At 45.9% G+C, this 71,806-nt stretch overlaps 1 protein-coding gene and 1 long non-coding RNA gene across 2 annotated transcripts; one reads left to right on the plus strand and one right to left on the minus strand.

Annotated features, from left to right (window-relative positions):
* Positions 1-25,471: 25,471 nt before the first annotated feature.
* On the minus strand, positions 25,472-27,621 carry LOC116742554. Its single transcript, XR_004346511.1, has 3 exons — positions 27,290-27,621; positions 26,591-26,737; positions 25,472-25,637 (listed from the first exon to the last, which is right to left on the minus strand). It is a non-coding gene; the product is annotated as an uncharacterized LOC116742554 (long non-coding RNA).
* Positions 27,622-39,417: 11,796 nt separating this feature from the next.
* SOX17 (SRY-box transcription factor 17) lies at positions 39,418-41,799 on the plus strand. The gene is made up of 2 exons (XM_032609365.1): positions 39,418-39,909; positions 40,495-41,799. The coding sequence occupies exons 1-2, from the start codon at positions 39,603-39,605 to the stop codon at positions 41,412-41,414; spliced, it is 1,227 nt and encodes a 408-aa protein (XP_032465256.1). The 5' UTR covers positions 39,418-39,602; the 3' UTR covers positions 41,415-41,799.
* Positions 41,800-71,806: the final 30,007 nt, after the last annotated feature.

Raw genomic sequence — 71,806 nt, forward strand, 5'->3', positions numbered from 1 at the left:
CCTCAGCTTGCGGGTGCCCTCAGTCAGGAGTGACCACATCCTCTCTGTCCGCAGAACTCAGCCTGGGGGTCTCCTGGTTTTTCCAGGTCTCTTCATAAAGGTCACGTGCTCTCCGAGACCGTCCCTCTCTCTCAGCCCAAGGCACATTTGCTTACTTTATCTTGAGAGTTCAGAAGTGCATTTGAATCAGCCCTTTACATGTCACGCTGTGTTGTGGATAATTGTCTAGTCTCTGTGTCCCCAGCACCCCGTGAAGGGGGGGCTGCATCTCCTCTGCACCCAGCAGCCATCCAAGCTCACTAAGTAGCTGGGGGTTATTTGGGTGGGAAGGCGTGTCAGAGCAGCGCTCTCTTGTTTTCTCAGTGAACCAACATCAGAGAAACTCATTTCTCTTCATAGTTCAATCAAGGTGTGACTATTGAATCACTTGGCCCTGGAGAAAATAAGCACAAAATAAACAACTCTGGTGCTAAGGAAGAAATGAAGTTTCCTTCTCCCTGTAGTTTTTGTTTGCTTCTTCCCAGAGATTAGCAGCATGGAGAAGGATGTGGAGAGAAAAAGGGATGCAGGGATGAAAGAACTCAGGGGAAAGATAAGGAAAACCAGGTGACTTATGGGGGGAGAGGTCCTGAAAGGGGGATGAGGGAGATAGAAAAAGAAAAAGAGAAAGCATTGTGGGAAAGAATGTACAGAAACAGTACGAAAGAATAGTCAATTCGCTGCCAATAAGGGGCTACAGGGAAAAAGAAATACAGGAATGAGAGGAAACTCTGACAGGATGCAGCTTCACAATTCTTTTCAGAGCTGGAGCTCACGCGGCTGCTTGATATTGTCTCTAAGTGTGCGTCCACCCGGACCCCGCACCCACACAGGCTTTCTCTGAAAAGCACTGCAGGGTCAAAAGGCCAGAACTCCACGTTGGAGCTGGGAACTGTCTTTTCTGGAGACGTGGGCCACCATAAGGACAAAACCAGCTGACGCTCCAGTCCTTTGATGAAATAGTTCCAAAAATTGTGTTTGGTTTAACATGAATGAGATGCCTATAGAACCCCTATTATTATATTCAATTTCTTCCTTCTGGTGTGTTTAAATGGCATTTTATTAAGATCCGATACCAAATTTAATACTGTTTGATGTCACAAGTCAGAAACTCTTGTTCCAAAATGTACGGGAGATCAGGGCTACAGCCGGTGATTGCTTCGCCAACAGAGCTATAAATTTAATCACAGTTTTAAAGTTGTAGCAGAGCATAAGGGTTGAGCTTATAAAGCCTTCATTTTTTTTTTAAATGAAGGCTTTCTCTGGACCTGGAACTTTTATTTGTTTAATAAGAAACTACATATTTGAATGGAATCGATCCAACAGTTGAGAAAAGTGTTATGTGATAATGTTTTAAAAGTAAAATGTTCTTTCTTATTGAACCCACTAGTAATACTTGCCTGGTTTTGAAAGACAACATCACATCTAGTCATTTTTTTTTTTTTTTTTCACATCTAGTCATTTTGAAGTCAGCAGAATAGATGAGAAAGCAAATGTTTTGCAAAGATATGATTACAATAATTTTCATTTTCAAAGTATTCTCCAGCTATCCTTCAGGAATGCAGAGGAACCTGCGTGTGTACAGCCTCGTGTCAGAATTATTAATCTTCATTTTTCTTTAAAAACTTTTTGCTAAAGTATAGTTGACTTACAATGTTGTGTTAATTTCTGCTGTGCAGCAAAATTATTCAGTTATAATCTATATATTCTTTTTCATATTCCTTTCCATTATAGTTTATCACAGGATATTGACTAGAGTTCCCTGTGCTACACAGTAGGACCTTGTTGTTTATCCATTCTCTATGTAATAGTTTGCATCTGCTAATCCCAAACTCCCAATCCATCCCTCCCCACCCACCCCTTGGCAACCACAAGTCTGTTCTCTATGTCTGTGGTCTGTTTCTGTTTCGTAGATAAGTTCATTGTGTCATACTTTAGATTCCACATATAAGTGGTATGATGTAATATTTGTTTTTCTCTGTCTGACTTACTTCACCTAGTATGATCATCTCTGGGTCCACCCATGTTGCCGCAAATGGCATTATTTCATTCTTTTTTATGGCTGAGTAGTATTCCATTGTACGTATCATGTTTTTTTTTTTGAGTCCTCTTCAAACATCAAACTATTAACTGAGCATTTAGAAACAAGTAGTGTCACAAGTTCGAGCACTCAAATAAGACTTCACCAGTTCAGCCCAAAGATTGTCCATCCGAGGGAAGATGGATTTGTGAGCAGGGAGCAGAGGCAGAAACATGGCGCTCTATCAAGTTTCATGTTTAGTTAACATTCTTCCTGAACTGCCACCTGCCTTCTTTAACGCTCTGTCAAATCTCTCAAACCTCCTACCGTGGGCTTGTAGAGTGTTCGCGCCTGAGGGGAGTGGAGCGATCTTCCGGGCCAGCTCCTCGTCTGATGCCTCATTGAAGGCCGAGGGGCAGCGACTGGCCACGGTCACTCAGCTGGTCTGGAGAAAGGCCGGGATCGGAACTTGGGTTTCCCGACTCCGGCACACCCTCTGCCACATCACATCACCTGCTTCTCTGCTCCCTGAAAAGACTGTCCTTTGGGCATTTCCCAAAGCCCAGGACATATTTTCAGATCCATGAGCCAAGCCAGGTGAAGAGCATTGGTGTTGGCTCCCCAGGTCGGAAGAGGTTAGTCAGCCATCTTTTGTATATGTTTGCAAATGATGAGAGAGAGAGGGAGACGGCAGGTGGGCCTCACGCAGGGTAGTCTGACACACAGCGCACTGGAGGCCTGGCTAAGCAGGGAGGGGCAGAGGCTGGCCTCCCGCGGCCCGGGCGCCTCCTCCAGCCGTGTCTGGCCCCTGTCGTGGGGCTTCTGGGACGGTTAAGGGAGCTGATGCGCTGACACCGAGGCCTGCCACAGTTAGCTGTTACAGAAAGTGCTAGATAGAGCTGTTTTTGATTTTGAGGCACCCATAACAATTTGCTGGCACCTGAAGGTGCCCCGGACAGTCCCTCCCCTGCAGGGACCTGCGGTCTTTCCAACAGCCCTTCCCCCTGCGGGGTTCTACAAAGCTGCACGCACAGCAGATCCCAGCTGGGTCCCTCGCGTGCTGCTAAGCTGCGGTTTTCAGTGGGACCCCGAGGGGTCCATTTGGGAATAAAAGCCGTGATCCTGTAGGGCAATAAACAAGCCGGCTCCTCTGGCCCACAGACTCTCTCCAGGGTAAGACACCACCACTCTGTAGAAGCGAGAGGAACCTCATTCCAACCCTACTCCACCCCTGCATTTGTTGAACCTATGAAGGAGAATCCAATCTTCATATCATTTTGAGACAGAAGGACCCCAAGGTCAAGAAGAATAACTACCTAAATCATCCAAAGATCTTCCCTTTCTCTCCATCGCCTGAGACAACATTGCAGGTTTATTAGACATTTTGTCTGTTAACATTATTCATTTGAAACAAACCCTGGGTGTGTGCCTTAGAGACCCCGTCATTCAACAAAGCTATACATAGAACACTGTGATTTGCTTTGCAGTCGAGAGATCCCCACAGATAACAGACGTAGAGATCTTGCCCGAGGAAGGAAGCGCAGTGCTTCCTTATTTTTCCAGCACCCTAGGCTCACAAGTTAGCCCACATCCTCCATACACTTGACTGTCCAAATAAATACTGACGAACCATACTGATTTTGACCAAGGCTTAGCTGTGTATGATTTTTACGGGAGAGCTCTTTTCTTTGCCGTATCAGTGTTACAGGTATTTATTGTTTCAGTCTTAATTTTAGAGGTAATTTAGGAACGGAATATTTAAGAGTCATCACATACTTCAATAAATAGTGAAATAGCCAAAGTAAAGCATCATTTATGGACACTTTGAAAACTTACACGTGCAGTTGAGGTTTCACCTGTTTGAGAGCCCCTTAAAAACAGACACATTCATGTCACGCTAATGGCTTTCTCCTGTTTCCTTAATGATGTTATAATGACCCGTGGAAACACAGAAGCTGTTTCCCTCCTGGTCTGTTTCCTCACCGTGACACACAGCGCTTCTCCAGTCTTCCCGACAGTTTTCTGACCCGAAGTCAACGTTGTTTTCACTTCTCCTTAGGCCGTGGCAAGCAGTACCTCATACACCCCAGGCTGCCTCCTTTTTGGAGACTGAAAACCACAGAGAGGGAGGGACACGGAGCTGTGGGTTAGTCAAGAGCTCAGTGCGCCTGCCCTTTCACAAGGACCTCCGGACCCTTCTCTGCTGCCCACCAGGACTGGCTTTCGGGCTCCCTGGGCTGTCTCTCCCCGACCCTTGGGGAAGAATCTGGAAGGAGAAAGCCAGGTTGACCCTGCAGTTCTGGCTCATCCTCAGGGCCTTTGGTCACATGAGCTGTTTTGCCCAGGGATGCTCGGGGCTTAGTCCTGGAAGGGAGACCGCAGAGCAGCCTCTGGCTCTTTGCACAGAATTGTCGAGAACGTGGCATCAGGGAGCCCAGACCTCCAGGTATCTCTGCCACAAACCCTGTTCTTGCTGCAGCCCCGGCCGTGGCCCGGAAACGCCCAGTCCTGCGTGGCGGGTCCTGCTTCCCGGACCCCTAGGAGAGAGGCCAGCTGCCAGTCGACTGTTTTGATATATGGGCCGACGTGTTAGGGGCAACAAAGACTTCCGCAGCACAGTGTGCCTTAGTAAGTTAATTAATTTTTTTTATTATTATTGTTTCTTGTTTTATATTTTTATTTTCTAAAATTTTATTGGCATATTTGGTAAGTTAATGTATTCTCCGTCTCATCATCTCCTGAAGCTTTTGTGCCTCTGAATGATGCCTGAGGTTTCATCGCTAAGAACGCCTCCCTGGGTTCCCAGGGTTCCTAGGGCAGGGCGGGGGTCTCCATCCACCAGCACCGTCCCTCCCTATCACTGTGGACTTGGCCCTCGTCCCTGAGGACTTACAGCTGGAAATGGGTCTTCTTCACCACTCTCCACCCTGAATGAACGGGTGGCAGGAGCTGGACAACCCCTGGGTCCTCCCCCGCGCTTGGGGCTAGGAGCCCTGGGTACCTGTGTCTGCGGCACTCGGATGCCACACAGGTGCACTGCAGCCACTGAGCTCCGGTGCCTCGCAGAGCGGCTGCTGCCCCTGCCCCGAGGCAATGGTCACTGCTCAGTGGCCCGAGGCTTTGACCTGGGAGTCACTCTCAACCCCACTCCAGCCCCGGAATAGAAGCCTCCACTTGCGTAGTTGCTACCTTTAACCAGTTACCTAAGTTCTGCCATCTTGGTATCGTTCAAATTCACCGTGTTCTTTATTTGTAGCGACACTATTTTGATTTCAGTAACAGTAGTATGTTACCTGAATTAATACAACGTCGTCCAGGTAGGGGTCTTTGTCTCCCATGCTGCCGCCTCCATCACTGTCCCCACTGGGATTCGTCTCTTGCCTGCGGGTCGGGGACCCTGATGCCCGTTGGAAGGAACCCAGCAGGCTTAGTTTGGTTTCACAGGCGGCAGCTGTTTCAGCCTGTCCGTCACTCCCTCCTCCTACCTCTGGTCACAGTGTCTGACTTTCCTTGGGGAACCCTCCCGCCCCCGTCCCTCCTTGTGCTTTGATCCCCCGCCGTGCCTCTCCACCTCCTCCGGGTAATCCAGCTCCAGGGCTGGCAGGCAGAGGGAATGTGGTCCCGCTGGCACCGTGGCTGATGCAGGCTTGGCCGTTTGTTTCCATCAGCCGGGTGAAAAATCAGTCTCTGGAACTATTGTTCAGGAAGAGCTCCTTCTGCTGGGTGTGCACCCTGGGGGATCTGAGCCTGGAGCTGCTGGTGGCCACCTGGACATGGACCCTGGACCTGCCGAGAGAGATGGGCCAACAGAGCAGAACCTGGGTCACACACACCTCTGTCACGTCGGCCACTGAGACTCAGGTTTGCCCAAGCCATGTCACCCCCGGTCTGTTCAGTTACACAGGCCCTTTTTTGTTTAAATCCATCTGAGCTGATATCTTTCTTTTTAAATAAAGGGACTTGACTCCCACAGATGGCCATATGAGACCCTGGTGATCGGCTTCTCCTTGTCTTTTGAAGATTCCGTAAGGAATCTCTTATGTCCAGACTTTTGCACAAGGTACCTCCTTTTCTGGAATGTCCCTTCCTTTTCTTTGCTTGAATAATTCCTATTCGTTCTCCAAGAATCAGCCAAGACTTCAGCACTCCTGAGAATCCTCTCCTGACCCACCCAGGCTCCCTGATCACGACCCTCTCCAGCACTCGCTGTAATACATCCCAATTGCCTGTATACCTTTGGGGACTCCCTCTAGACTACAAGCTCCTTCGGCTGAGATCATGTCTTCTCATTGTTGTATCTCCAGAATCATATATATTTACTCATATGTATGAAAGAAAAATGAAAGGTTCAAAGGGAGATAAAGAGAAATTACCTTGGTTTAATTTAAAACAGGATCATGTATTTCAGAAAGATCACTGCCTTTGGCTAAATCATAGAGAATGAACTGGAGGAGGGCAAGCTTGGAAACATGGAGACCAGTCGTGGTCATTAGGCAAGAAATGATGGCATTATGAATCACAAAGGTGGGCGTGAGGATGGAGGGGATGTGACACTCAGGATATTCAAGAGACACGGCCCAAGACTGAGGGAAGGTACTGAATTCATTTATTAGCGCTCATGCTTTTTTGCGTGCTTTAGTTCTGTTCTTGAAAGATTAAACTGTAGGGGTCGAGCATGCTGTTGGACGCAAAGGCCCAGGGCTCAGGAAGGAGTGTGGGGTGTGTCTGGGGGGTCCTCGACATTCATGGGAGAAGAAGAGATAGAACAGGGAGGCCGTGTACAGTGGGAAGAGAAGAAGCCTGGGACAGACAGTCAGGAAACACCAACAGGCAGAGAAAGAGGACTCTGACAAACAATCCACTAATTTTATTTTTATCCAACAATTCACGTTGGAAATTTAACTGCCTTTTTCTCTAGAAGCCTTCTTACCTATTTCTCCTGATTCTGGTGAATTCAGATAAAGAATACTTAAAAGAACTTTTATCTCAACACTTTCTTTTTCAAATAATGTATATAAATATCTAGATAAATATTACTAAACCTTTTGAAAACTGACTCTACTTCCTCATAATATCATTCGTTATCGATAGTTACTATGACCATTTTAGGCCAGACTGGGGGGTTGAGGTCATATATCTATTGATCTTTAAAAATATCTATAACCAGGGCTTCCCTGGTGGCGCAGTGGTTGAGAGTCCACCTGCCGATGCAGGGGACACGGGTTCGTGCCCCGGTCCCGGGAGATCCCACATGCCGCGGAGCGGCTGGGCCCGTGAGCCATGGCCGCTGAGCCTGCGCGTCCGGAGCCTGTGCTCCGCAACGGGAGAGGCCGCAACAGAGAGAGGCCCGTGTACCGCAAAAAAAAAAAATCTATAACCAGACTTTTGTTTAAGGCAATGGAAAACTGAAAATACCATCCTAGAATTGTTTTTGAGGACAAATTAAAAAAAAAATTAACCTAGTTAACGGCATATTTACAAAGAGGTAGAAGAATCTGAAAGTGTCTATCTCCATTTCCTCTTGATTTTATTTTTTCATACTTGACATTCCTTTTATGCCCGCAGAGCAGGCTCACATCTGCTGTGTGTTTTGCCTTCATTGATATAGATGCTCCAAAGTCAACAGGTGTTTTCTGATGTCAGAAGCCTCTCTTGTTTCCTTTGGATGCATTCCAGAGCTGGATAATGACATGTGTGGCTGAAATGGCTTATCTCTTTCATGGGACCAACTGGCTAGTAGATGCCTAAGGCCCTGTTGCCAGGGAATTCTCCAACAGTTTATCCACACGATTCTTCAAACTTCCAGGTCTGAGTTCCAGGTAGCGTGTGTTGTGTGATGGGCCCTGTGGCAGCGTCCACATGGAAACCGACAGAAACATTTTGATTCGAAACTTTGGTCTTTAGCAAATATCTAGGAATTGTTTTAAAAAGGAAATAGATATAACACATGGTAACCCTCTTCCTTGATTTCTTACAAAACTTTTGGTCTGGAGATCCACTGAGAATTTGAACTCTGAATATGTATTTCTGTGTTTAAGTACTAAGCACGATATTTAGAGTTCATGTTAGAAAGAGCTCTTGTATGACAGCCAATTTAGTTCTTTCTACCGTGAGCCAGTCACATTGAAAGAAAAATTCCTAGATCCATCAGAAAAGTAATTAAGATACTTAACTATATTAAGACCTTCATGTTCACTGAAATATTTCATGTGCTTTGTCTCCTATTGATTTAAAGGGCATGTTTTGGGACCTCCCTGGCGGTCCAGTGGTTAAGACTCCATGCTTCCACTGCAGAGGGCATGGGTTCGATCCCTGGTCAGGGAATCCCGCATGCCGTGGCGTTTCAACCAAGGAAAAAAAAGACATGTTTGAATTTTCACTAGATGAAGCTTAACTGCTTCTCAATCCTTAATTTAAGTTGCAGATTATATCATTCTCCTTCTCAACGTCATTAAAGAAGATCTTTCCAAAACAGGAAAATATTTTTTGAGGTATTGTTAAAAGTAAAACATGGTCTACACACAGAACTGATTTGGGGAATTAAAGCCTTTTTCTCCCGCTCCAAGTGGCCATGCCCCTGTGAGCTCAGAACCCTAAACTCCTTTTCACATCAGGAATTCTTTTATTGAACTGCTCAGTGACCATCACATTGGTTTTCCTTTCAAAATTATAATCAGAATCTTACACTATTATAATAAATATCAAAATTAGTAGGTACTTAAAGGCCTAATTTCATAGGCTCTGGCCAAACGGGCGACCGAGAGTGAAGAGAACAGGCCCATCTCCCTGGATATTTGAGCTGGACTGAGGTGAGTCCACACACCAGTGAATTACCGAGAACAAAGCCGGGCAGGACAGGACAGCAACACGCTTGCCATGCTCACAGATCACATCAGAGGGCATTTCTAAAGAGGTGACATCACCTACAGACGAATTTGAAGAAGAGGAAATGTTCTTGAGCTTTTAGGTTACCCTTCACAAGCGTTCTAGCAGTTTGGGACATGGCTCAGCAAGAGGCGGGCCCATGCTTCCAGATTTCCTGTTTATTTCTGGCTGTGATCAGTATCCTTGGGTGGGTCTCTCTCTACCTGGGCTGCCTTAGAGCAAATCAGCAGAGCGGGCTCTGGGTGACACCTCCTCCCACCCTGGCTGGCTCTTCCTAGGCCACGGCACAGTCGCCCAGCTCAGCTGCTTCCCACCCCGCTGCCACCCCAAACATCATCATCTCCCTACAGGGGTCAAGCCAGGCCCTCTGATGGGGCTCCTTTCCCTGGGTAGCATCAGGACTGTGGTCTCTGCCCTCTGTCCCTCCATCTCCCTCCCGCCTGGCTGCTGGCACCTACCACGCCCCCGTGGCTTTATTCAGTGTTCCCAGCCTGTCATCTCTTAGTCTTAGTGACCCCCTTAGTCCCTTAGTGACCGGCCCCATCGCCACCCTGACAGTTTATGCCTCTTGGACCTGTAAACATTCCTCAGATTTACTTTGATTGTTCAGAGAAGGTCTGTTTTCGCTCATCTCTTATCAAGCAGGCTGAAGAGCGCAGTTTGGCTGGGTTGGGCTGGGGATTACCCCTGACTGCTTATTTTAGAGAAAGTAGATGACATAGCAGTGGAGAAACCCATCCTTCCCGGGTGGAAGTAGAGATGCCAGATTCCATAGCTGCCCCTAACTAAGGACTTCTTGGCTGAAAACCACTGAAAATAGTAAACACCGTGACGAAGCGGCGGGTGTCCCTTAAGTGTGATCTAGCTCCCCCCCCCCAGGGATGTTTTCTAGCACACTTGCACCTCGGATCTCCACTCCACAGTTTGAGTCACAGGCATGGCCCAGCAGGTTTATCCCACGGGGTCACTTCTCTGCCCCCTCCAGGGGCGGGAGCCCCCCCCACCCCCACCCCCACCCCACTCCACCTTCTGCCCTGAGGACAGGAGAATTCCGGTCGTTACAACTTCAGACAGTCCATCAAGGAGAAAACGCAGTCTGGGTGGTCTGTCCATCCACTGATGCCGGCCGCCACCGGGACACTTGGAAGCAGAGGGAATTTCTGCCCTTTGAGAATTCAGCATTTTCTTCCTTTCTTCTTCCAGACTCCTTTATCCACCAAACTTATCAGATTTGATACCCTCCAACTCCTGACTTGTATCACCTTTTGAGAGATAAGGAAAGACCGTGGAGTGTCTACCGAGAACCTGCGGGACTGAATTTCCTTATTGATAATTCTCATCACCTCAGATATGCCTCTGCTCTCCTGACATCATCTGTGATGTTAGAACATGCCTTTTCTTTTTTGTCTGTGGTGTAGGTTTTTTTTTTTAATATATAGGAGCAGGTATTTTAATATATGTCTTTATCCAAGTCATTTTATTTTGGTGAGATAAGTAATATTCAAGAGGAGGGAATCAGTTCGCATTATCTTAAAACATGTCTGAAACCTATTTCTAAGCCCCAAGTGTCCCCAGCATTGGTGACCCACCCAGCCCTTGGCAGTGGAGTGGACTGGAGGAAGGAAGGAAGGCAGAAAGGAAAGAATGAAACCGAACTGTGCCCTGAGAGAGCCCCTAGTGACACGTTAACCAGCCGCTGTCACAGCCCCCCTCCCTGGGAGTGGCTTTGATGTGCAGCTATTCATTCTCTGGTTGCTGTGTTTACCTTTGTGAACTGCGTTCCCTCCCAAGGGTAGCTACGGATACAACAGAAATGCATGAAAATGTACCCTGTTTGGTTAGATGTTTCGTTTGAAATCTGCCAAGGTTAACACTGAGGTCAGTGTAAGTGCATCAAGCCAGCATCTCACTGACCACAGCCGTGGGACGCAGGCACCACTATAACCTGCTGTAAAGACAGGGCGCTCAGAGTGATTTGCACAACGTCACACACATACACGGCAGGGCCAAGATTTGAATTAGACTCTGAAACGTTGTGTTATATAAATGACACCTATTCCTCATTTCCCCTGAGTTTGTGATGAATTATTTATTGCAGCTGGAAGGCACAGGAACTGAGCTGCTTCTTACAGGACACGGTCTTGGTATAGAAATTAAAGACGGAGGGATGGAAACAGCCCCTGATTCCACCTCCAGCGCAGGTGCGGCCCCCCCACCCCCCGCCTTGGTGCTGCTCCAGAGCCCAGCTTAGCTGGAGTAACACACCCAGGGGATCACGGGAGCCTATCCTCCACATCAACCCCACTTCCTCTGCTCCTACCCCTCCCGGAGGTCCTTCAGGTTTTCTCATTTACCTACAGCGCTCCACGCCATGCCCTTCTGACCTGACTGCTGGCGGTGGCGCTCCAGAGAACCCACATCTTTGGAATTCTTATAAAACTCACGGCCTTGTGCTTGACCCCAGCTGGTTTAGTCCTCGTGACGAATCATTTCCCAATTTATAAACTACGATCCTGAGGCATCAAGTAGTAACTCTCTCAAAATCACGTAAAGCTCAGGTGGTGGAATGTGTTCAAGTCCATCATTCTGTATCCCATGTTCAAGCAGCTCTAAAAACTCCCGACAGGACCCGGTCTCAGTTATGCGGGGGTTACGTGCAGTTTTTACAGGGCTTAATGTAAAATTCAAGTAGGTGAGACAAAAACACCCACGCTCTTCCCCACTTTAATGGGCTTGAAGGCTTCACCACTTGTGATGAGCCCGCTGACCAAACCCACGTGGCCGAGCACCGTTGATGAACAGCATAACCTCCCGCAACTTGAGGTACTTGGGGCTGTACAGTCTCTCTCGTGAGACTTGCAAACCTTGGGCCAAATCCTGCCAAATGCATAAATGTTTAGCAATTAATTTAAAAAGTCGTACCTCCTGATCTTTTAGACCCAAAGAAATCTTTCCTGTCTGTCCTCGGTCACTCCAAAAAGCACCCACATGACAGTTTGCCACTTTACTCTGATGTAAGGCCACCTGGGCTGGGTGGAGCTTTTGCCTGGTCCACAGCCTCTCATCTGAAATTCTAAACATCAAGAAACAAAAAAAAAACATGGAGAATCAAAAGTATTTGTACAACTTTTGTACAATTGAAAGTATTTGTACAACAATTCTGCCAAATTGTACAGCTTATTTGGCAGAAAAGAATTGATGCCGAGGGTTCTTTCTAATTTCATTTATCCACCGAGTGTGAATGTTCCTGTTTTGTGCTGAAATTTGAGTGTGCTTACAGGGTGCTGTCCCATACCTCTGTGGGTTATTAATTAATACGCATCATATTCTCTTTCTACTTGGCCCTGAAAGCTTGGGAGAGGGGATTAAGATGCTGTAATCCATTTATGCAAGAACAAAAGGGCCATAATCCTTTGAGTCGCTACAACTTTTACCAACAAAAAAATTATTTAGTACATTTTATTCAGATTAACAAATACATTTTTAGTGCAGATATTAGTAGTATACCGCCTGCTAGCTATTTCAACGGTGAAGATTCTTTTTTAAATTTTTTATTGAAGTAGAGTTGATTAACAATGTTGTGTTAGTTTCTGGTGTACAGCAAAGTGACTCAGTTATATATATATATACATACATACGTATATATTCTTTTTCATATTCTTTTCCATTATGCTTTATTATAGGATATTGAATATAGCTCCCTGTGCTATACAGTAGGACTGTGTTGTTTCTCTATTTTATATATAATAGTCTGTATCTCAACAGTGAAGTTTCTGATTCAGATAGTGAAATGCTAGCTAACCCTGAAATTTTAAGAAATGTTAACTATTTAATTATCTTAAATTTTATTAAAAACCTGCCATATCTTAAAACAGAAAAGTTTTAAACAGTGCTTAGAAAACACTAAACATCATTCAAATTTTATTTGAAAACTTAGAGGAGTGTAATTTCAAACAGCAACAAAGCGTTACTAAGAGGTACCCCGCACTCCCTGCCCACCTACCAAGTTTCTTTTTCTCCTAACAATTAAAGTCATATTGCTTGGTGCCACTGTGGGTAGACACCAATCCAACCTGACAATTGAAACTGTCAGTGATTATAAGCTGGTTATCTTCATGACACAGGGGAAAAAAAAATATATATATATATACCAATCAAAAAACTACTAAATTTCATAGAAAATCCATAGATCCCCAAGAATGTCTGGAATTTCCTAAGGTCCATGGATCCTACTCTGAAAAACACTAGACAAGCATATGAATTTACGCAGTCTACCAAAAGCTCTCCTGCCTTTAAGGAGTTACCTGGGGTGTGATAAAAATATAAGTATAAGGACTTCCCTGGTGGCATAGTGGTTAAGAATCCGCCTGCCAATGCAGGGTACACGGGTTTGAGCCCTGGTCTGGGAAGATCCCACATGCTGCAGAGCAACTAAGCCTGTGTGCTACAACTACTGAGCCTGCGCTCTAGAGCCCGTGAGCCACAACTACTGAGCCCACGTGCCACAACTACTGAAGCCCGCACGCCTAGAGCCCATGCTCTGCAACAAGAGAAGCCATTTCAATGAGAAGCCCGTGCACCGCAATGAAGAGTAGCCCCTGCTCGCTGCAACTAGAGAAAGCCCACGCGCAGCAACGAAGACCCAACGCAGCCAAAAATAAGTAAATAAATAAACTAAACAAAACAAAAATATGTAAGTATACTCAGTACCCCATGGGGTCCTGCCAGGAAGGGCAATAGTTTCTTATAAATGCTAAATAAATTACCAAATCTAAATTGCTAAAGATGAGTGGAAGTAAATGAAAAATTAACCAATAAGGGACTTCCCTGGTGGTCCAGTGGTTAAGACTTCACCTTCTAATGCAGAGGGTGTGGGTTCGATCCCTGGTCGGGGAGCTAGGATCCCACATGCCTTGGGGCCAAAAAACCAAAACATAAAACAGAAGCAATATTGTAAAAAATTCAATAAAGACTTTAAAAAAAAAAAAAAATTAACCAATAAAAATTCTTAGATGAACCAAGAAATCTCAGTGGTTTTGATTGGAATTGAATTCACATGAAATTTTAAATGCCTGGCTTTCATCACAGGAAGGAAAACAATTTGTGAAGAAGCTTCATGTGTTGCATTATCTGGAACTATTAAAAAATAGTTTGCTCATCCTCTCCATATATTTCTTTCATTTGGTGTTAGGAAGCATAGTGGATACTTTCCACTATAGGATGCCACACTTGATATTATTCCAAATGGTGTAGGGGTGCTGGGTGGGAGGGTGCAGATATCTCACTGGGGAGTATGTTGTACTTCAGAAAGACAAAATAAAGAATGCAGGGACTCACCAAGAATGCTGAAAAATAGAGGAAGAGCGTTTTCACTGTTTTAGAGACATCTCAAAAAGTTTCACCTTGTACTAGGTCATCTGCAAAGCTGGATGAATCTAGGACTAAGGTGAGGTCCTAGGACTAAAGAGCTGGGAGGATCCTTAGGTACAGCATTTGGTTCGGGACTCTGGAACAATCCTCACATTGTCCCAAGTTTATCCAAAACCAATCAATCTACAGAAGGAGTTGAACATACTCTAGGGATAGGTTGGAGAGTACAGGTTACTTGTTTTGTGCCTTTCTCTTCTATGTTAGACTTCTGTTGCCTAGAGTACGTTAAATGATTGTTTAAAAAAAAAGTACAATCCCTCAATGGCATGAGGTACAAGAAACAAAAATGAGGTTGATCCAGAAGACTATGTTCAATGTATAATCTGGCTGTAATGTGTAGATTTTTAATGTAAAAAGTCAGTATTTTTATTATTTCCATTTTTCAATATTAATGTGACAATCATCAATAGGATATGTGTGAGTGTGTATAAATAGACACACACATATTTATAATATTTAATCTACCAGTGATCAAATTAACAGCTATTGTAATAATAAAGAACATACACACAAGAGACTGAATTCTGTTCTTTTCTCCATCATTTGTTTGGTTCTGTAACTGTCTACCTGGAGTCAAATTCTTTTCTGCTGTGGTTGCATTTTTTCTTTCAAGACTTAAAGAAATGAAGAACAATACCTCCAAAGTTTCCTGGCTACTTCTGGGTAGGTTTCAGAGGGACTGATTGCATCTTTGACCTGAAGAGCTGCCTGAATAGGAGTAAGGAGGACGTTTCTTACTGGATGCTGGGGCAACTCAAACCTGTAAACGTGTCCCTGTGAGGTCACTTTAATTGAAAGCTGCCTTCACTTACTGTCAGATTGAATGTGACTATGAAGGAGAGAGTCCATTTTCTCCCAGTGGTTTTATATTCCCTGTAGAGATGGTTTCTTTTCCGATGAAAGACTTTATAGTATATATGTAAAAATGAGTGTAATGCTGACTAAATGTCTAGCGCCACCTATTGGTAGTCAAGTATACATTGAATCTTGGTGATTGATATTCCCTTTAAACAGTAAGTAGAGGTGATTTTGACTCTTTTTTTTCCCAATGACTATGTCCATATGCATACTTTATGATACCCAGTATATTTAAGTATTGGTGGTAATAATAATTATTATCGAATACTTTAAAGTTATGGTTTGAATTATTCAGTTTCACAATTCTCTTAAAGCAGCACATGCAGTGATGGTCTGCTTTGCAATAGTAAAGTGAAAAAGGTAGAAAGATTCTGGAGTACCAGGAAGAAGCAAAAACATGGCATTTTCACATTAAAAATATATATAATACTTGTCTTGAAATACAGATGACCACTCACAACACCAAGTATCCTAATCATGCTCTATTTCTTTTAAAACAGACTTTGGATATCCCACCTTACCTCCCCACCCCGCCCCCGAGATTTAAGAGTTTGAAAAAATGGTCATTTAAGTTCAATTACTGGGCTTTCCTGGTGGCGCAGTGGTTAAGAATCCGCCTGCCAATGCAGGGGACACGGGTTCGATCCCCGGTCCAGGAAGATCCCACATGCCGCAGAGCAACTAAGCCCGTGCGCCACAACTACTGAGCCTGTGCTCTAGAGCCCGCGAGCCACAACTACTGAGCCCACGAGCCACAGCTACTGAGCCCACAAGCCACAACTACTGAAGCCTATGCTCCTAGAGCCCGTGCTCTGCAACAAGAGAAGCCACCGCAATGAGAAGCCCGCGCACCGCAACGAAGAGCAGCCCCCGCTCGCCGCAACTAGAGAAAGCCCGTGCGCAGCAGCGAAGACCCAGCGCAGCCAAAAGTAAATTTATTTTTAAAAAATAAAAAATAAATTCAATTACTCATCTGTGCTAAGAATAAATGTGCCACAAATAGCGCCGAGACAACTGGATTTCCACATACAAAAGAATAAATAAAATTGGATTACTTCACACCATAAACAACAATGAACTCAAAACCATTGAACACTTAAAATGTGGTCTATACATACAATAAAATAGTGTTCAGCCTTAAAAAGGGAGGAGATTCTAACGCATGCTACGACACAGATAGACTTTGAGAGCATTATGCTAAGTGATATAAGGCAGTCACAAAAGACAAATATTCTACCCTTAGGAGGTAGTCAGATTCACGGAACAGAAAGTAGAAAGATGGTTGCATCTTTCATCTCGGGGGTAGGCTCTTGTTTAATTGCTATAGAATTTCAGTTTTTTGTTTTTTGGGTTTTTTTTTGCCATACGCGGGCCTCTCACTGTTGTGGCCTCTCCCGTTGCGGAGCACAGGCTCCGGACGCGCAGGCTCAGCGGCCATGGCTCACGGGCCCAGCCGCTCCGCGGCATGTGGGATCTTCCCGGACCGGGGCACGAACCCGCGTCCCCTGCATCGGCAGGCGGACTCTCAACCACTGCGCCACCAGGGAAGCCCAGAATCTCCGTTTTGAAAGATGAAAAGGGTTCTGGATATTAATTGCACAACAATGAGAGTGTACTGAACTGTACACTTAAAAATAGTCAAAATGGTAAAAACTTCGTTATATTTTTTAATCACTACAAATAAATATAATTCTGAGAAATAGATCAAACATAAATGTAATAGCTAAAATTATAAAATTCATAAAAGAAAACATAGGCGTAAATCTTCATGATCTTGGATTAGGAAATCGTTTCTTAGATATGATACAAAAAGCACAAGCAACCAACGGAAAAACAGGCAAAAATGGACGTCATCAAAATTGATAATTTTTGTGCTTTCAAGGACTCCACCAAGTGAGTGAAAGACAGCCTGGGAGGAAACATTTTTTTTTTTTTTTTTTTTTTTTTTTTTTTTTTTGGTACGCGGGCCTCTCTCTGCTGTGGCCTCTCCCGTTGCGGAGCACAGGCTCCGGACGCGCAGGCCCAGCCGCTCCGCGGCATGTGGGATCCTCCCGGACCGGGGCGCGAACCCGAGTCCCCTGCATCGGCAGGCGGACTCTCAACCGCTGCGCCACCAGGGAAGCCCCAGGAAACATTTTTAAATCATATATCTGTTAAGAAACCTGGATCTAGAACATACAGAGAATTCTTACAAGTCAATAATAAAAGACGAGTTAATTTCAAAATGAGCTTGAGTCTAAATAGGACTCTTTCTCCAAGCAAGTTATACGAATCACCAATAAGCACAAGAAAAGATGCTCAGTATCATTAGTCATTAGGGAAATGCAAATCAAAACCACAATGAGAATACCTGTTCATACCCACTCTGATGGCCATAGTCAAAAAGATTGATAATAACAAGTATTGGTGAGGATGTAGAGAAATTGGAAACCTCACTTTTTTTTTGCCGCACCCTGCAGCTTGTGGGATCTAGTTCCCCAAACAGGGACTGAACCCAGGGCCACAGCAGTGAAAGCACCGAGTCCTAACCACTGGAATTCCCAGAACCCTCACGTATTGCTGGTAGGATTTTATTTTATTTTATTTATTTATTTTTTTTCTTGCGGTACGCGGGCCTCTCACTGTCGTGGCCTCTCCCGTTGCCGAGCACAGGCTCTGGACGCGCAGGCTCAGAGGCCATGGCTCACGGGCTCAGCCACTCCGCGGCATGTGGGATCCTCCCGGACCGGGGCACGAACCGGGGTCCTCTGCATCGGCAGGCGGACTCTCAACCACTGCGTCACCAGGGAAGCCCTGCTGGTAGGATTTTAAAGTGGGGCAGCCACTTTGGAAAACAGTCTGGTAGTTCCTCAGATGGTTAAACACAAATCTACTGTATGGTTCACCCCAAGAGAACTGAAAACGTGAATCTGTATAAAAACTTGTATATATGCAAATGTTCATAGCAGCATTATTCATAATGGCCCCAAAGTAGAAACAACCTAAATGCCTATCAACCGATGAACGGATAAATCAAATGTGGCATATCCCTTCAACGGAATATTAGCCAGCCAGAGAGAGGAATGAAGTCCTGGCAGCTGCCGCCCCAAGGAGCCTTGAAAACATCTTGCCAAGTAAGAGAAGCCAGTAACGAAAGACCACATAGTGTGTGACTCCATTTCTACGAAATGCCCAAAATAGGCAAAACTGCAGACACAGAAAGTCCATTAGTGATTTCCTGGGGCCCTGGAGGTCCGGAGGAGAAGGAGGGGTGACTGCTAAATGTGTCTTTTCGGGGCGATGAATCTTCGAAAATTGATTATGGTTAAGGTTGCAGATATCTGTGAGTATACAAAAAACCACTGAATTGGACACTTTTAAAGAGGGAATTGTATGACACGTGAAATATACCTCAAAAAGAGCTGTTATTTAAAAAAGAGGGAGTGGTTGGGTCAATACTGGATTCAGCATCATTAAACATTGACTAGTTTAGAAAGAGTAAGATTAGAAAGAGAAATGCTGAACACCCTTAATGGTATTAAGGTATATAAAGTGAAGAGTTTAGATTTAATGAATGTGAGGTTTTACGGTGATTCACAGTTTGAACTTTATTTTGTTACAGTAAATAATTCCCACTAAAATTGAAAATAGAGACATTGCTCTTCTCACTCTTTATCTCCCAGACTCATTCTTCGCAACCGGCAACGACCGAGCTTAAATCTAGAAACTTTCCCCCCAGCTAAGACTACAGCCCCTCTTCCTGGGATTGTCTTTCATATATGTTAATTTCCTAAATGCACAAGCTGTTATTTTAATTCAGAATGTTAAAGATACCCCTAGGTAAGCTCATTTTAAAAGTCTTGATTTTCACAGCCTTCTTCCACAATAGAAGCTGAAAGAATCCCTAGGGCAAGCTTCTCAAGAACCATCTGGGTGAGAATTTCCTCGGCTGCTTTGGTAAAAATGCAGATTCTTGGACGTTACCTCTAGCTTACCACACGCCCAGGTGATTTTTATGCATCCTAGAATGTGTAGATTTGGAAATATTCTACTTCCCTACTTCATCAGAGACGTGGGACTTTTGAAGTTTTACTGCTGTATGGAGAACTACAGAACCCCAGAATGTGTAAACTGAGAGGCACCCAGGAGCCCTCTTGTGTAACCCTCTCATTTTATGGAAGAAGAAATGAGATGATTAACCCAAAGCCACGCTGCTAGGTAAATAGGGGCGCCGCCGGGACCAGGCAGAGCGTGTTCTGCTGCTACGGCAGCGTCCTGGATCCGCCGGGGCGGAAGTAGCTGGACTGGGCTCCACGGAAGTACAGGCTCCCTCCATCCCCCATCAGGTGGGACGCTGAATCTTAGCTCTGAATACAAATAGGAAGCTCCAGAGAAAAGAGGACGGAAATCGCGTGAGGAAAGGGGGGGTGGTCTCTGTAGAGATGATATTTTAACATTTTCTCTACCATACCTTTTTTACATTCACTCAGTTTAATATTTAGTTTTTAGAAAGCATTTCATGCTGTCTCAATTATTATGTGTGCATGTAAGTGAGAAAGCTTACATCTGTGTTGGTAGAGTTGACTATTTCCCCTTTTCTAGTTGGGCACTGGTGGCTCCTTAGGAAGGATTTTCTACAAGTTGTGATTCCTCCAGAAAACAATTTCACAAGATGGTTCTCTCCCTCTCCCTCCATCTTCCCTTCCTTCTTCTGCCCTGGAAGTTGGCCAGCAAGATTATTTATGGCCCCTGGTTCACATCACACCTTAATAATAAACAGGAGCCGTTTCCCTTTGTTTTCCAACTTCAACAGCACGGTAGTTAAAAATTGGCTGCCATCAGAAAACTCTTTCTCCGAGTCTAATGTGCTGTGCTGTGTGTATACATGATTAACCAGTACAATACGTACAGCAAAGAAACCAGGTGAGAGATTTATTGATTCTGGCTGAAACAAATTGAAAAGTAACCTTGAACACTTTGTGAGTCCGTAATGAGTTCCACACATCAGCCTGGGAACCAGCGTAGCACGTCCATTTAGTTGATCTAACTTAATAAAGTAATTCCAGTGTAAAAAGTAGGTCAAAACGATGACATTCTAAAATGCATTTATTTTAAATGGGATGAATGAACTTGGTAGAAGATGATATTTTGTTAGATATTTTGAAGGTCCCTCTGCTAACGAATACTTTGTGATTGATTAGTGGGATGAATGAGTGTCTCCAAGTTCCGAGCAGATTCCAAGTAACCTTCAGTGACTCGGCTCTTCTACAAAATGTCTCTGCCTCTGATGAGTCAAAATTCAAATTGAGACTGTAAACCAGAACATAGAATTATTTAGTGTCGTTCACAGTATAGAACAGAATTCTGTTCTGATATTCAGCCTATTTGAATTAAATGTTATCTGACGCTATTAAGAGGCTTTGTTTTCTGAGATAGTATAAGCTTTAAAAAAAGCTTTTTTTTTATTATAAGCTTTAAAAAAAATCTGAATAATGGGAATAGTATAGAGAGCAATAATTATTAAACCTTCCTCCACCAATTAACATTCTGAAATCAGAAATGGAGAGACTGTATATGATAAGCACATGTGATAGCGAATTTCTAACTTAATTTTCAAACTCAGAGTTTTCACTGTGGATTTTTTGTTGTTGTTTGTTTTGTTTAAGCACCATAAAAGGAACATGTCTTTTCTTGGATATTAAATTTTATTCATAATGTTTTTCTGTTTATGGTAGGAATTAACTGGTTCTATAAAAGTAGAGAATTCCATTTTTATGGGAAGAGGAAAAATAGATTAAAGTGGGTAAAGTTAAATCATCCACTTGGTTATTGAGAAATCTTGATTCCTTTTAAGGCTGCAGCCCCCCCTTTTTTTCCTGGCCAAAAATAAAAGTGACTAGGTTCCCCAAAGTGTGGGGCAATAAAAGAACCAAAAATGAGTAAAATTTTCATTCTGACCACAGTATACTGCTTGTTTCGGTAGGAAAAAACCCCCCAGATTTCAAAACTGAATAGTAAGCTTTTGGTTTGTTTACCAATAGAAGAACTCTTGTTTTATCTTCTAACGAGCGTTCCCAAACAGAAAACTTACCACAATCAATTTTAGAAAAATATTTCTCTTTGAGGCAAGAAGGCAAATATGATGTTTAAACAGCAGCCAGTAAAGACCCTCGGTGTGGAGGAAGGAGGCCGACATTCCCCACACCTGAGACGCCTCGCTTCACAATGAAACGGCAGTGTTCTTGCACCCAAGTAGAACCCTCTAGAAATTCCGACGTTAGGGCATATTGCCACGGACACCCATGCTTAAATCTGAAAACACTCTGGTTAGTATAGAGCTCGATTTGTAGAGAAATAATTATTCTCTTTGTCATTTTGAGTCCTCAGGCACCTAAAGAAAGCTTTTTCGCCCAGAACATGGTCATGATCTTTTAAAATCCATTTGTAAAATTATTTCACTTCTTATGTACAAAGATAAAATATTGACTACTGATGAAAATTTCCTCCTACACAAATATTTTTCAAGCTCATTTACCCCCCAACCTTAATATCACTAAACATTAAACAAAAATTTTCTGAAATATTTCATCAAGTCCCAAAATGAACAAGTGAGATTGGGGAAAATCACTAACCAGCACGTATTAGGGAAGGGAAAGAAGGTTGTACGCTAAAATTTCTTGCCATTCCTACAATTACAAGTGTCATTTTCAAAAATTTAATCTTTATTTTATATTGGAGGATAGTTGATTTACAATGTTGTGTTAGTTTCAGGTGTACAGCAAGTGATTCAGTTATACATATACATATATCCACTCTTTTTCAGATTCTTTTCCCATGTAGGTTATTACAGAGTATTGAGTAGAGTTCCCTGTGCTGTACAAGTAGGTCCTTGTTGATCATCTATTTTACATATAGTAGTGTGACAAGTGTCATTTTTAAGTTGATTAACTTAAGGTAAACTTATCTTTTTTCTCTTTTTAAAGTTTATCAGTGTTCCCAAACCTCACTGCCATTTAATCTTAGTAAGACTGAAAAGAGAGGGTGAAAACTCATTTTACCCATTCCAGGCAGGAGGATGGGAGGAGAGGAAACATTTAGAATTCTGAAGTAGATTTATAGAATGCTTTAAGGAAGCTCCAAAGTACCAATGAATTCAAGCTTAAAATAAGACATGAAATAGTAAAGTTTAAAAGCAAACTTGTCAGATGATAACATTGTCCTATGACTAATCGTAAGTCAATTAGTTTATGTGCTAGAGCCCTTTTCTATCAACTACCCTGGGAGAGAAACTAACTAATCCATTCACTGCCAAGTGGAAATGTGCCTGGGGAGGAAAACCGACCCGATTGGTGTTGTCTAACTAGGTGCATCTTCCAACCAGTGTTCAATTTCAAATAAAATGTTTAATATCTGAGTCTTTTCCAGATAGTCCCTGAATTCTAATTTTTTAAGTAAGAGCTTTATGGAGATATAATTTACATACCATACAATTCACCCATTTAAAGTGTACAATTCAGTGGTTTTTAGTAAGTTCAGTTGTGCAATCACAAGTTTATAACATTTTCATCACCCCAAGAAGAAACCCCATTCCAGCTCCTTTATTACTCCCCCCTCCCCAGCCCTAAGCAACTGATAATCTATTTTCTGTCTGTGGAGTTACCTATTCTAGACATTTCATATAAATGGAATCACACAGGATGTGATCTTTTGTGACTGGCTTCTTCACTCAGCATCGTGTGTTTTCAAGGTTTAATGTCTAATTAAAAAAACCAACTTTCATTTGGGAAGAATTTCAAACTTACAGAAGAGTTACTGAAACAAAAATTGTACAAAAAAGGGGGAAGGGAGTCGGGGAGGGATGGACTGGGAGTTTGGGATTCGCGGATGCAAACTATTACCTATAGAATGGATAAACAACAAGGTCCTACTGTGTAGCACAGGGAACTATATTTAATATGCTGTGATAAACCATAATGGAAAAGAATATGAAAAAGAATCATATGTATAACTGAATCACTTTGCTGTAGAGTAGAAATTAACACAATGGTGTAAATCAACTATACTTCAGTAAAATAAATTTTTAAAAAATTGCACAGAAAAGGTCCATAAATCACTTTTCCATATTCATCTATTGTTCATCAGATGTCTAAAGGCTTTATGTGTCTGATACCACAGCAATAAAACCTTTTTTAAAAATATTATATTTATTTAATGAATGCTTGTAAATAATTTGGATTGCCATTTTGAACCTTCTTAACATGACTTGAAACCCAGGGGCTAACCGGGTGGTAGACATGCGCTTGATACAGGCCAACCGATTTTTGTTATGTGCCCAGCGGTACATGAGATTGTAAGACTTTAGAAACTGAAATGAACTGAAGTGAACACACAAGAAACAGGATTTCAGGCGGCCAGGAAGATACCACGCCCCTTCCCACCATTCTTATCAGATTGGACTTACAATCAATCAGCATCTAGTAAGCATCTTATTTTGTGTCCCAAAGTGGTATAAAGTGATATAAAGAGGAAGAAGCCAGCTGGTCAGTTTTCACAAAAATAACCAACTGTACTATACTGTGGCCTGGACTCTGTTAACAAAATTATGAAAAATAGCTATGGGAAGCATAAATAATTAATTCTTTCTGGGAGGAAGATGCTGTAGGAATCACAGAAGGGGATGTACCTCAAGAAAGCTTTGAGACAATTTTTTTCCTACTGGCCAAAGGCATTAAAGATGGCCCAGGCTACATCTTTTTGTGGAAAAAGGGATAAGATGAAGTTAAGTAGGTCTTTTCCCCTGAAGTTTCATTATTTTACAAATAATCAGGGAGCTAAGAACCTAAGGCAGCTTTTTTAGTTTGTGTTTTAGGAAAAATAGTACTCAGGGTACCCTAAATGTAAACTAGCATACATCACAGCTTTCCTCTATGTTACAACAATTCTAGTGCACACCATTTACAGTTTACTACTTTTAATATGTTAAAGCAATGTTTCCCAGCCCTGGAAATGGCCCCAATGTTTTCCAGCCCAGGACCACTAGGATGCTTGTACTGGGGCCATCTCCAGGTTGAACAGAATCTCTGTTGAGAGAAGTCTGGGAAACTGTTTGGAACATGTTCCCCTAGGAGTTTATGATGATAAGCTAAATTTAGAGTACTGTGTTACTATGTTCATTACCAAAACTTAGTTTATGGACATGGAAAGTGTTACTGCAAAAATATTGAATAAAAAGCATGTTGTCCTAAGTCTTCAAGGCAGGCTGAGTGCTCTAGTAAAACCTAAGGGAATTGAAGGCCTTTCCAGCAGTGCAGGAATCATCAGTGGCTAAAAGGAAGATGGTAGAGTGGCGTTTGTGCATGTGTGAAGCTGTGTGGACAGTGTGGAATGGTGGAAAAGCATGGAATCAAAGGATCCGGTCCTTCCTAGATTTGTGACTCTCGTGAATCATTTCATCTCCCTGAACCTCATTTTCCTCTTGTGAAAAATAAAATAAGAAAGAAGTTTACAATAGTTAGGACGTGGAAGTAACCTAAATGTCCATCAACGGAGGAATGGATAAAGAAGATGTGGTACATAGATATAATGGAATATTACTCAGCCATGAAAAAGAACAAAATAATGCCATTTGCAGCGACATGGATGGACCTAGAGATTGTCATACTGAGTGAAGTAAGTCAGACAGAGAAAGACAAATACCATGTGATATCACTTATATGTGGAATCTAAAAAAATGGTACAAATGAACCTATTTACAAAACAGAAATAGAGTCACAGTTGTAGAAAACAACCTTAAGGTTACCAAGGGGAAAGGCGGGGGATGGATAAATTGGGAGACTGGGACTGACATGTACACACTACTATATATAAAATAGGTAACTAAAAAGAACTTACTGTATAGAACAGGGAACTCTACTCAATACTCTGTAATGACCTACATGGGAAAAGAATCTATAAAAGAGTGGATATCCGTATATGTGTAACTGATTCACTTTTCTGTACAGCAGAAACTAACACAACATTGTAAATCAACTATACTCCAATAAAATTTTTTAAAAAAGAAGTAAGAATATTATAGTAGGGTTATTTTGAAGATTAAATTGAAGTTTGAATATAAAAATACTTTTCGAAGTACTGTATAAATATTAATTATTATGTTATGTAAAACAACAAATCACTTTTCCACATTCATGTCCTTTAAAAAGCAATACTTTTTTTTCTTTTAAGGAACCAACATACCACTTTAAATGTACTATGCAAGTCCATTATATCTGAAAATAAATCTACAGAAGAAACAATTTTTCTTTTTGGTGTATTACTCCAGGTTGTAGCAGTTTTGATAGTGTCACAATTTTAGGTCTCCTCCTTACGGAAAGTTCTTGCTCTAAAAGACTTGAAGACATTTGTAGATGCCTGGTTTAGAGAAAACCTACAGATACATGAAACAGTAAAATAAGAGAATTTGAAGATCATTTGAATTCAAGAAAGCTATTTATAAAAAAATTTAAAACTGAGGGAATGCCACTAGACAATTCAAGCACCTTTGAGAGCCCAGCTAATTGCAATTTAGAATGGAAAATATTTTGGAAACAGTATCTGCCTGGAAAATACAAATTCCCATCAATTAACGATTTAAAACCTTCTGTCTGAACAAAGGCCTTAGTATGCTAATAATATATGTGATACCAAAAAAGTCAATATTTTATTATATGGAAATATTTTCAATACATGGAAACTTGCGATCACAGCTCTTTGTCGATAGTGATGGGAACAAAAGGAAGATGGGAACTGGGGGGATTTGTGACAGCCAGAATTCCAAGCGTACTGGTCAAGTTAGAAGTCAGAATGAGTTGGGGGATGGGGTGAGCAGAATTTGGCCCAAAAGCCTGATCCTGTTACAAGACGAAGGGCGCCCCACAGGTCAGGGAGGGAGCCCACACCGTCTACAGGAAGAGTGCTCTGCAGCCTGTGTGTTGTCATAGCTGCAAACACTTTAGGTGAAGGACTGCAGCCTTTAGCTTTGGCTCCTGGTATCAGATGCCCCAAACCGACTATTAGAAACTTCAGTTTCTCCATGGGTAAAACAACAACAACATTGTGTGTGTGTGTGTGTGTGTGTATAGAAATTATACTGTATCACAAATATTATATCCCATATATTCTGTTATCTACATGATGCGTGGGAGTAGTTACAGCTAATAATATAGCTGGCATCAGAAGAAAGAATTCACATCGGTGACTTAGAAGCAGGTCACCGTAAGGTTACGTGACCCTAAGAGGTCCAGTGCTTTCCTCTTTGCCCCCAGTTCGCTCGCCAGGCTTCCCCTCCTGCCCAGACACTAGTCCCCAGCAGCGAAGCTGAAAGCGTTCATCCCCACTCACCGCCGCGGCCGCAGGTCTGACTGTCAAGGCAAACAACCCCGTTGTTCAGCAGCGGATAATGTCAATAAACGGCTCATTGTTGACTTGGTGCTTTTCAGTGGGAGAAGTTCGCATCCAATATCACTCTTATAATCCATTGAGTATCTCCTTTAAAAAAAAAATAAAGAAAAAACTGGGGACCTAAAACGGCTAAGTGAGGAAGGGGCTGCGGGTTTAAGGCCGGTTCCCCCCCCGGGGCGGGGGGGCGGCGGTGCTGAGGTCTGCAGCCCGGGGGGTGGAGTGGGGGGTCGGGGCTGGGATGCAGGATGCGGATGCGGTACCCTGCCTGGCGGGAAGCAGCTCCGAACTTTGGGAGCAATTTGAGGATAGGTTGATGTCTGAGGACCCGCATAATAAAAAGTGTGAGCTTGTATTTTTCATGACTTCGTTATTTATTTTTCTAGTGATTTTTTAAAAGTCGTATTTTAAAAATATCAACGGGTGACAGATTGGAAATAAAGGGAAAACCGGATCCTTCTGCACGGCTATTTGAGAAGCCCTGCTTTGGAGAACGGTTCATTCTGATCAGCATTTCAACTACGGAGTCATTTTCTCCGTAGAAGAGTGACCCCGGGCGTGATGGGAGGGGGTGGGGAACGGGCGCGGGTGCTCAGATCTCCCGCCTGTTTGCGGTGGGCGGTGGGATCTTTCTTAGTGAACCTGCAGGTGGCTGCGCAGAGATTCCTTCCTCCCAGCTCCTGGCTCCAGGTGAGCCAGTGGTCTCATCCCTTCAGCAAACACCTTCAAAGAGCCGGCTGCAGATACGAAGATTGGCCTTCTCCAAACACAGCGAGATCGTGGAGGGGGGAGGAGGTGAAAATCATATTCTTAATCACAAACAAACACAATTAACTGGCAACTGGATTAAGATACCTAATCAATCCAAATTATCTAGCGGCTCTTATAACCGTCACCCTTCTTCTGAAAGTTCTTAGTTACTTTGGGAGATAATGCTCTGTTAATGAAATATGTGTCCAGGGGGAACATTCCTCTTCTTAAAGCGACAGGATGAGGCTTCGATGAAAGCCATATAAACTCTAAGAGAAAAGCGTGTTCTCCAGAAAAAAGCCATGACAATGCACAAAGGCCAGCCAGCAGTCCAAGCGTCCACAGTTTTGGTCCCACTGAGGGCAGGGGGAATCCTCTGATGAGCTGTCTCAGACCATCTTTCATTCATTCAACAAACCTTGTTGAGGCCCTGTGATGTTCTGGGCAAAGGGATCCAGCAGTGCACGACACAGGTAACGTTTCAGGGAGCTAGCATTGTAATGCGGAGAGGGAGAGACAATAAACAGATAGATATACAATATGATGCCTGCTAAGAACAGTGCTTTAGGAAATTATAAACCAAGTGGGAGAGGAGAGTATGAGAAGTTTGTGGAGGCGGTGGCAGACACTGGCTATTTTAGGTAGGATGGTCTCCCAGAGTAGGTGTCCTCGGATGAGGGAGCTAGCCATAGGAAGATCTGGGGGAACTTGGTTCCATGCAGAGGGAAGAGAACATAGGAAAGAAAGAGCTTGGCATGTTTTAGAAGCAGCCAGAGGCCAGAATATAGCAGAGGTGGAAGAGAGCAGTGAGAGGTGAGAGTAGAGAGGTAGGAAAGAACCATTGTATGCGGGGTGTATAGGGGCTGTGCCATAATGGACAGGTATTTACACGTGATTGAACTGGCATTGGTGATTATATGTCATGTACGTGCACTGGAAATGTTCACTATTAAAGTGTACCCAAATCAAAGGCCAGGCAAAAGTTGGAAAGTATTTACTAATTATCTTTATAAATATCCTATTATAATTCATTCGTTAAATTGAATAAGTATTGGCAAAATCAAATTAGCAGAGGTCCTTGAACTACTGAAGACTTAAACTGCTCAAGAATTAAAGCTTCAGTCTGAACAACCATCCTGAAACTGAACTGGTATATTAGGTATGTTTTGTAAGTCTCACTACATACAATGCCCAAACCAGTTAATACACACACGTATGATTAATGTTTGTTAAAGCATTCACGCTTCAAGTCTTTGCCTAACCAGAGGCTGCCCCTTCTAGCTCTGGGATGTTTTATCATCACCCTTTCTGTAGAAATGACCCAGTAAGATTTTCCTGTTTTAGTTTCGGAAAAGGAGGAAAGACATGCCAAGGAGAGAGGAGCTTGGTAGGTGCCCTTGGCTGTCCATTGCAGCTGAACTTGGACCTGCTCACCGGCAGGGTTTCAGGAGCTGCCAGGGGTGCATCTCCTGGGCTCTGCAGACAGAGAGCAGCCATGGAGGGGGCAGTGTTTGGGGGTGCCGAGCCTGACTTGGAGGCTCAGGGGGTGGTTTTCATATTAATACAGAACTCTCTCTCACGCCAAAGATGAAAATGACTCATGGGAATTCAGTCATGCATAGAAGCAGTGTAAATTAGATTGGCCAACCTCTGAACTTGGGGCAAGTCATGAAATCTGACTTGGTATGCATGATTTTCTCCGTCTAAGATCACGGAGAGTAATGTGTGTGGGTGTGGCTGACAGAGGGGAGAGGCACCGTACTTACGAAGTATTTCCTCAAAGCTGCCACAAATTCTATGAACGCTTCTGGAAAATATTATTTAATCCTTACTCCCCTTTCTTCCTTATCGTTTTTAGCAAAAGAAAACCTACTAGGTCAAGCCAGTCTCTAGTTTTGCTCTAGCCATGACTGAAAGCCCAAGAAACACTTCTTGGTACAATCTTGTACTTTCAAAAGTGTGGGTGACCCCACCCCAAACAAACAAAAGTAGTGCCTTGGGTTTTTTTTGTCTTTAATTGACTCCTGAGGAATTTGCCAGCAAGGAAAGATAGTAAAGAAGGAGATTTTGATACTATAGTTTATGGTCACATTTTATACTTAAAATAATTTTACAATCAATTTAAATGAGTAATTATTATTTCTTTGCTTTGCTTTTGAACACGAAAACAGTGGAGCATTGCAGGAGATCTGCACAGAGGTGCTGGTGTGCCCGGAAACCAAGCAAGCAGGTGGGGTAGCTGGGAGACGGGTTACAGCCAGCAAATAACAGATACATTGAGAATAGTGGGAGACGGTTCCTTACTGTTGGAAAAGGGATTTAAAAATACGGAAAGGAAGCAGGCTAGCGAGAATTCTGAGATGTTGGATTGGAATTGGAGGTATCTTCAAGTAACTCATGGTTTTAATAGATATAGAAATAACTATAGATATATGTGTGTATGCACGCACACGTATGCATACGTTTCCTAGCTCTCTCTGCTGAGAGTATCTAGAAGCGATGATACCCCAGTACCAATGAGAACCCAGATTTTGGTTTCTAAACGCCGTCCTTCACTAAAAGATGCTCTTGACTCCTTGGACAAATGACTGAATCAGGGTTGAGGCAGGAAAAATAAAAGATGAGCCTGGAATATCTTGTTATGCCAAAAACTAAGGAAATAGTCAAAGGATGATAAGGACGTATCAAAAGGATACAGGAGCCATCTTGAAAGTTGCGCCACTGGCCAAATCAGTGACAAGCAGACCATCCAAACAAATAATATTAGTTATGGATGATAAACCACTGAATAAAGAAGGAATCCATGAGCCCATACTAATCTAAAGGAAAGGAAAACGTCCTTACGGTAGAAGGAACACATAAATACAGAGGAATGATGGGAATACAAAAGCACCACTCCTCACCCACGCAAGCAGATGCTAAGGCAGGGGGGTGGGGGCTTGATGAGGATATTAGCGTAATATAGAGCAGAGTTCTCCCTACAGAAAACATTTAACAATTGCACAGGGGAAAATGGTGGCTTGAAGCTGGAGAAACTGGACAGATACCAACCTGATCAGGGGGTCAAGGTGAACTCAGCAGTGACGATGCGGCTGACAGGCAGCCTCCCTTATCATGCCCTGGGAAGGGCACACCACCATGTCTGTGGTTTTCCTGCCAAGAATGCAGGAGCCCATACCAGACAGACTGGTCCTGGGACCCCACTGGAACGAAAGCCCCTCACTCTTTAAAACCATAAAGGAACTGTTTCAGATGCAAACCGAAAGAGACATGATATCTAAGGGCCATGTGTGATCTTGGATGGAGTGCTGGACCGGAAAGAAACAGTCTTTGTGGGAGCAGTTTGCAAGCTTTGAATTGGGCAGGTGGCTCAGCTGGTAGTGATGTATGGTAGGAATGTTAATTTCCCGACTTGTTTGGTTATTTGATGTCTGGTTATATGGGAGAGTGTCCTCTGGCGTATTTAGAGTGAGTGAGACACCATGTCACAGCCTGCTCTCAAATGGTTCAGAAAAAGGCTAATGACACACATACAGACATACATACACATGTTTTTGTTGTTGTTGTTTTGCTATACGCGGGCCTCTCACTGCTGTGGCCTCTCCCGTTGCGGAGCATAGGCTCCGGAAGCGCAGGCTCAGCGGCCATGGCTCACGGGCCCAGCCGCTCCGCGGCATGTGGGATCTTCCCGGACCGGGGCACGAACCCGCGTCCCCTGCATCGGCAGGCGGACTCTCAACCACTGCGTCACCAGGGAAGCCCCATACACATGTTTTAATGCATAAGATATAACATATTATAATGATGTATTACATATTTATGTCGTGTCTACAACATATCGGTATATGTTAATATGTTCTATGATAAATATGATTACATATTTATATTGTTATATCCATTTACATATTTTTAGAAAATGTGGGGAATTTTTTTTTTTTTTTAGATTGAGATGGAGCAAAAGCGGTAAAATGCTAAGAAATTGAAGGGTCTCCTTGAAGGTGATACAGTTCTTTATACTATTCTTGCAACTTCTCTGTAAGTTTGAAATTATTTCAAAATAAATGATTTAAAAAGAATGCTGTGTATTTACATAGCTGTATGAGTAACAAATGCTTTCATATATTAGTGTAATATGTGATATTTCCTGTGTAAGGCATTCCCATGTTTCCAAACTCTCACTAGGATAATTTTACAGAACTTGAAAAGCAGGGATGGGTTATGCAGTTCTTTTCAACCCTAAGATTCCATACATGTCAGGTGAGTTCCAAGGAAATGTTACATCATAAGAAAGTGTCCAAAAGAATGGGTTGTCTATTTGTCTCCAAATTTCAGTTTTAAATTAACCACTGGGGAAAAAAAAGAAAGAAAAAAAATTAACCACGGAAATAATCTATATTTACTAAAATAATGGCTATTCGGTAAATCTATAGCCTTAGTTCATAAAAACAGAATCTGGTTTGCCCTGGATCAAAGGTGGGGCCCTTTGTGCAGTAGTTTTTTAAAAAGTTTTTGCTCTCAAAGCAGCAGCATTCCATTATAAGCCAGAAAAGTAGTCTTCTTTACAATCCCTATTTCCATTTTATCTCAATTTGCTATTTTTTTTCTGTACAAAGAATCTTCTGTAAACGCATATACACCCAGACATCTGCAGACACGCACACTAACCCAGTTTCACTGAGCACTTTTACTTTGCAAAACTTCGTGATTACTTATTCTCTTCTTTATCTGGAACAGTTGGGAAGAGATTGGGCATTTTCTTCCTCCTTTTTTGAGAAAACTGAGGCTGAGACAGTTTAAGTGACTGGCAGTGCACCTGGCAGCAAGTTACTGAACAACCAAGACTAGAATTTGGGATCTTTTCACAGTGAAAGATCTAGACAAGGTTTGTACATTTGTGGGTTATTCTTCCTCTAAACACGAGTCCCGGCCATAGTTATCACGATTGGACTTTGTCTCTATGCCTTTAGGAGAAGAACCTAGCCTGACCCAGGTTAAATGCTCATCGCAAGGTGTCTTTGCATTTCAAAGATCTTTTAATGGAATACCGAATGCTTTACAATTCTATGTATTTGTTTCCTGGCCAGTCTTCACAGAGTTTTAGAAGGTTGACATGCACAAAACAAAGATTTTTATGTCACCACCAAAGTAATGTTGACATTCAAATGTAATTAGAAAATGCACAATAGTTTATAGACCTCTGAAAAGCTTTTGCCAGTGTAACAGGTAATTTTGATTAAAGCATGATAACATTGGTTATTACTAGTTATCATAGATGTTACAACATTAAAAAATTCCATTAATTTTTTCCTTGAAAACATTTGTTTATCTGTTACAATGCATTAACCTTCAGTATCACAGTAGCCTTTTCTTATTTATTCTCCCAATATGTCTTCATATGCTAACATGCATTAATTTAAATTTTATTTTATTATTCAATACCTGGGTAATGCTTGCTATGTGCCAGGTCCTAGCAATTAACTCGTTTCATCCACATAAAACTCTCTGAGGTCATTGCTATAATTACCCTTCACTTTACAGAGGAGATACAGAGAGGTGTAGCAATATGTCCAAGGATGCATAGCTGGTAAGCTGCAGAACTATGATTCGATACCCAGCAGTTTGACTCCCAAATCTGTGCTCATAACCCATATACCATGCTGTACTGAGCCGCAGACTTACAGGTGCTGGGGAATTATTTGTTGGTTAAATGAATAGATGATTCTCTTGTCTCTTATACTGATTTGAAAACATTAATCAAATTACCCAATTGCTCTGTATCTCAATTTTCCATTTCATAAAATAGAATTGATAATATTTGCCATCCATTTCTCTCCCAAACGACAGTACGAATGGAGGAATTTACCTTACCTAGCTGCTACGTGTATGTTTTTATGCACCCAAAGACTTGGTCAGCGGTACATCTAGAGGAGACCAACAGCATAGATCTTAAACATGTGACAAGACCACACAACTTGGCGTAATTAACGACATCTCTTTCAGTCTGAATGAAGTACAGGGGCAGAGCTTCAGAGACCCAAACTTCCTTATATGTGAACTTTATCCCCATGTAACTTTGAACTGTTTTCATTTTTTCAGCTGAATTAGAATTTGTAAAAAATAATACTCAAATTAAATGAGATGTCATCTACGGCTTAGATTATGTGATCTAATAAAAATACCTAATTATAGATCTTCTAAATGAAAATGCTTTCTTGTTACAGCCCTGTATCTCTGCTACTAAAAAAAATTATTGTGACCTGGTTAGGAACCACACTGGAAGTTTCTGTGCCAAGAGTCCTTAATCCATCCCTACCTACCTGCTGGCTTTATTGGGTTCCTACAAACCCCTTCAGGTCCTTCACTGGTTACAGACATGGCATGGAAAGAAATTCAAAACAAGGCCCATCCGTGTTAACAGCAAGGGCAAACAGGTGATGCAAGCATCCTGGTCATCTGACCTCAAGCAGGTGACCTATTATTTCTCAGTTTCAATCTCCTCTTCTGAAAAATGGGGATAATAACAAAAGCTGCCCTGCCTACCACCAGGGCTGTCCTGAAGCTCTGACGAGTTAACGTACATGAAACTGCTTTGTAAACTGTAATCTATGAGTACAAACAAATTACTACTAAAGGTTTTGTTTTTGAAAAGTCCCCCAAAGATAGAAAATTATTTATGCATATAGCCACAAGAAAAAAATTCCATGTGCATTCTTGGCATGGACTTCCATGCTGAGTGGGTTCAGAAAAGCCAGAGGACTCGAGTTAAACCTCAGAAGAGGAGACATTTCAGGGCTTAGTGCCTGGACACTGAACCTCTGGGGAAGGAGAGGATGAGAGAGAATAGGGTAGGTCTGAAGTCTGATGACCGCATGTCTACACAGATGTGTCTTAGATGAGAACAGTCTTTACTGAGGTTTATGGAGATAATTCTTAGCGCCTTGCCACCAAAGAAGATGACCCCATGACCGGCTCAAAGACAACCATTATAGTACCCCTGAGCATTTATTACATGCCAATGGACTGTGTGTGCTCGAGGATATAAAGAGGCTGTTAAGGGCGGGGAAAGATAAATCAGGAGATTGGGATTGACATGTACACACTACTGTATATAGAAGAGATAATCAACAAGGACCTACTGTGTAGCACAGGGAACGCTACTCAGTACTCTGTAATGACCTATATGGGAAAAGAATCTAAAAGAGTGGATATATGTATGTGTATAACTGATTCAGTTTGCTGTACAGCAGAAACTGACACAACATGTAAATCAACTGTATTTCAATAAAATAAATAAATAAAATAAAGAGGCTGTTCAAGAGTGTTGACAAAGTTGTTGGCAAGGTTAAGAAATGGGCATAGAAGAAAATTCAGGTAACAGAGGACAACCAAACACTGACTGCAGAGGAATCCAGCAAGGATTCCTAATATGTTCTCTCCTGTTTAGAAACCTTGGAAGCCAACTAGGGTACCATTTCAAAATCTGATATGCTTGTGGTTCAAGTTGCACAGAAAGGTGGATAATGAGTGTGTCAGGAGTGGCCTGTCCTGTGACCCATTCACTTTGATCATTTCCATGATCACAGAATGCACACCTTGCCCTAACCAACCACCTGGCAAAATCCAGCCCTGCTGACAAGAGAAACTTGGCAAGCCAGAGTTTCCAGGGTAGAAAGGCCACCTATTACAGTACTTCTACTAGAAAAAAATATCTCAGAGCGCTTGGCCTACTGATGTCAGGATCACCTTTACTTGCCAGGAACAAATGATTGCGGTACAGAGGGCCTAGAACCCCCGGCTGGACGTGAATCAATCAGAGAGGAAGGCTAATGGTACCGCGCTGTGCATTCCTCCGACGCAGGGGCCGTGTCTGCTCCCCTCTGGGGGGGACTGCAAGTGTTCGGCTCACAACGGACATGTTGCTGATAAGACTGTATGCTTAGTTGACGACACAACTCTACAACGAAAGCCCTGGCCTCTTCTGGGTGCGAGGAAGGTGGGAAGGTCGGAAGAAGTGGGTGCACAGAAGCCGCTATTGAAATTCCCTTTAGAGTTGAGAGGCCGAGATGGAGGGGACGAGCAAGCCAGTGTGTGGCTGTAATCTGTCCTGGGGACGAGCTGGGCTGCCTTTCCTTAACCCCCAACGCCCTCTCACCTCAGAAGTCTGAGGTTCCCTACGTCGGGGAATAAAGGGAAGGAGCCAACACTCCAACCCCGGGACCCGAGCTGGGGCGGGAGACGGGTGCAGAATGTAAGAAACACCCCCGCGGACTAGTTTCTGAGCAGGAAAGTGGACCGGGAACAGCGCACTTCCTGCTTCGCCTGTGCAAACCCCAGGCGGAGCCGAGCGGGAACAGGGTTACGGTCGAGGAGTCGCCGGCTGCCAGGGCGGGGTTCGGGGCGGCCTCGAGGGGGTCCGCGGACCAGGGCGAGAGGCCGGGGCGGGATGCAGGCGGAGGGCGTGGGAGAGGGCGTGGGAGCAGAACGCACGCCTCCCATCCTCGTGCCCAGCGAGCGTCCCCAAAGACACTCTCGGCCCCGCGGGAGAGGCGGGTGCCCCGAGGGGCAGCGTCGCACTCCAGATGCGGGGTCCGCGGGGCTCCGACCCTCGGGGGCCTCCCGGGCCGGAGCCGGCGACCGCGATCTCTCGGGCCCTCCTTCCTCCCCACCTCTCCCATCCCGCCCGCGACTTTGGACCTCGCATCCCGGACCCGCGGGGGACCGGCGCGGGGACGGGAAGGAAACGCGCGAGGTACGCAGAGCCGGCCCGCGGCCCTACCTGGGCGGTGCGGAGCCCCGGGCGCGCTGCGTGCCGCGCGCCGCCTTCCGCTCGGCTCCCGGAGGCCGCCGCGGGCGCGCGACTTACAAACGCAAAGGCCTTATTATTGTTCTCTGTTCCGGGGATACCATTGTCTGTCCGTTCCCGGCGTCGGCGGCGCGCGCTCCCTCCCCGCTCCCGCGCACTAGCTCTCCGCAGGCGACCCGGATCTGACCCGGTGCCCACGGCCTTCCCCGGCCGCCGGAGTGTCCTTCGTCCGGCTCCCGCTTCCCGAGCATCGAAACACAAAAGCCTGCCGGAAACCCCCGGCCTGTGCCTGGTCACTCAGGGGTCCGAGCCGCGGCTCGCCACCTACCCGGGTTCATTTCTGCGCCCGCCGGCCACGGGCCCCGAGGGGCAACGGGCACGGCCTCGTGCCGCGCTAGTCGCGTCCTCGCCCAGCCCTTGGGCCTCGGGTCTGGCCTGGGGACCGGGCGTGCCACTAGTAGCCAGGAGCCCAGAGTTCTCGGTCCGTGCACTGCGGGCGCGCCCGGCCGGCCGCGTGTACACGGCTCTTCCTCGCGCACTTGTTTGCCCCCCTCCCCCCGCGTAAATCTCTCGTGATGAGAAAAGCAAGGCTCGCCGGAAGCCACTCCGGATGTTTGCTGCTTTTCATGTGGCATTTGTGGCTGGCTCTGATAACGGCCCGAGCTCGACTTCCAACACCGCGTTTAGTAAAGGGACCGAAATAGAAGAGTCCACACACTGCGCAGACCGGTCTGCGGCGCCACCAGCCCCAACACGCTCCCCCCAAATCTATGACAAGTGAAGGATCAGAAGAGATTAGATACAGGCAACGGTATAGTATAGAAGGGCCTAGTCTTGGAAAGGCACCACAATTCCTTCCTATAAATAGAAGTAAATTGCTACTTTTTAACTTCCAGGGAGGGTGTTATAAGCAGTAGGGGGAGGGGCGCTAAAATCTGTAGCTCCAGCTCCATCCTATGGACCCTGTGCTCTCACTTGAATTCTCAGTATCTTACCCAAGAAAAGTCAGTTGTTAGTCTCCAGAACAAGTGCAAATAATAATGGGGAAAACTGCCCCCCCCGCGTTTTTTTCCCCATCACTTTCTCGACCCTTGTGGCACCTCTCTCTGCAATGAGGTTCCGAGGAGGTACACGAGGATGAAGAAAGTGTACAAGGGTAAATCCGTGCATGTACATTTTTTGGACTCACACGTGGATTGTATTTCCTGCACCCTATGTTATGTTTTTATGGAATTAGTCATATAGATTCATCTAGACAGATAAAATGTATTCTCGAACAGGGATTATTTTTGTTTGGTTTTCAATCTCTACTCTGAGAAAACTCCCATTTGTTCATAGAAACTTTCACGCTGATAGAAAGTCCTGCTTTGAGATCTCTGAGAAGACATTACTTTGCAGCAAAGTTAGAGAACATCACCAAGAAAACAAGGAGCCAGGCGCCGCGTGATAAACTTGTTCTCTCTACTTCTATAGTTTCCTTATCAGATAACCAGCTGTAATGCAGTCTTGCTTAATTTTCAAGCCCGTATTTTTCTTTTTCAGAAAAATAAACTCTTAAAGGAAAAGTACGTAATCAGTTAAATGTGTTTAAGATTATCAACTGCTTCAAAACCACCAATTAAAAATAACACCTCTCTATTATTTCCTTAAGCAGATTACTTTTTAAATTCTTGTCTGAACCTCAGCGACCCAGGAACTAGAACCACTTTCTGGCCGCTGAAGGTGAGGGAGGGCAGCCAACGTCACAGATCCTCACGGAGTTCAAGCTGGCTTAAAACAAGCGTGCAGAAGTTCTTTGGAGAAATAGCAAAGTCAGAGAAACCGAAGGCCAAGTGTTTTCAAAGCTTCTGTTTCTTTGTTTTTATGAATGCCACTAACAAGCGGACTTGATAGATTACTTGTCCCTGTCATATCACACTAGAAGCTGCAGCATTTACCTCCCAGATCCCGGCTGTAAGCCCTAGTTTCTCATCACCCCTTCACAGTAAACAAAGTCTGTTGTAGAGAATGATATATTGGTTTCTTTGCAAAGTTATCTAATTATGCAGGAATGGCCGTGTCCGTTGCTGTAGAAAACAACGCAACACACAAACAAGTACACGAATACAACAGCTTGGCTTAAAGGTTAAGAGCTCCAAGTCTGAGGGCAGACTACTGGAGATGAATTCCACTTGCTGTGATCTCGGACGAGGTCCTTAACCTCTCCGTGCCCCAGTTTCCTCTCCTGTAAGATATAATAGCCTCTACCTCATAGGGTTATAAGGATAAACTAGTTTGCTGACGTTTGGAGGGATGGTGTGCTGTACATAAGAACAATATAAGAGCTTGTTTACAAATCCCACGCAGAAGGTTTCTCAGATTGATACAGAAGTTTAACGGTCATTCAGATTTTCATTGCAGTCTAGAGAAACATAGAGGAATCCCCCAGTCATCTGTGAGGGTCACCACCTCAAGGTGACCCTCCAAGCTACAGTTATTTCGCTCCTCAGGTGTTGCTTTCTTTCCTCTAATCGGCAGGCATTTAGATAAATATCACTGCTGTCTTTACCACATTTTAGAAATCAAAACTAAGCCTTGCCTCTTTTACTGAACACATATGAGAAAACTTTGTTTACTGTACATTTCACGTACAAATTGTCAAGGGTTGGTTCGTCTTTTTTGGGTAAACGTTTTCATTTCTTCGGAATGACGTTTGTAATCTTGTTTTAGAAAGTAGAATTTACCTCGGACATAGCATTTTGAGTATAGTACAACAAGCACGTTGAATCCTTGGGAAGAGAAAGTATTTTGCAATTTTAAGACGTCCGTAGGTCTCTCGGAAGAAGGCTAGGTCACCCACCGCTGAAACACCCTCAGCTCCTGGTTTAGTGGATGCTTCGTGTGTTGATCCGAACTGCCGGGACCAAGTGCACCTGTGCAGCAGTGCGATCAGCACCCGGGAAAGTTTTTCAGAAGTCCCTCTTCCCGGGTCGGAGAGGACGTGGCGCCTAAGCCCGGCTCCAGCCAGCTTTCCCGGGGGCAGGTGTAGCCCTGGGCGCGGGGTCGGCGCGGGGGAGGGGAAAGGGCGGGCTTGGGGTTGAGCTGGGACTTGGGACTTGGGCGGCGAGCTGGGCGTGGGCCTAGAGACGCCGGCCCGGCCCGCCCCCGTCGCTCTATTGGCCACGTCTGTGCAGAAAAGGCCCCGCGGCCTAGGGGCGCCCGCAGTGTCACTGGGCCGGCGGGGACGCTAGCTGCGCCGGGGCTGCGATCTGCCAGGGACGCCGGCGGCGGGGTCGGGCCGGGGGGCGCGAGCGGCCCGCGGGGCATCTCCCTCTCTCGCTCCCCACCCCCTCCCTCCCCCCGGTCGGGGGAGGCGGCGTGTCCGGCGGAGGGGCGCGGGGCGCGGGGCAGGGCTGGAGCGCCATGAGCAGCCCGGATGCGGGGTACGCCAGTGACGAGCAGAGCCAGCCCCGGAGCGCGCTGCCCGCCGTGATGGCCGGGCTGGGCCCCTGCCCCTGGGCCGAGTCGCTGAGTCCCCTCGGGGACATGAAGATGAAGGGCGAGGCGGCGGCGAGCAGCGGGGCGCCGGCCGGGACGGCGGGCCGAGCCAAGGGCGAGTCTCGCATCCGGCGGCCGATGAACGCCTTCATGGTGTGGGCGAAGGACGAACGCAAGCGCCTGGCGCAGCAGAACCCGGACCTGCACAACGCCGAGCTGAGCAAGATGCTGGGTGAGTCCGAGTTCGGGACCCAGAGAGTGCGAATCGTGGAGCCGCTTCCTTGAGTCTCACGGGGTGTGGGCCTCGCGCCGGAGGAGGCTGGGGGTGCGCGGCCGCCACGTCCTTCCCTGGGGCCCTCGGTCCCTTCCCGCTTCCCGCTCTCCGAGTCTCCGAACGGCTTTGGGCCTCGGCGCCCGGCTTCCCCGTGTGGCCGGGGCGCGGGCCCAGCGGCCCCGGGAGGCGGCTTCCCCGCGCGTCGGAGTGGCGGCGAGGGTACCCTGGCGCGGACCTGGCTTGGTCGCGCCTGTCCCCCCGACTCCTTGCCCGGGTGGGGACGCTCTCGGTTCCTCGGACGACCGCGAGCGGTTGAGCGGGAAGCCGCTTCCAGGAGGCGTCAGGAAGGCACCGAGGCCTCGCGTCTTCCTCGAGTGCTCGGCCTCCGCGGGCCCAGCGTTCACCTTCACCTGGACCCCTTCCCCTCCCTGCCCGGGCTGCACAATCCGAGGTCGGAGGCGAGGGCGGTGGGACCAGCTGGGGCCCGGGAGCGGGGCTCCGACCCTAAGCCCGCGCGCCTCTCCACCTCCCGCGGTCCCGCAGGCAAGTCATGGAAGGCGCTGACGCTGGCGGAGAAGCGGCCCTTCGTGGAGGAGGCCGAGCGGCTGCGCGTGCAGCACATGCAGGACCACCCGAACTACAAGTACCGGCCGCGGCGGCGCAAGCAGGTGAAGCGGCTGAAGCGGGTGGAGGGCGGCTTCCTGCACGGCCTCGCCGAGCCGCCGGCGGCCGCGCTGGGCCCCGAGGGCGGCCGCGTGGCCATGGACGGCCTGGGCCTGCCCTTCCCCGAGCAGGGCTTCCCCGCGGGCCCGCCGCTGCTGCCCCCGCACATGGGCGGCCACTACCGCGACTGCCAGGCTCTGGGCGCGCCCCCGCTCGACGGCTACCCGTTGCCCACGCCAGACACGTCCCCGCTGGACGGCGTTGAGCCCGACCCCGCCTTCTTCGCCGCGCCGCTGCCTGGGGACTGTCCGGCCGCCGGACCCTACAGCTACGCGCAGGCCGCGGACTACGCGGGGCCCCCGGAGCCGCCCGCCGCCGGGCCCCTGCACGCCCGGCTCGGCCCGGAGCCCGCGGGCCCCGCGATGCCGGGCCTCCTGGCGCCCCCCAGCGCCCTGCACATGTACTACGGCGCGATGGGCTCGCCGGCGGCGGCGGGCGGCGGGCGCGGCTTCCAGATGCCACCGCAGCCGCCCCCGCCGGGCCCGGGGCAGCCGTCGCCGCCGCCCGAGGCGCTGCCCTGCCGGGACGGCGCGGACCCAGGCCAGCCGGCCGAGCTCCTCGGGGAGGTGGACCGCACGGAATTCGAACAGTACCTGCACTTTGTGTGCAAGCCCGAGATGGGGCTCCCCTACCAGGGACACGACTCCGGCGTGAATCTGGCGGACAGCCACGGGGCCATCTCCTCGGTGGTGTCCGACGCCAGCTCCGCGGTGTACTACTGCAACTACCCCGACGTCTGACGGGTCCCTTCCGACCCAGCCTGCAGGCCAGAAGCACAAACAGTGTTACACACTTCCTGGAGGAGCTAAGGAAATCCTCAGCCTCATGTCGTGTCATGTTGTTTTGAAGTTGCCTTGGCGTATAATTTATGGTAATTTATTTTGTCTGCCACTCGAACACTTGGGGGGAGAAAAATGTTGAGGTGGTGTTTGAAGATTGGTTCAGACACTTGTTTCCCACAGTTGCGTTGTCAAAACCCCACTTCCGAGTTCAAGTTCACCAGTTTTCAGTGGGTCCCGGAACAACTCGCTCCGTTTCCCGAAGCTTTATTGATCTAAGAAATTTTATCCCGGGTGTGTTTTTTCAATCTTAAAAATAAATAAATAAATAAAATCTGGAATCCTACTTTTTCACTCTGCTGGCGCCTCTGTCACAAAAGCCAATTTCTGAGATCACTGTTAAGTATTTAATATAATTAGAAATATTTTAATGATGACACTAAATATATAGTCACTGTAAATTTCTCATTCTCCTGTAATAGTAGACTTGAATGCCTTGGAGGAGAAGCCCTCAGATGAACATTTGGGCGTCCCAGGTTGTCTTTGCTAGGGGAAAAAAAACCTCACAGAATGAGCCTGCTGTGCATTTCAAGTGACCCTCCTTCTACAAAGTAATGGTGAATCGTAACACTCTAAATATTTAAAATTTTAGTGTATCACTTTCTAAATCCGAGGAGAACATCCAGGTAATTTCGGTTTTCTTGTTGAATCTTGAGATCTGACTAAAGAGGCTTTTGGATTGTCTTTTTTTCTTGTCTGTATTTCACCAAGAGTCTTTAAGCTCCCTCTCAACACTGAACTCGCCAATCATCACACATCTACACCTTGGGAAGTAGTGTTGCTGGGTTAAAAATAATTGGAAGGAGTCACAGGAACTAATCAAAATAAAATGTGCATTGTGACCTCAACTGTTATGAAACTTAGCAGCTATCATTTCAATGTGATATTTTGTATAAACTGCGTACAGGGTCCACTGCAGGTCCTGGCACCAGCAGTTCTTAAGCTTGGGGTGGGGGTGGGGGGGATCCAGGGATGATTTGCAGGCAGTGTGCTTTACAAATGCAGCTATAGCTGCAGTCCTAGGCCATCACTATCCTGCCCTTACAGGGAAGAAACTGAGTCACAGGTTGTGAAGCAGGTCAGCCTTGCTCGCTGCTGCAGCGCTAATTGCTGTGGCCCTTCCCATCACACTTTGCAGATGAGACATAAATGGATGGGTACAGACGACCTGTAATGGGCATTTCTTGTGCCAGGTGTTTCATCAGTGCCATTTTGTACTGAATTTGAGCCTGATCGAGCCTGCGAGATTAGGTGCAATTCTCCCCGTTTTGCGAGTGAGGCAAGGAGGCACGGAGCCCTCACCTGCCGTGTACATGGTGAAAGCTTGGTGTTGCAAGTTCTGGCAACATATTCGTTCACATTGGTTTTCCTTTGTGCAGGGTGTACCTGTGGGCACTGGGAGAGCTTGCATTCTGGTGGTGAGAAACTGTCTCATTTTCCATGTTGATAAATGCTATAGAGAAAAGGAAGGGGTAGGAAGATGGCTTAAAGCATTTATCTTGAGGGTTATCTGAGCTGACATGGTTGGCTGGATTCTCTTGAAGAATGACAGGGCGTGTGTTTTTTACAAAGGGTTCTGGGGTGTTAGGAATGTTCGGGATGAAGGTTTCGGTGAGGAAAGTTAAGTCTATTTTGTTAGGCGTAACAGAGGTTACCTTAAACATTTGAAATGAAAACGTTCACTCCAGGTTCTGGCTATCTCCAATCCAGTTTGTTTGCCTCTGGTACCCTAGCCTTTTCCATTCTTTCTTCCTCTGACCCCAGACAGGTTCTGCTTCCTACATTCCTGGTGGATAAAGTGAGCAGAGGTACCTCACTCGGGTTCAAGGCTGTGTCACCAGTTCAGATCACACCAGGCATTTTAGTGCATACTTGGTTGGCCCAAGGAGACTCAGTTGTATCCTTTGCTGCTGCCTCTCAACAAAGTTTAGAAGATATGGATTTCCCCAGTGGTCCAGTGGTTAAGACTCCGCGCTTCCACTGCAGGGGGCACAGGTTCGATACCTGGTCGGGGAAGTTCTGAGTGCCGGTGCAGTGCGGCCAAAAATAATTCAGAAGATACACAGGGTAAAGAGGAAAGGAGAAAAGAAAGTGCTTGGGGGAAGAAGTCCTGTGACGTTACATTCTTAACTGCTCACCAGGGACCTGTCAAATAATGAGGGAAAGTAAGAGCTAAAATTGTTCAGCATTTCCAATGCCTTTAACCCCCAGTGGAGGGAAATTAGTCCTCACGATAATTCTTGGAGGCAGAGGCATGTCATCCATCCCTTGTTTTTCCCCAAGCAGACTCAGGTGAAGCGACCTCAGGTACCAGCTAGTGACTGATTTTTGGTTTACCTTGGAAACAAATACATAAAAGACCCCCCCCCCGAACCCCCCCCCCCCCCCCCCCCCCCCCGTCTCTACTTCTGAGATACTTTAGAAGTATGTCGGGAGGTAGAAATCAGGGCAGCTCTCCTGAGTTGTAAGCACTCTTAGTTGTCATGCTTATTTGACTTCGCCTTAGATGATAGTCTACGGAAAGCTAGGAATGCCCTCCCAGGGAGCACACACACACGCCCATGTGCAATGTTTTAGACATAGTTTTAGGCAGTTCATGGCTCCTCATAACTCATCCAAAGTTTGTAGGAATCCGAAGCCCGCAGGTTTAGAAGCGCTGATGGAGAAGGTTTGTTGGGAAGCATGGCACCCAAGCATTGTAGCAAAAAGGTAGTTTCCCTTTATTTGAAAACACAAAGGGACATCTCAAGAATCCTCTCACGTTACTGAGTTGAATCAAGGAACGCAGGGTTGCGTCCCTCTCACAAAGGCAACTGTGATGCCCTGCCAGATGAAGACACGGTCTTTCCCCTTTGTGCAGTGTGGTGGGTGGTGGCTTATCTCCCTACCTTGGGTATTTACATCCTTGTATCAACTCCTCCCACACTTAATCTGGGTTGGACTTGCTACTCTAACCCAATAGAATGCAATCGAAGTGAGGCTGTGCAGGCAACCAGGACCAACCCTCAGGAAGCCTAGGCAGAGTCTCTTTCTTGTACTCCCAAGAGCCCTGAGCCACTGTATAGGAAGTCCAGCTACCAAGGTGGTGAGACCACGTGCAGAGACCACGCGGAGCGGAGAGACCACTCGCCGGCCTGCGAAGGGAGGGCTCCCATCTGCGACCATCCTGTCGACTGGAACGCAGGAGAGGCCAGAAGAACAGATGCCCAGACGAGCACAGGCAATTCACAGGTGGGAGAGATTAAAAAAAAAAAAAAGTTGTTGTAAACCGGGAAGTACTAGGGAGCTTTGTTAACTCAGCAACAGGTTATTGACATGGGTTTTATCCTAAATGACCCTTTCTTATTTTGAAGTATAGGAACGTGGGCACTGGCGGGAAAATCAGGAAAAGCGTTTTGGGTCCTGTCAAATATATCAATAGTTTTAAAGTGAGGGACAGAATGTCAAACTTGACTCAGGTTGGACGACTGTGGTGTCACCAGATGCGTAGACTCCTCTCCTCAAGCAGACGTGGATGAAGTGACCACAGGTACCAGCTGGTGACTGATCTTGTAAAAGGATTAAATTTCTCTCAATTTTTAATGGTTTTCTTTTGGGCACAAATACATAAAGGATACACTGCTTCCCCTGCTCCCTCCCACCCCATCTTTACTTCGGAGGTACCTGAGAAGTGTGTCACGAGGCAGGAATCCAACCATTTCATGGGCTGAGATATCCAGGTTGGGTGCCAGCAGAGAGTCTACACACCTTTGAGGGACCCAGAAAAAGAAGACGGTATTTTCTTTCCCACCGAGATACTGCCTGATCTCTATTAAAGCTACCAGGGCAGGTCTGATAAGCTACAAATAAACGTGTAAGCTCCTTATACAGGCAGCTAGGAGACAATATCCCACTGAAACCATTTCCCTTACCTCTTATTCTTATCTCAGAAGATGACTGCGCCTTTCATCTGAATCACACTGCAAAAGACTTCAGCTTCTTCTGTACATTTATGCTGATGTCAGGAAAAGCACATACAAGCGAAAGGAATTCAGAGAAAATGGAGTGGGTGCTATGAACCAAAAGGTATCATCGCTGTCTGACGTCCTTAAATGTCCCATTTCATTTTGTTTTTAATACTCAGAACTGTGCCGGTCACATAATAGATGTTCAACATTCCCTTCCTCCTATTCCCCTTTGATTTGTTTTGACAACAGGGGCTGGCTGAGAGAGATTTTACATCCATTATTTTAGCGTAGATTTTTTTTCTTCCTGCTTACGAGGTGCTTCCTTCTGAATCCCGAATATTCATTCATCTGAGAAAAAGTGGCTTTGGTGTCCCTGACCACCCAGGTGGAGTAGGATGTGGAATGTTCTGCTCCTTCCTCCACGGGATGAACCTGTGGCCTAAAGAACATTCCTTGGGTCCCCTGACCTGGGATGAAGCTGCATCTCCTTAATTTTTCACTGTAACACCTACCCCGACCTTCCCTCTAGTGAGAAAGTTGCGTGCTTTCTCCTGACTCATTAGCTTCGCGTGAATCAATTTGCACTGTCCCCCTTACACCAACACTGAACCCTCACCACTGGCAATTCTCCCAGCTTTATTCAAGATTCTGGATATTAAAAATTCTTAGGGCAGTACCAAATAGTATTTAAATAATAAAGCAATACTTCTTAGCAAAATATAAAATTTCTTAGCCCTAGTATACAGCAAGCGCTAAAGAAGTTGTTGCTACTATATTAATAATGTTCTTTAATGTAAACGTTCTCTGAAGCTTAGGTCCAAACAACAGTTTGGTTGAATAAAAGAAAAAAAATTTTAATCTTCTTCTTGCTGAAGACAGTTTAGCTTTGAGGATCTTCTTTCCACTTTAGCCAAAGTCTCGAACGTTTGGTCAGGGTCGAAATCATAACAAGTATTCCCCAAGGGGATATTGATCAAAAAGATGATCTGTGAAGTAACACTCTGTGTGGAGATTCAGATGAGTATCAATAAGTTGCAGTAGCCTTGCTCTGGACCCCGTTTTCTACAGGGTCATGGGCAGTGCCCCCGCACATACCTGATCTCTTGTTAGGCAAGGAAAAGAATGGTTAGCAGTGTTCTGGTTTGTTTGATTCCTGTGGTCACAAGGAGTGCCCCCGGGGCAAGGACTGTCTCTTCACTTTGTGTCACCTGACCTGGCACCCGGTAAGTGCTCAGAAATGGACTGAGTAACTGACTTGGTACCTCAGTTGAAAACCTCAGTTTTCCGAAGGAACTGGGAGTTCCTGCTTTGTCGCTCTTCTACTTGAGACAGTCCCCAGTGGCTAGAACTCCTTCCTCTTGAATATGTGTCAGGACAGCAGACTCAACACAGAGCATACGCTATTGGAGCAGAGCAGAGAATGGCTGAATACGCGGTAGTGTTCTAAAAGGAGAAGACTCTACACTTTGAGTCAGAAGTTCCCCCTGGCTCAGCACCAGATTTTTGTGAGTTTGGAAAAGGCACTAATCTTTTCTGGTCTCTGGTCTGCTCATCTGTAAAAAGTAGGGAGAGTGATAAAAGCCCTGTCTCCCTCATTGGATCTTGTAGCGATGAATGAGATGGTGTTTAAGGATGGCTTCAGGGCCACAGGAAGCGCTCTCTTCTCTCTCCCCTCTCGACCTTTTGATTTTATGTATCTCTGTCTTTCCTAGCAGACTTGGGGGATTTAATTTCGTTATTCCACTGGGAAAGAGAAACAACAGTGACTCGCTTCCCCTCGTGCTTTTGCTTAGTGGATGGAGAATTTCCCAGTCTTTTAAGTTTGCCCATATGAGCTGGAAACCTAGACCATCTGTGTTTCACTCCAAGCTTTGGGCAGCTCAGCCTCTCTGATTATAAAATGAGAATAGAAATAATTGTCACTTGAAGAAGAGCTTCATATAGAATGCCTCAATTCACATGAACTCCCATTTGGCATGAAAATCTCAAGGTCTTTATAAAGGGACAGTTCACTGGGACATACTGAGCTCAATGTCAAGTCTGCTAATACTCACCTTTTTCCCACCAATCATAGTTTCTCAAGTCCTGAATCACATTTCCATGTCATTTACTTTTTAAGGACTGAACAGGGTTGGAATTCTTGAGGATGAATAAGACAGAGTGGAATGGGGGAGGGCCGCACATGAAGAAATAAATTCTGGCTTTCAGCAGTTCCAAGTAATGTTGAAACTTCATACCCGGGACTTTGAATCACTCACTCTTCAGAAGTTATTTCCCCAGGGCAGTGGTGGAGGGGGTGAAGAGAAGAAAATTCTGACACAGCCATGAAATGAAGAGACAGTTTTATAGTTGTTCCCTACACAGTGGATTCTTCTGCTTATTTTAAGAAATCTGTCTGGATGTTTGAAAACAATACTTGGGGTCGTAGGTGCACACACATACACCAAGAATATGAAACTGCAGAGGGAGGCTACAGGAGGGAGAAATAAAATAGAAAATCAAGTTCGTTGTTTCAGTAGAAGGATTGTGGGTATGGGAAGTGTATAGTTTTATTTATTCGTTTAAAATAATTTAAAAATTTAAAATGATGTGCATGCTTACAAAAAAAAAAAAAGAACACAACAACAACAGCAAAGCAACATTACAGAGGGGCTTGTAATAGAAACTAAGAGCCGTAGGAAGGTCTCGTCCCTCCCCAGCCCCCCTTCCACGTGTTAGTCAATCCCCCTGCCCCTCTTTTGCTTGAAATGGGCTTTACCTACACTAATAACTGTTCCTCCGGCGGTTCATTAATTAACATGCCTGCGAGGCTCATTCCTTGTTTATCCGTATTAGACCCTGACTTCCTGCTATAATAGCCAAGTACGTCCTGCATTCCTCCGAACATAACGATAGTTACTGCCTTATTTCCATTTCTTATACTGATTACCGCTGCCTTCTAAAGTACTGGGATAACACACCCTTTTCCTTGTTTCATCGCAAAGGCTGGGAGTCTTGACTCCCCACTGTGAAATGTGCGGATACCGGTGCCCCCATCTCTCCCAGGAGCTCCCCTCTCTCCGGCGGAGGTGGATATTTTGGGATAAAGTTTCTGGGTGTGGCGGGGGAAGGGAGCAGAGGGAATAGTGATGCACGTGTTATTACAAGGCACAGCGTCCGCTTCACGGCATTTCAATCAATCCCAGGCAATCAGGACTGCGTCCCACCGTGGTTGTGATTTTTAGGTTCGGTCTCTTCTTACACCCATTAGGAAAGAGAAGTAGTGTCCCTAAACCTTTACACAAAGAAAAAATAAGATCGTGTCAAGGGGCAAACCCTAAGCTCGGCTGTTGGTTTCCACGCCCACCTCCACCCTCCGCCGCGCGCGGGTCTAGGTCCCGGGAGGCTGCGGCGAGTCCCTCCCGCGCGTGCGTCTCCGGGCCCAGAAGGCGCTGGAAGACGAGGGCGCCGCGCTCCCCTCGCCGGGAACCGCGCTCCGGCTGCTACTAATTCAGGGGAGCATGTCAACCAGACTCTGCAGTGACTTGCAACTTAGAAGGTAAAAGCTCTTAGGTTTGGTGCGGGTGGAGGAGAGCACGGCCACCCTGGTGACCGGGACAGAAAGACCGCGACGTCGTGCGCTCGCGTCGAGGCGTTTCGCGCCCGTGGCTTTGCGCCCCGGTGCCCGCCCAGCGCCGGTGTGCGCGGCCCGGGACGAATCGGGCTCGAAGGGTTTCCCTTTTGTATCGTTCAGGAGAGGGCCTGCCGCGCGGGGACCTCAGAAGGTCCAAACGTGACGTCCGGGACTGACTCTCCTCCGAGGCGGGGAGGCATTTGGGTCTCGGCCTGTGACCTTCTGCCGAGGGGAAAGTAAACCCGTAACCGTGCGCCGCGCCCTAGTGAGCTGTGGCCGCGCGTCGCGGTGCCCGGCGCCCGGGTTCTCGGCCTCGCGGGTGCAGCCGGCGGCGGCAGCAGGGGTTCTCGAAGGGCCACGTCTGTGCGATAAAGGCCCCCAGGCCTGGGGGCATCCGCGGTGTCACTGGGCCGGCGGGGGCGCTGGCTTCGCCGCGGGCTGGGGCCGAGGGACGGGGTCGGCCGGGGGGCGCGAGCGGCCCGCGGGGCATCTCCCTCCCCACCCCCTCCCCCCGGTCAGGGGCGGCGAGGCGGCGTGTCCGGCGGAGGGTCGCGGGGCGCCGGGCAGGACTGGAGTGCCATGAGCAGCCCGGAAGCGGGGTACGCCAGTGTCGAGCAGAGCCAGCCCCGGAGCGCGCTGCCCGCCGTGACCGCCAGACTGAGCCTCCTTGGGGACGTGAAGGTGAGGGGCGAGGCGGCGGCGGGCGGCGGGACGCCGTCCTGGGGCCTCGGGCCGAGCTGAGGGCGAGTCTCCATCCGGCATCTTCGAGGTGTGGCTAAGGCGGAGCGCGGGCTGCTGGCGCGGGGCCCCGGGCCCGCAGGACACGGAGCTGCGCCGGCCGCCCGGGGAGGCGCCGGGAACGCAGGAGGGAGCGAGGGGAGCGGGCTTCTTCGGGGGGAAGGCCGGGCTCGGAGAAATCCGCGTGGGTTGACCACCGCTTGGGTCCGTGGCTCTACCTCTGAGAACTCGCCTGTACCGCGAATTTTACACGTAGGGAAACAACTGGCAGGTGCAGAATCGTCTTGGAGGCGCGAGATGAAATTAGGCCCAAGATCAAACTGTTCACCATCTCCAGGTGTGCGTGAGAAAGAATACAAAATTCTGCGGTCTTGGGAAAGGTTTTAAAGGTGTCCTCTAATCAGGCAAAGATTCTGTAAAAAAGAAAACTCGAACGCTCTTATTCCAAGTTTTCAAACAGGGAGCTGATTATTTTTTCAGGGAAGAAATTTAGAGACTTAGATAAAACTGCTGATCATTAACAAAGCTGGAAATGCATTCAACAGTCCCTTTCAGAAAAATGTGCAAAGCTTTAAACTTCAAGTGATACAGGCTTCTGTCTTGAGGTCTTTTTTCGATGCTGAAGTTGGTGTTTGAAAAGCCAGGAGACGTGGCCTCTAGTTGTGAGGAGTTCCAGCTCGTTCTGCTTTCAGTCTTTCCAAGTTGAGGGAGAGTTGGCTTTTTTTTTTTTTTTAAGAAGGAATAAAATGGCCAGGCTTTATTTTCATCTTACCAATGCAAAATCATTTGTCTTCTGCGTAAATAGCATCATTAACAATTTTAATTTCCTGGGCTTCCCTGGTGGCGCAGTGGTTGAGAGTCCGCCTGCCGATGCAGGGGACATGGGTTCGTGCCCCGGTCTGGGAAGATCCCACATGCCGCGGAGCGGCTGGGCCCGTGAGCCGTGGCCGCTGAGCCTGTGCGTCCGGAGCCTGTGCTCCGCAACGGGAGAGGCCACAACAGTGAGAGGCCCGCGTACTGCAAATAATAATAATTTCCTCTTTTTTTCATAAAAATATTTAAGTAGAAAATCAAGGGAAAACTAGTGACCGCTTCCCAGTCCTCTTTTCCCTTGCCCTCGTTTTCTCTGCATACACAATCATAAAGACACGTAGGGTTTCCTCTCCCCTCCACCCCCACTAGTGGGATCACATTTTCCCTACTAGTCTGCAGCTTGCCTTTTCAGATTTATTTATGTATGGTGTTCTTGTGTTCCTAGAAACTGAACCTCTGTTTACCTGGTTGGTGGTCTTCTCCGCTCTTCTGCGGGGTCAGGCCCACTTGTCCCGTCTTCAGTCCCATGTAAGTTTGTATGTTGGCTAATCCTTTAATGTACAATTACAGTCCTAAGGCTCCCTCACACTCATGCAAAGACTGAGTTTGTGAACCTGAACGGAGAGGACCTGCATTTAAAATAGAGCGACCCGGTGGGAGAGCACATCTCACCCGAGACGAAAGAGGTAGAAACCGTGCGCGTCCTAAGTGCAATCTTTAACAGGACCGGTTCTTTCCGTATCGGATCCCAGGGGTGCTGGCAGCCCAGCGGTGGATAGAAAACCCCGCCGGCGGTCCTCGCTCCTGGTCACCGTCCCTAAGTTGCCCGTCTTTCTGGGGCAGGGGTTGGCCTGCCGGGGGGCTTCGTTGGCTCTTCCAGGACCCTAGTATCTCCGGACTGGGCCCGCGTCCCGTGAAGCCGATTCGGTCGGGGTGGGTGAAATCGGCCGCAGCACACTCTGGCTGGAGGAGTCCTGGTGTTCCTGGTCAGGCAAAATGGTTAATATTAACCTCCACACGGTCTTCACTCGGATGATGGAGTGTGCGGGGCGCCGCTTTGCCGGCCTCCCGCCGGCTCGAGGGAGGGCCGCGCTCTGAGGGTCCGGGAGCGACTCGTTCCGCAGCTATAGGCGGGCGCGGGCGGAGGGGCGGCCTTCCTGGAGGAGGCGGCGCTGCGCTGGGCCCTGCAGGACCGGCCGTGCGACGGGACCGATCCCCCCGTCCCTGTCAGGCTCTGGGCGCAACCCCCGCTCGACGGCTACCCGCTGCCCACGCCCGACACGTTCCCGCTGGACGGCGAGGAGCCCGACCCCGCCTTCTTCGCCACGCCGCTGCCCGGGGACCGTCCGGCCGCCGGGCCCCTGCACCCCCGGCGGGGCCCGGAGCCCGCGCGCCCCGCGGTGCCGGGGGGCCTCCTGGCGCCCCCCAGCGTCCCGCACACGAACTACGGCGCGATGGGCTCCGGATGCCGCTGCAGCCGCCCCCACCCGAGGCTCTGCCCTGAGGGACCGCGCGGGCAGAGCCCACAGAATCCCCGCGGAGCGCTCAGCTGCGGTGCTGGCTTGAAGGCCTGGGCTCTGTCCTCGGAGTTCCGTTGCCATCACCGTGAACCATAACCGTCACAGTCTATGAAAGTTTCCTGTCTTTCTCAGGATGAACATTCCGGTAAGAACAACGGTTGACACTGTTACCATCTCAAAGGAGGCGGTGCAAGATGTGCTCCGCTTCAATGTATGTACAGCCCACCTTTCCCCATTTTCTGTATATGCACCTTATTCTGACCTGAAAGTGTGATTATTTTTATAAAGTGAAAAATTAATGAACCGGGGTAGAAAGCACTTTTTTCTTCGAAAGTTATCCCAGTTGGTTTTAAACATTTAACATTTATTGTGTATCTTCTGCATTTCAAATCACTGTTCCTAGACTTCTGGGTTATTGACACCTGTACATTTGTAAACGAAGCTTAGAAAGATTCTCCGTATATGGAGATTTTATATTCTTCCGCACAATTAAGTTGCGTCTGTGTCAGTCGGGGTCCCCCAGGAGACAGATGGCATAATTCAAATGCTGAATGGACAAAGGTCAAGGAGCAAACAGAGCGTTTATATAGGGGACTCCGCGGAGACTCTGGCAGCTTCCTAAGCCAGGCAGTAGCTCAGAGCGTCATCCATCAGCTGTGCCTGGCAAGAGGGAGAGGCAGTTACTGGAGCCCAGGGTACTGGTAGCCTTAGGGGTCCTGCCAGCCAGCGGCTCAGGCTTGGGGAAGACGAATGAAGCTATGTCAGTTAGAGCCCAGCGGGCTGGGGCCAGAAAATAGATCCTGGAAAAAAATCCCGTTGCTCTCCTGACTTTCTGATAGTACCTCTCCTTGGCCAGACCTAACTACAGAACTAGAGGACAGGGGGGCCTGTGGATGCTGCCACGGGGAGGCGGGTGGGGACCACGTCTCCTGGGGTAGAAAAAGTCCAGGCTTTCCTAGAATCAGCTCCACACAAGGGAGTTCAGCACAGCACTTCAGACTAAAGTGGATAAAACTGACTGCCATACTGTGTGTGTGAAATGTAACGGATGGCAGGAAGGAATCTCAGCTAGCTGCTGCCCTTCTCAACCTCGGGAATCCCAGGTCATGATGGGGAGGGAGACCCCCGGTGGAGTGCAGGTGAAGCCATCGCCATGGGGATAGAGCAGGGCCACGAGGGAACCCACGTTCCAGGTGACAGTACTGAGCCTGAGTGTCCAGGCTCCCGGGAGAGAGCGAGCCAGACCTGTGAACTCTTCAGTTACGTGAGCAGATGCAAGTCGTTTACTGTTTAAACCCCTTGGTGTTGGTTTTCTTCTCACTTGGAACCCAGGGATTCCTAACACATACCCGGGGGAAGGCAGGCTGCAGGTAGGACGGCCCATTCCTCTGCTTGTCAAAGGGAAGTACTGAATGTGGGAAGCCCGCGGCAGCAGACGGCAGCACGCGCCTTGCCTCAGAGCTTGTTAGCAATGCCGAGTCGCAGGCCAGGGCGGCTCGTCTGCGTCGGGTCTGGTCTAGAGCAGAGCTTCTCAAACGTGAGTGTGCTTGCCTCTCGTTCAATAAAATGCAAATCCTGCCTGAGGAGGGCCGAGACTCTGCATTTCTAACAAATCCCCAGATAAGGCCGACACACCCTGCTTGGAGTGTCCGATCCTAGACCCCTTATCCACACTGACTTCTTAGGGACCGTTCACGACCTACAACATGTCAAGTTCAGGAACAAACACAGAGTCATTTCAGAAGAGCCACTGGACAGTTCTGGCTTGTTTTTGCCTGGTGGCCACATCTGCCCAGCTCTTCACCTCCCCACACAGCCTGCCCCTTACAGCCCGCCGTGGTTATCTTGCTTGTCTCCAAAGTCCTGTAAATGGTCGACTTAGAAGCACAGGTGTGATAGCACTGGGGAACCATGATGCTGGCTAAAGGCACCAGGGCAATGAACAGGGAGTACCTGGACTGCCAAGGCTGCAAACCTGGTGGACTTGAGCTGGCACAGCCCTGGTGTTGGAATCATCCCCCCCACACTGGGCATTTCCACTGATCTCACCCTAACTTCCTTATTGTTTAACACTTCTGGAATCAATTTCTTGTTTGCTTGTTTCTTGTAGATTACAGTCAGGCATTTCCTGTAGTACAACATATGAGAATTCAATACCTTTTAAATCTTCTGAGTCCACTGCCTTCCACAAGCTGGTGATTATCAAAGCCAGCTGCACTGTACAATCAGTCTTTCAGAAGGAAGACTGAGGCTTGATCTCCCTCTAAGAGATTCTAACCAAATTGGTTCAGCCTGCAGTCAGGGTGTTGAAAATTTCTAAATCTTTTGAGGTGATTCTGATCATGGCTAGGAAATAGATGAAAATACTGACCTCAGAGCTACCCGAGAAGTCAGTTATTTATGTATTTAGTTCATTGAATGTTTATTGAGCATCTATTAAATGCCAGGCACCCGACTCTTTCCAAAGATGAATAAAGCTACGTTCCGTGTTCTCAAGGAGCTTGTGGTTTTATATGCGGGAAAGGCATGTAGATAAAGAATTGTTAATGTGGGTCAGTGCGGTAAAGTATTGTCATGGCAGAAAGCAGAGTGATGGACGCTGTGTGAAGGGGCATGGATTAAAAATAATAAGAGCTGACCTGTACTGAGTACTTCCTATGGATGCAGAGGCCCCAGGGAAGAGCTGACGTTTACCTGACGCCTTGCAGGAAGAGCCGGCCAAGTGGGGAAAGTGGGTAGGGGTGGAGAAGGTATTTCTGAGTCCAGGTTGGGGGAGGGGGGGATGAGAGGGTGAGGAAACTCCGGCAGGTGACCTTTTTTTTTTTTTTTGTAAAATCAGGGTGGAGTTGTGATCTGAGAGGATGGTAGGGGTGTGGCGAAGGGTGGAGCCCTGGATTTGAGAAGAGCAGCTCCAGGCAGAGAGCCTCCGTGCACTGTTGAAGGCCCAGATGGGACGGGCTTCCACAGACTGGGTTCCATCTTCAGGGCTGCGTGTGCAGAGCTCCGGTGCCTACACAGAGACATGCGACAGGAGGATGCTTTCAAAGCTGGGCTTTTGGAAGCCGTGGGGAAGACAGACAAACTGGCCAGGGAGTGTTGGTCAGATTTTGGCTGGAAGGTTTAATGGTGATGGGTATGGAGGAAATGAGGTCTGGAGAGAGCTGTTAGGCTTGGGAAAAAAAAAAAAAAAAAGAAAAGGAAAAAAAAAAAACACGAAGGAGAAGCCAGAATGCTAGGGGAATCAGAAGGGACTTCCAAGATGCTATATGATATGGGTCAGGGTGCACCTAGTGAGCCAGATGGGGCTGCTGGAGCGGGGAGGTGAAGGGCGCCGGGGCTGTGCAGCCAGGGGACCTGGGCCCGACCCTGCGTGGTCACTGGAACCCCGCAGGGGGAGCAAAGGAGGGAGGGCTGTAACCCTCTCAGTGCAGAGTTCCTTAGCTCCCCCCACCCTCCGCCAGCCGGTGGGAGTGGATTTAATCATGTCATCCGGGATATAAAGGAGGGAAGTTAGAACAGAAGGCAAGGAGCTTGCCATTGAAATGCAAAATGGAGCGATGGTGAAACAGGAAAACCCCGCTCAGACTGGAACAGACTCAGGAAGAAGTGGTAGCAATTCCTAGTGATAAAAGGAAGTTTTCCACCTCCCTCTGCAAACCCGGGGCTGGATGCTTTTAGTTTAGGGGCCAGAGATCCAGGGTTGCCGACAGCAACAACAGCTCAAGGCCGAGCAAACGAGCATCTCTTATCCATTTTGCCATCAGTGACAGGTTTACAGATGTGTTATGAGCAGTGTCCTGCTTCTGAGAACTTCCTGTTTGAAATAATTGTTCTTGATCACTAGGTGCTAAACTCGAAAAGTCATTATTAACAAAACCATTTTCCCCCTCCTATCAGCTCCATATTGATAGCTGAGGCAAAGCCTCAGGCTTTGGTTAGGGGTCTGCTCAGCCCAGAAGGTGCCTGACTTCCCACACTTGACCTCCAGAGAGATCCTTTTATTCCTAATATTGAGCAACCCTGCCCAGATTCCTTGAGGCTGTTGTACAGGCATAAGGATGATGCCCTGTGTCAAGATGGGCACTCCTGACCTGAGGTCTAACGGCAGGTTCAGAAAGGTGGTGGCTTACGCAGAGTTTCCCAGGAGGGAGGAGAGCCCTGCAGGGACATGGAAACGTGGGTTCTCTCCAATTTTTCTTCTCCAGAGAAGTGTCACAGTCTCCCAAAATACTGCCCCAGAGACCTGAGAGGTGCACCCGTGCAGAGACAGATAGCCAACCAAGGACCTTCAAAGCCGGAGGCCACGATCCACTTATCCCCGGACAGGAGCATCCCCCATCCCCGACCCCCGGCGGCCGGCACCACGCCTCACTCAGGGGTTCATTGCTAAGCGCTGAGACGTCCAAGGGACAGAGAAAGGGAGCCTCCCAAGTGGGCCCCGCATCCGGTGCCACTTACGCCACTCAGGAGAACCCGAAGGCTGTCCCCAGCGGTCCCCTGGGCTGGATCACTGCGTGGGTTGCCCGCCCCTCCACCCCCAGACCCAGTGGGGCGCATGGCCCCGCTCCTCGCTGGGAGCCTCCGGGCCGCCAGCCTCTGGCATTACTCATCTAGCTTGGCCCGGCTTGAAAGCGTGAACAATCTCTTCCAGGCAGTCCCCGTTCTCACTTCCCTCTGCCCAGAGGGCCCCTCCTCACGTCTGACCCGTTGGGGTCAACATCCTCTCTGGCCGACCCGCCCTGCTTCCTCCCTGGGGCCGCGCTCCAGCCTGTTTTCTTGGTTCGGGGGCTCCCGGAGAAGTGTTTCCTCTGCCCCCTCCACGATCATGTCAAACGAGCTGGCTTCAGGGTCTTGGGTTATTGGAGACTTGAAAGCCGAAAGATGGGGGGAACCGTGGGAAGAGACATTCTGGGAGAGGCTGGGAGCAGAAAAGTCCATCTGGGAAGCCGGGCAAAGGGGGCCCAGAGGAGGGACCAGCCCGAGGCGGTGCGGAGGGCTTGTGAGGGGCTCTGAGGAGAGTCAGGGCAAGCTGCTGCCGTGGTGGGCAGGGCCCAGGCAGACAGGTGGGTTGCATCCCAGGGAGACCGCTGTCACCCAACCGCTCAGAACGTCTTTTTCCTCTTCTATAAAATGTGGATAATAGAGACTACCTGCAGAGTCACTGCAAGGGTTAGAAGTATTTGTAGTGCCGAGCCGAGTGATGGCATTAGTAGGACGTCTGTGTTCCTCTGACCTGGTGTATCCTTGTGGGTTGGGGCAGAGCGTCTGCACGAAACCCTGTGGCCTGAGCCTATAGTGACCAGGTAACTGACCAGTCTTATTTCCCTGGGATATAAACACAGAATAGTTTTGTATTTCTCTCCAAGTATGGCTTCGATGATGCTCTCTTAAATTCTCCCTGACTTGCTGTTTAATGAATTCTTAGGAATAGTTTATTACTTCTAGTTACTTTTAGTTGTTAAAATCTAACCCATTTTACTTATTAGGAGAAAGAAGAATGTAAAAGGTCAATTCACTGTAAAGCCTCACTCTTAGTTGAAATCTTATCCCTTCCATTCTCCTCCCCGAGGGCTTAAGCAGGGACCCTATCTCGGTCCTGGAGGAGGGCCCTGGTTGTCTCACAGATATGCCCTCTTGAAGGCCAGCTCCTGCTGTGTGTGCTGGGGCTGGGGGAGTGTGGAGGAAGGAGGGGGAATGGACAGATGCCTTTGTACTTACCTGGCCACTGTTGGAGTTCTCTCTCTGGTGCTCCTCCGGAAATCATTTACTGGTTTAAAAGTCCCAGCACGAAAGGGTTTGACCCTCTTGTGGGCCACAGTGAAGGCGCAGAGGCAGGGCCTCCACCCTGCCTCCTTGCCTGAGTGGGAAATGGATTGTGGCTGGGAGCATCCACATCTACTCTCTTCTTAACCCCTGCCCTGGGCAGTGAACCCACAGCCTCACCGGGAAGGCAGCTTGCTCTGCGGTGCAGCAAGAGGGCTGAGGCACTCTGCATGGGGACATTCATGCATCTATGGAGTTCATGAGGTTACCCTGGGCTGCCCCTGCTACCCCCCTCGCCCTGCCACTTCCTGCTACTTCCCCTGGAATTCTCTTCCCCTCTGTTCAGACAAGATCTCAAGTCTGATTCTAAGCCAGATGTCAAGCCAAGAACCAGAATTTAACTCTCCTTTATTACATCCCTCGCAATCTCTGTGTTCCTTTTAAAAATGTATTTCACTTAACATTGTTTATTATGTGATGGGTAAGACACGCAAAATTACATTCTAAATTGGACACAGGCGATAACAGATCCTTGTTCACCACCACTCATCGTAAGAAACAAAACAAGACAGCAAATCTCCTTGCGTGAGTACTTCTCAAGCCTATGTTTGGGTAATACTGGACATCGCTTTGTCCACTTTAAAAATAATAGGAATTCAAAGTGGAATTACAGTACATTTGTACCTTACTTTTGGAAAGATTTGTATTTTTTAATGATGCACTTCTATCCTAATATGTTTATAGAAAAGCAAGGTTCCAAATAGCCGAAACAATCTTGAAGAACGATAACAAAGTTGGAGGAATTACATTTCCTGAGTTCAGTTGTCTCTCAGTATCCGTGGGGGATTAGTTCCAGGACTTTCCCTGGATTCCAGAATCTGCAGATGCTCGAGTCGCTTATATAAAATGGCATAGTGTTTGTGTATAACCTGTGAAATCTTCCCATGTATTTTAAATGATCTCTGTCTAGATTACTTATAATACTAATCTAATGTAAATGTTATGTAAATAGTTACAAATACAAAGTAAATGCTATGTAAATAGTTGCTAGCACATGGCAAATTCAAGTTTTGCTTTTTTGGAACTTGCTGGAATTTTTTTCTTTTAATATTTTCGTTCTGTGGTTGGTGGAATCCGTGGGTGTGAAACCCAAGGATACAGGGGGCCGACTGTACAAGACTATAGTCTGGTACTGGCATGAGGATAGACCTATAGATCAATGGAGTAGAATTAAAAGGCCAGAAATAAACCCCTACATCCATTGCCAATTGACTTTTTAAAAAAAATATTTATTTATTTATTTATTTTTGGCTGCGTTGGGTCTTCGTTTCTACGCGAGGGCCTTCTCTAGTTGCGGTGAGCGGGGGCCACCCCCCATCACGGTGCACAGGCCTCTCACTATCGCGGCCTCTCCTGTTGCGAAGCACAGGCTCCAGACGCGCAGGCTCAGTAGTTGTGGCTCACGGGCCTAGTTGCTCCGCGGCACATGGGATCCTTCCACACCAGGGCTCGAACCCGTGTCCCCTGCATTAGCAGGCAGACTCTCAACCACTGCGCCACCAGGGAAGCCCGCCAATTGACTTTTGACAAGAGTGCCAAGACCATTCAATGAGGAAAGAATAGTCTCTTCAACAAATGGTGCTGGGGCAAGAGGTTATCTACATGCAAAGGAATGAAGTTGAATCCTTACCTCGCACCATATACAAAAATTAACTCAAAATGGACCAAAGATTGAAGCAAGAGACCTAAAATTATACAACTCTTAGAAGGAAATATAGGGGTAAAGCTATATGATCTTAGAATAGGCAATGGGTTCTTAGATATGACATCAAAAGCACAAGCAACAAGAAAAAATAGATGAATTGGACTTTATCAAAATTAAAAACTTTTGTGTATCAAAAGACATTATCCAGAAAGTGAAAAGACAACCTGGGACAAAATATTTGCAAATCATGTACCTGATAATGGTCCAGTATCAAAGAACTATATAAAGAACTCTTACAATTTAACAATAAAAAGACAAATAAAGCAGTTTAAAAATGGGCAAAAGATTTGAAGAGACAGATTTGAATATCGAAATAGACTTTTTTTTTTTTGGTTCTGTCTTTGTTTGATTTTGGTATCAGAGTAATAATAGTTCCATAGAATGAATTGGGAAGTATTCCCACCTCTTCTGTTTTCTAGAAGACATTGTGTAGAATTGATGTTAATTCTTTTTTTTTTTTTTTTTTTTTTTTTTTGCGGTACGCGGGCCTCTCACTGTTGTGGCCTCTCCCATTGAGGAGCACAGGCTCCGGACGCGCAGGCTCAGCAGCCATGGCTCACGGGCCCAGCCGCTCCGCGGCAGGTGGGATCCTCCCGGACCAGGGCACGAACCCGTGTTCCCTGCATCGGCAGATGGACTCTCAACCACTGCGCCACCAGGGAAGCCCCGATGTTAATTCTTCATTAATTATTTGGGAGAATTTTCTAGTGAAACCATCTGAGCTAGGAAATTTCTTGTTTGTTTAAAATATTAAACACATTTCTTGTTTAATATTTTCAGACCTCAGTTGACCATGGGCAACAGAAACTGTGGAAAGCAAAACCATGGATAAGAGGAGACTACTGTATTGCTAATCTTTGTTTTCTGTCTTTCTTTGTCAGTCTTGCTGGGAGTTTGTTAATTTTACTGATCTTTTCAAAGAACAAGCTCTTTGCCTCATTGATTTTCTTTATTGTTTTTCTGATTTTAATTTCATTGATTTCTTGTTTTTCCCCCTGTCAGTAAGGTATTCTTTTTCTCTGGTTTTAATGCTGCTTTCAAAATGTTTTCTTTGTCTTCGTTTCCTTTATCTCATCACATAGGCACAGGTCCCTGAGACTCTGTTCATTGTATTTTTTTAAATCTATTTTCTCTGTTGTTCAAACTGAGTACTTTGTATTTTTCTGTTTTCCTGTCACTGATTCTTTCCTCTGTCCCTCACTCTGTGGTTGAAACTTTCTTATTTTGTTTTGTTATTGTATTTTTCGGTTCAAAATTTCTCTTTGGTTTTTCTTTATATTTTCTGTTTCTTTGCTGCACGTTTTACTTATTATCTGAGGCTTTATATATTTTTTCATGTGTTTCAAGCATTTTTGTAATTACTCATTGAAAGATCTGCATCGTGACTGTTTTAAAATCTTGGTCAGAGAATCCTAATATCTCTGTCACCTTGGTGTTGGCATCTACTGATTGTCTTTACTTACTCAGTGCAGTAGGAGGAAATTGGGAGGATGCGACCGCTGGTTGACCCCAAGCTGGACCAGGGCAGTTGGAGGCTCCTCACCCCTCCACCCCCACCCATCCTTGGAATGTATGCTCTGCCCACCATTCCCACCATGGGAGCTGTTTTCAAGGTCGCAACCTTGGGAGAGCACTGTTTTTTTTAAAATAAATTTATTTATTTTATTTACCTATTTTTGGCTGTGTCGGGTCCCTGTTGCTGCACGCGGGCTTTCTCTAGTTGCGGTGAGAGGGAGCCACTCTTGTTGCGGTGTGCGAGCCTCTCGTTTTGGTGGCCTCTCCCGTTGCGGAGCAGGGGCTCTAGGCACACAGGCTTCAGTAGTTGTGGCTCGCAGGCTCCGTAGTTGTGGCTCACGGGCTCTAGAGCTCAGGCTCAGTAGTTGTGGCGCACGGGCTTAGTTGCTCCGCGGCATGTGGGATCTTCCTGGACCAGGGCTTGAACCCGTGTCCCCTGCATTTGGCAGGCGGATTCTTTTTTTTTTTTTTTTTTTTTTTTTTTTTTTGTGGTACGTGGGCCTCTCACTGTTATGGCCTCTCCCGTTGCGGAGCACAGGCTCCGGACGCGTAGGCTCAGCGGCCATGGCTCACGGGCCCAGCCGCTCGCGGCATATGGGATCTTCCCAGACCAGGGCACGAACCCGTGTCCCCTGCATCGGCAGGCGGACTCTCAACCGCTGCGCCACCAGGGAAGCCCTGGCAGGCGGATTCTTAACCACTGCGCCACCAGGGAAGCCTGAGAGCGCTGTTGTTGAGACCGTCTAGGCTGAATACGCAACTGGACCAGTTAAGGCCGTGACATAAATTTTTAATATTCTGGCTGGTGGATGCAGAGATGTACTATCTTTCTGGCATCCCAAGACAAGCCTCGAATGCAAGTTCCCTTGCTTATTAAACGTGTCACCTGTCAATCTGGAATAGTCTGCCTCTTTCTTCAGTCTCTCCTGGCCCTCTGTATGGGCGCCAATTTGTGAACCAACATTCAGTTTGAGATCTTCCTACTTCTTGATATGATGAATGATTTTCAGTTGAAACCTGGACATTTTCGTGTTATATTATGAGACTGGATTTTATTTAAACCTTCTGTTTCAGCTAGCTTTCTTTTATACTGTTCTGGCTGGGAGGAGAAATGAGAACACCCCCTGCTTAGTGCCCGGTGGGGTATAAGTCCACATTCCCCATCCTGCCTCTGTTGGCTGAGCGTGGAATCATTGCTGCTGATTGGGGGTGAGAGTTCTGGCTCCCCACGTGGATCCCGCTGACCCTGCAGTGGGGAAGTTGGCTTTGTTACAGCTGGGCAGCTGTGAAAGTCCTGAATCCCCAGGAGGGCTCCTCTGACGTCACTCCAGTGGGAGAGGGGTGCCTTGCTACTGCAAGGTGGGGTGGGAATCCAGGCTCTCTGTGCTGTCTCCACTGACACTGTGGGTAGAGGGCTTGTTCCCAGCTGGTAGGGATGAGAGCTACGGCCTCCAGCAGTAGGGTGTTGGCAGAGCCTGAGAGAGAGGAGCGGAGACTGCCCACGTGACCTTCGCTTGTGGTACTGTGGTGGGCCATGTCTTTTGTTTGTTTGTTTTTGTGTTGTTTCACCAGAGCACTGTGTGCATTGTCTGAAAGTTGTCTGTCCTGCTAGGCTGCCCCTTTCTTGGCCTTTGGCTGGAGAGAGCAGGTGTCGTTGTTGTTTTGTCTGTGCCTGTTGACACTTCTGTGCTGTTAGCCTCTTCAACTTGAAGTCTGGGGTATATGAGGCAAAAAGAAAACCCAGGGAATTCACCACCGTGTTGTTTCTTGGGTCCTCAGGTCTTTGGCCGGTTTGCCTTTATCTTTCCACCTTTCAGAGTCTTCTTCTGTTTGTCTCGTATGTTACGTCCAGGGTTTTGGTTGCTTTGCGGGAGGAATGAGGAAAAGTTTGTCCACCCCAACTTATATGTGCAGAATCATATTAAATTTACTCTTTTACGTCTGGCGGCTCTGCTGGGCGCAATGGTTTTGAGATTCATCCATGTTGTTGCCTATGTCAGTTCCTCTTTTTATTTAATTGCCAAGTAGTCAGTCATCCGTTGTTGGGCTACACCACAATTTGTTTATCCTTTTATCAACTGAAAGACCTTGGGGTAATTGGCAGGTTTGGCTGTGATGAGGAGACCTGTTACAAACATGATCATTATGTGGATACACGCTTTTGTCTCTCTTGGAGAAATACTGTGTGGAAGTGTATGGGTTGTACGGTCCGTATATATGCTTAACATTTTCAGAGACTGCCAGAGTGTTCTCGAACATGCTGGCACCACTGTGTGTTCCTGCCACTAATGAATAATAGCTCTGGCTGTGTCAAATGCACTTGGACAGTTGCTATGGTGTTTTAAAAATTTTAGCCTTCTAGTAGGTGTGTAGTGGTATCTCATTGTGATATAATTTGTATTTCTCTGATGGCTAATGATGCTGAGGATTTTTCATGAGCTTATTTGCCATCCATGTATCATTCTTTTTTATGCGTCTGTTCTCATCCCTTACATCCTTTTTGTTTTGTTTTGTTTTGTTTTTTGCGGTACGCGGGCCTCTCACTGTTGTGGCCTCTCCCGTTGCGGAGCACAGGCTCCGGACGCGCAGACTCAGCGGCCGTGGCTCACGGGCCCAGCCGTTCCGCGGCACGTGGGATCTTCCCGGACCGGGGCACGAACCCGTGTCTCCTGCATCGGTAGGCGGACTCTCAACCACGGCGCCACCAGGGAAGCCCTCTTGTATCCTTTTTAATTAGATCATTGTTTTCTTCTTATTACTGAGTTGACAGTATCCTTTTGTATATTCTGGACACAGGTCTTCTGTCACATATTTGTACTGCACATATTTTCTCCTAGTCTGTGGCCTTGCATTTCTATTTCTTAATGTGTCTTTTGAAGACGATACATTTTTAATTTTGATGGTGTCCAATTTATCAAGTTTTTGTAGTTTGAGTTTTTGTTTCCCATGTAAGAAATCTTTGCCTAACCAAAGCTCACAAATAGTTTTCCCTCTATTTCCTTCTAGAAATTTTATAATTTTAGGCTGTACATTAGGTTTACGATCTATTTTGAGTTAATTTTTATATGTGGATTGAGGTTCACTGTTTTACCTATGAATGTTCCATTGTCCCAGCACTACCTGTTGAAAGGACTATCTTTTCTCCATTTAGGTATATTGGTACCCTTGTTAAAAACAAAACAGAACAAAACAGTTTTTCGACTATACATGTGTGGGTCTATTTCTGGCTTTTTGTTGTATTCAAGTGATCTATAACAAACAAATACCACACTGTTTTAAATACTGTAGAATTATAGTAAGTGTTGAAATTTAGGTGGTATGAGTCCTTCAACTTTGTTCTACTTTATAAAAAAAATGTGTTGCCTACTCTAGGTCTTTTGGTTTTTCCATATAAATTGTAGAATCCAATTGGTCAATTTCATCCAGATTGAGTTAAATCTATAAATTAATTTGGGGAGAATTGACAATCTACCAATATTGAGCCTTCCAATCTATGAACATACATCTCCACTTATTTAGGTCTTCTTTGATTTCTCTCATCAGTATTTTGTATTTTTAATCACACATATTTTGTTAGACTTATCCCTAAAATATTTTATGTTTTCTGGTGCTGCTACAAATATTACTATATTATAAATTTCAATTTCTGATTGTTTGCTGCTAGCTTATAGAAATACAGTTGCTTTTAAAAAATTGATCTTGTATCTTGTGACTTTGCTAACTCACTTATTAGTTTTCTTTTCTTCTTGGTAGATCGAGATTTTGTTCATAGACAGTTATGACCTCTGTGAGTAAAGACAGTTTTATATTTTCTTTTCAAATTTGGATGCCTTTTGTTTCTTTTTCTTGCCTTGTTGCACTGGCTAGGACTTTGTGTACAATATTGGAAAGGAGGAGCACCTAAGAGTCTTTCTTCTTTCTCTGTGACACATCATTGGCAAGTAATCTCGCAAGAGGGTGAATGGACACTTTATGTTTCTGGAATCTGTCTCCTTTACACCCCGCCTTTAGAGGCAATCAAACAACTCAGTGTGAGAAGGGAGTGGAATGAGTTTGGTGGTGTGGGAGCTGTAAATGAGGGTGACTCAACAGAAGTGGTGGCTCTTCACCCTGAACTGGACCTCTAGTGATTAGGGGTCCCTAATGGTTGGACCCTAAACTCTCTCTGGGGCAGCTGGGCTCAGAGGGGAATGGCCATTCTTGTAACTAGGAGGACTGGATGCTTAGGTTACGACTTGGTAAATATAGTAAGAAACTCTTTGAATCAGGTGTGGCTTTGAGGAAATGAAGGCATACAGAGGCAGCATTTACCTTCAGAAGTCCCTGCCAGCCTTTGCTTTGGGACAGAGGCAGGACAGATTTGAAGGCAGTCCTGGATGGCAGAGATTATGGTAACCCCAGCGGCGATGGTTTGAGAGACCCAGGGGCTCTTGCCCAGTTGGTAGTGGATGTCCAAGGGGTCTCTTTTGGGACTGTGTTAAGAGCTGGGGGTTTTTGCATGATCCAGAAGAGGATAAGGGGGACTCCTAACGGGGTGAAACTGTACTTGTTACACACACATGGGGAGTCAAATCAATTTTAATTTAATTGGAGGAAATGAAATAAATGAAAAGTACTTGAACTCCAAGTGTTTAGCGTTTGTTTATATTGATTACGGTGAGTTGAGGTCAGATTATAGAAGCTTTTGAAAATCAGGTGGATGTGTTTGAACTTTAATTCTGTAGGCAAGGCAGAATCATTAAATGTTTTTGAGGAAGGAAACAACGGATGTGTGAAATATTCCATAAGCAACTGTATACTAAGAGCACAGTGTCATCACAGGGGATGAAGCTTATAGTGTGTATGAAGCCTGAGGGGTCAAGCAGACAAGCCACCCAGCCTGTTTGGAGTGGAGGAGAAGTTATAAAGCACTGGGAAAGAGAAAGTCCTGAGCGACGCTTCTAAAAAAAGAACTTTCCCACAATGAGTTAAAAATTCCAAGATCTGAACATATATCCTCTCTCTTTCTTATCAGACTGAAATGCATTTCAATGGATATTTCTTGGAGTTATCAAGGGAATAGGCTTATTGTTCATGTAGAGGGTGGCAGCACCATTTACCAGGGAGAACTTATTTAAGAGTCTTGGGCTCTTTCCAAGGCATTGTAAAAGTACTTTACAGTGTCTGATTTACTTTAAAGCTCCTTGTTTTTGCAGTTGAGAAGCAAAATGTGTCCTGCACACATCCTATTTAAAACAGAATTTTCTCCTCTGTTAAACATAGATAAAGAATGCAAGAATATGAATTTCATAACATGAGTTTATCTTGATATTAGGTGAAAATGAGACCGGGTGCTTTTCGGGATCAGTTTCATGGCAGAAGGGGGTACAAATCAAACATACACTTGAATGTGTGATTTGATTATGTCGTGAGTAGTCTAATGAGGGTGGCAGTCAGTTCTTAAGAATATAAAATGAGGGCTTCCCTGGTGGCGCAGTGGTTAAGAATCCACCTGCCAATGCGGGGAACACGGGTTCGAGCCCTGGTCCAGGAATATTCCACGTGCCGTGGAGCAACTAAGTCCATGCGCCACAACTACTGAGCCCACATGCCACAATTACTGAGCCTGCGCTCTAGAGCCCAAGCTCCGCAACAAGAGAAGCCACCACAGTGAGAAGCCCGCACACTGCAACGAAGAGTAGCCCCCGCTCACCGCAACTAGAGAAAGCCCGCGTGCAGCAACAAAGACCCCACGCAGCCTAAATAAATAAAATAAATTTATAAAAAATATATATATAAAATTAAGGAAAATCCATGTCTTTTCCTCCTCTCCCTCTTCCATCTTCTTCTTCTTTAGAAGTGCTGCATGTACAAGTATTTATGTATAGCATTATGATACTACTTAGACACGTAGAAACCGTTTTCCTTCCCTCTACCACCCCAGCTCAGGTCTTGTTCTAATTTATAATTTGGTGGAAATTTTAGTTCCATGTAAACAGAAAATCCACCCCAAATTTGCTTAGGTAACAATGATCTTATTCACTCACATTAACTCAGATGTTTAGCAGTAACACTTGTTTCAGGCACGGCTGGATCTAAGGGTTAAAATAGCCACAAAACCTAGAAGTTTTCATGTGTCTCTTTGTAGTCCTTCTTTCCTGCCTCTCCTCTCATCCCCAAGCCAGCAGGAAGAACCTGCTTTCTGTCATTATAGACTAGCCTTTGATTTCTAGAGTTTTATGTAAATGGAATCACACAGTAGACACTATTTTTTGGTCTGGCTTATTTCATTTGGAATAATGATTTTTGAGATTCACACATACATTTGTATGTATCATTCATCCGTTCTCCTCTTTATTGTTGAGTAGTATTGCATGGAGTGGATAAACCACACTTCGTTTATCCATTCATCTGTTGTTGGACATTTTCTAATTTTTGGTTATTACAAATAGAGCTGCTACCAGCATTCTTGTTCAAGTCTTTGTATAGATATATATTTTCTTTTCTGTAAGGTAAATATATTTGACTCTGGAAGAAACTGACAGACTTTTCCAAAATGGCTACAGAATTCTACCAGCAGCAGATGAGAGGTCTAGTTTCTCCACATTCTCACCAACACTCAGTATGTTTAGCTGGGTTTTTTTTTGTTTGTTTTTCGGTTTTTTTTGTTTAGTTGTTTTGATGTTAGGCATTTTAGTCATTCTACTAGGTATGTACTGGTATCTCATGTTTTTAATTCGGATTTCCCTCGTGGCTAATGATGTTGAGTATCTTTTTGTGTACTTGTGTGCCACCTCTGTGTGTTCTTTGGTAAAGTATGTCCACATCTTTCCCCATTTTTGTGATTAGTTGCTTTCTTTTTTTGTTTGTTTGTTCTTAGAGTTCTTTATGTATTCTGTATACAAGCCCTTTCTCAGATATATACTTTGCAAAGATCATCTTGTTTATGGATTATCTTTTTGCTCTCTTAACGGTGTCTTTTTTCAAGAACAGAAATGTTAAATTTTGAAGAAGTCCAATTTTTCAAAACTTTTTAAAGAACCGCTTTATTGAGGCGTAAGTGACATATCATGTAATCCACCCGTTTAAACCGTACAATTCAGTGGTTTTTAGTTTATCCACAGAGTTGTGCAACCATCACCACAACCAATTTTAGGATATTTTGATCACTTCAAAAAGAAGCCCCGTGCCATTAGCAGTCGCCTCCTATTCCCCCCCCCCACCGAAACTTCCTGGCCTCTGGAAACCATTCACCTACCTTCTTTCTCTATAGATATGCCTGTTCTGGACATTACATACAAATGGCATCATGCAATATGTGGTCTTTTGTGGTTGGCTTCCTTTACTGAGCATGTTTTCAGGATTCATGCATGCTGAAACATGTATTAGTACTTCATTCCTCTTTATTACAAAGTAGCATTCCGTCATATACCACATACCTATTCTCTTTCTTTTTTATTGTGTAAAATACACATAATATAAAATTTACCGTCTCAATCATTTTTAAGTGTACAGTTCAGTGGTATTAAATAAATTCATGTTGTGCAACCATCACCACCATCCATCCCCAGAACTCTTTTCATTTCTTAAAAAATATTTATTTATTTATTTTGGCCGTGCCGGGTCTTAGTTGTGGCGGGCATGCGGGATCTAGTTCCCCCGACCAGGGATCGAACCTGGGCCCCCTACATGCAGAGCTCGGAGTCTTACCCAGACCACCAGGGAAGTCCCTCTTTTCATCATGTAAATTGAAATTCTATACCTATTAAACACTAACTCCCCCTTCTCCTCTCCCCCCAGTCCCTGACAACCACCATCGCAATGTCTGTGTTTATGGTTTTGGCTACTCTGAGTACTTCAGGCAAGTGGAATCATACAGTATTTGTCTTTTTGTCACTGGCTTATTTGATTTAGCATAATGTCCTTAAGTTTTACCCATGTTGTAGCATATTGCAGAATCTCCTTCCTTTTTCAGGTTAAATGATATTCCATAGTATGCATATATCACATTTTGCTTATCTATTTATTGGTGGATAGATACTTGGATTGCTTCTACATTTTAGCTATTGTGAATAGTGCTGCTATGAACATAGGTTTATAGAAATCTCTCTGAGACCCTGCTTTCAATTGTTTTCTGGATACATACCCAGAGGTGGAATTGCTGGATCATGTGGTAATTCTAGTTTTAATTTTTTGAGGAACAGCCATATTGTTTTCCACAGTGGCTGCACCATTTTACAATCCCACCAACAGTGCAGAAGTGTTCCAGTTTCTCCATATCTGCGTCAACACTTCCTATTTTCTGTTCTTTTTTTTTGTTTTTTGATAGTTGCTATCTTAATAGATGTGAAGGGGTATCTCGTTGTTTTGATTTACATTTCCCTAATGATTAGCAATGTTAAGCATCTTTTCATGTGCTTTTTGGTCCTTTGTGTGTCTTCTTTGGAGAAATGTCTATTCAAGTTCTTTGTCCAATTTTCAGTTGGGTTGTATGTTTTTTTTTGTTGTTGAGTTTTAAGATTTCTCTGTATATTCTGGATATTAACCCCTTATCAGACATATGATTTGCAAATATTTTCTTCTGTTCTGTGAGTTGCCTGCTTACTTTGTGGATAGTGTCTTCTGATGTACAAAATTTAAAAATTTTCATGAGGTCCAGTTTCTCAAGTTTTTTTTTTTTTGTTACCTGTGTCTTTGGTGTCATATCTAAGAAAGCATTGCCCAGTGCAATGCTGTGAAGCATTTGTCCTTCAAATTTTGTTATCTTCTAAAGGTTTTATTGTTTGAGGTCTTACCTTTAGGTCCTTGATCCATTTTGAGATAGTTTTTGTATACGGTGTGAGGTAAAGGTCCTACTTCATTCTTTGGCATGTGGATATCTAGTTCTCACAGCACCCTTTGCTGAAAAGATTGTCTTTTCCCCATGGAATGATCTTGGCACCCTTGTCACAAATAATTTGGCCATGTATGTAAGGGTTTATTTATAGGCTCTGTATTCTTTCCCATTGGTCTATATGTCTGCCTTTATATCAGTACCACAATGTCTTGTTTACTGTAGATTTGTAGTAGGTTTTGAAATCAGGAAGTGTGAATCCTCCAAGATTGTTTTGTCTGTTTGGGCCTTGGGATTCCTTTAATTCCATATGAATTTTAGGATTGGTTTCACTATTTTTGCAAAAAACATCATTGAGATTTTGATAGGGATTGTGTTGAACCTATAGATTGTTTTGGGTAGTATTAACATTTTAATAATATTAAGTCTTCCAATCCATGAACATGAATGTTTCCATTTACTTGTGCCTTCTCTAATTTCTTTAAGTAACGTTTTGTAGTTTTCATTGTACATGTCTTTCATCTCCTTGGTTAATTCCTAAGTATTTTATTCTTTTGATGCTACTGTAAATGGAATTTGTTTCTGTAACTGCCTTTTCAGATCATTGTTCATGCATATAAATGCAACTGATTTTTGTGTGTTGACTTTTAAAAACATTTTTTTGGAGTATAGATGATTTACAATGTTGTGTTAGTTTCATGTGTACAGCAAAGTGAATCAGTTATACATATACATATATCATATACATATACATATATCCACTCTTTTGTAGATTCTTTTCCCATATAGGTCATTACAGAGTATTGAGTAGAGTTCCCTGTGCTATACCGTAGGTCCTTATTAGTTATCTATTTTATATATAGTAGTGTGTATATGTCAATCCCAATCTCCCAGTTTATTCCCCCCCGCTTCCCCACTGGTAACCAGAAGTTTGTTTTCTACACCTGTGACTCTATTTCTGTTTTGTAAATAAGTTCATTTGTACCATTTTTTTTTAGATTCTACATATAAATAATATCATATGATATTTGTCTTTCTTTGTCTGACTTACTTCACTCAGTATGACAATCTCTAGGTCCATCCATGTTGCTGCAAATGGCATTATTTCATTCTTTTTTATGGCTGTGTAATATTCCATTGTATATATGTACCACATCTTTTTAAAAAAAATTTAATTTATTTTTATTTTTGACTGCTTTGGGTCTTCGTTGCTGCGTGTGGGCTTTCTCTAGTTGTGGTGAGCGGGGGCTACTCTTCATTGTGGTGCGTGGGCTTCTCATTGCGGTGGCTTCTCTTGTTGCAGAGCACGGACTCTAGGCACGTGGGCTTCAGGAGTTGTGGCACATGGGCTCAGTAGCTGTGGCTCACCGGCTCTAGAGCGCAGGCTCAGTAGTTGTGGTACGTGGGCTTAGTTGCCCTGTGGCATGTGGGATCTTCCCAGACCAGGGCTCAAACCCATGTCCCCTGCCTTGGCAGGCGGATTCTTAACCACTGTGCCACCAGGGAAGCCTTGTACCACATCTTCTTTATCCACTCTTCTGCTGATGGACATTTAGGTTACTTCCATATCTTGGCTGTAACTAGTGCTGCAGTGAACATTGGGGTGCATGTGTCTTTTCAAAGTATGGTTTTCTCTGGGTATATGCCCAGGAGTGGGATTGCTGGATCATATGGTAGTTCTCTATTTAGTTTTTTAAGGGACCTGCATACTGTTCTCCGTAATCGTTTTACCAATTTACATTCCCACTAACAGTGTAGGAGAGTTCCCTTTTCTCCACACCCTCTCCAGCATTTATTGTCTGTAGAC

The sequence above is a fragment of the Phocoena sinus genome, chromosome 17 (assembly GCF_008692025.1).
Source record: "Phocoena sinus isolate mPhoSin1 chromosome 17, mPhoSin1.pri, whole genome shotgun sequence".
Taxonomy (NCBI): domain Eukaryota; kingdom Metazoa; phylum Chordata; class Mammalia; order Artiodactyla; family Phocoenidae; genus Phocoena; species Phocoena sinus.

Bases quoted from the DNA above. Each gene is read 5' to 3' on its own strand.
- SOX17 (XM_032609365.1), top strand. From the start codon at position 39,603: ATGAGCAGCCCGGATGCGGGGTACGCCAGTGACGAGCAGAGCCAGCCC. The intron at 39,910-40,494 runs GTGAGTCCGAGT...GCGGTCCCGCAG, and splicing joins CGAGCTGAGCAAGATGCTGG to GCAAGTCATGGAAGGCGCTG.